The sequence below is a fragment of the Amblyomma americanum genome, chromosome 3 (assembly GCF_052857255.1).
Source record: "Amblyomma americanum isolate KBUSLIRL-KWMA chromosome 3, ASM5285725v1, whole genome shotgun sequence".
NCBI lineage: Eukaryota > Metazoa > Arthropoda > Arachnida > Ixodida > Ixodidae > Amblyomma > Amblyomma americanum.
The window spans coordinates 116969158-117041246 of NC_135499.1; the positions used below are offsets into that span (position 1 = coordinate 116969158).

At 46.7% G+C, this 72089-nt stretch overlaps 1 protein-coding gene across 3 annotated transcripts; it reads left to right on the top strand.

Moving 5' to 3' along the window:
* The first annotated feature begins 13232 nt into the window (after window positions 1-13232).
* LOC144124833 (proline-rich protein 5-like) lies at window positions 13233-46257 on the top strand. Of its 3 annotated transcripts, XM_077657734.1 has the most exons (11): window positions 13233-13580; window positions 15416-15528; window positions 24910-25313; window positions 34729-34815; window positions 35367-35415; window positions 35500-35554; window positions 36047-36138; window positions 40251-40329; window positions 42329-42396; window positions 44368-44533; window positions 46059-46257. In XM_077657734.1, exons 3-11 carry the CDS (start codon window positions 25009-25011, stop codon window positions 46169-46171), a joined length of 1014 nt encoding a protein of 337 aa, XP_077513860.1. In that variant the 5' UTR covers window positions 13233-13580; window positions 15416-15528; window positions 24910-25008; the 3' UTR covers window positions 46172-46257. The 3 variants fall into 3 exon arrangements, with proteins under 3 accessions (XP_077513860.1, XP_077513859.1, XP_077513861.1); XM_077657733.1 differs by lacking the exon at window positions 15416-15528; XM_077657735.1 differs by lacking the exons at window positions 15416-15528; window positions 36047-36138; window positions 40251-40329.
* The last annotated feature ends 25832 nt before the right edge of the window (window positions 46258-72089 follow it).

Genomic DNA, 72089 nt, shown 5'->3' on the forward strand with positions numbered 1-72089 from the left:
CGCTGGGCTAACTAAAATGTCTCAACTGCTGCCCTTACACGAATCTATTACAAATAGCAATTTGAGGATTCCTCCTAATTTTAGCGATAACGGCTGCTTATATTTCGAAAAATGCATATCAGGCCGGAGCGGTAGAGATAGCAGTTCTACCTCTTCTGGCGCAGACAGTCGAAACTATATGGCTTAGGAGGATACGTAATGGTACCTAGAACAATGTTCTATTAGGTGGCGTCAGTGTCACGCGGTCGCTAATGCGCATTGCCTGGAGCGACGTCGGCATCCGTGTGCTGCTGCCTGATGCGCATCCGCGAGAGTGATGATGCCTCGTCAAACTGCTGTCATTCATAGGTCTTGCTGACAATTGTTACGGTTGTCTTTGCGGAGGGCCACATTACGTCGAGAAGTTCCCCTCTTCGCAGTGATGCCGTGGAGAAAAGCGTACGACACGGCTACCTCTAGCGTGACTGGCTATTGGCACACTTGGGCTTTTAGGTTTCGATCTTTCGCTCCTGAAACTCAACAATGCTTAGCTCTGCAGCACAAAAAGCTTTTCGCCCCTGAAAACTTAGCAATTGATATGGCTGTTACTAACGGATGGCTACAAATATGTAATTACAACGAAGGGCCCAAGCGTGATTGTGTCATGTGGTGGTGCTGACGCCGTGGCCAATAGAAGAGCTGACAAGTGTGGCATTCAAACACGCTATTGAACTGACCTGGGCTCAAAAAGAAACGAAACTTCGAGGTGGCGTCACCAACAGTGGCCTCGCCGGTCATCCAAAAACAGTCATCGTCTTTCTCGACCACGCTGAATCAAAACTGACGAAACACCTGTTACTACAGTCAGAGGAAGTGGCATGGACTTCTTAACGTACCCTAACTCAACTTGAGGGGCTGAGCTATGACTTCTAGGTAATATTTCCGGCTCGCAACAAAATGGCTAGTAGACTACGCCCTATTGTGCGCAATAAGTCAGAAGGCGCTGAGTCTCGTCGCGTAGGCGCGTTTATTGTCAAGCCGGCGCTGCCCTTCTTGACTGATTAGAAAAGCTTGTGTTTGTATCCCTTACTTCCCGTGTGGAAGTGCATGTGTCGGTGAAGCCGCCAGATGCACTAACAGTGGCCTGGGAATATCATAGCCAACGTTCATCCCATGGCCATGCATGGCGACAAGCATCTCTGTAAGACGTCCAGTGAAACACTTCCGACTGATTTTCTGATATTTGATAAAGAAACGAGACATTGCTGAAACATTCAACATTAAAAAAAACGCGAGTTTTTGTCAAGATTTTCTGTTCCTTAAGAGCAAATGCAGACCAAAAAATCATATTCACAATTAGCGGTGTCAACTTAGGGCTGGATGGTTCATAGATATCGACAGTTCCGTGTGATATGCCTCCATGATTTCTGGGGCCAACTAACTGGCCGTGGTGTCGAAAAAAGATTGTCGTTTCAGAAAACACAGGTGTACAGTTTTAGAGCGCAGCTCTTAGGCGCCTGGTCCTGGGTTCTTGCATTCCGTGTCGTCGGCGTAGGCGCCTGCGTTGTCTGCGTATCTGGTTGACTAAGTAGTGAAGCGAAACGCCACCTTAAAGGTGACTAACACGGAAAGTTCCCAGAGGATGGTTTGAATAGAAACACACCACCTGCCCCTACGCGTCGGTGTAGTCGACGCAGTTGGCGTAAGGCGGCACCTGACAGGCCACAAGTCACCTTGTCACCTGACAGGTGACAGGTGGTGGCAGAGCTCAACGCCACCTTTCAAGGCGAAAGCGGAGGAATGGACAGCTGGAAGGTGGTTGCCACGGAAAGATACCGAAAGGTTGCTATCAGCGTAACACACCACCTGCCAGCAGTGACAGGTGGCATGTGAGGAGCTGCGCTCAAACATCGCATTCGTCTGTCGCATTCGTCTGTCACATTCGTCTGTCTTTGCATTCGTCTGGAATCGTCTGTCAATTTATTCTTTTTTCTTTCGCGTTTTTTTTTCTGATATGCTTGCCAGGGCTCAAGAAGGTTGCCATGCTCGGAACTGAGCGAATTTAGGTGTTAACCTAGCGTCATATTAAATGCTTCACTCTCTTTGCTCCATATACACCGCTCCGCATGACAATGGTAGTTGGGGCACTACACTGGAAGAGCACGGAACAAAGGGGGGGATTGATTTATGGTATAACCACGTCTTTTCCTCTCGTTACTAGCACTTTCCTGCTCATTTCAAACTTGTGAACACAACCTGCCCAACTTATAATGCCCGGAAAGAAATCCCAAGAACACAATAGTGACCTGCTACCTTCTTAATGCCATGTTCTATTTTATGCACATACGGCACGACGCCAACCTTCTGGCACTCTCGGTTCACAATTCTTGAATTGTATCCCGCTGTAACCCACCGCACCAGCTTATCACAATTCGTCACGATAACCTTAATTGGGTACCGAATGCCTTTGAGTCCATTGACCGGCACATAGAGGCTCTGTTGCATGGAATGAACACCGGATCTTATAACGGTTGCCTTAGTACAGGGAGTCGAGATACGTTTTTTAATGACTTTTCATTACCGTAACGAATAATCAGTATAGCTTTGGCACACCATGGGTTGTGTCCATTGGATCTGGACGATGCTCACGGACAAATAAAAAAAAAACTGAAGTACACAGTCTTTAGGTGCTTCAGCGGTGAACCTCAGGGCTGAGCTGCTTTCACCGGAAATCTTCGGGGATTCTATTTTAGTTTACGCTCCAAAGAAAACACAAGGCAGTCATCGACATACCCGTGACTCTTCCGTGCTAGTATGCCTATCTAACTGCACTTCATGGTTTTGTCCACCTCTCCGAGGAAAATGTTGGTCAAGATGGGGCCTACGCAAGAACCTATACAAGCAACAGTGCGTTGAAAGAGGATGTTTCCCTCCTACCCAATGACTGTTGATGATTGATACAACGGGAGGATTTTCTTGAAATAACCGACTGACACACCACATCTCGCCATAAGAGCGACTCAATCTTTGTCTCTGTGATGCAGAAATTAACACTTTGAAATAGCTTATTATCAAGTACGAAGCAATACAAGCCTACATCAACGCTAAAAACACCACACTGCTCCGGACTCTCGGTCCTTAGAAGTTTAACCACAGCGTCTGAGTTAGGGACGATGAAATAATTCTGCACATCCAACGATGTGAGATATTTCTGCGCGTAAAGGGCGACCAAGTGGTGCCAGGTATGACGGTGAGAAAGAATGGTGCGCTAGGGGATGCCATCTTTGTGAATCTTGTGAAAAACGCCGCTAACTGAACGCCACCTGCCTTCTTCACAGAGCTCGCCAGCTTCTCCAAATTGTGACTTAGAAGCAGAGAAACTGCACCTTCTTTGACTGCGCTGCCCTTGATACAATAGTTCTAAAGTTTTTTTCGATGGCGGCTCCAGATTTTTCCCCGAAGGTGCGTTCCGGCATCATCATCATCATCAAAGGGCTGGCGCTTTCTGCCTTTGTTTGTCCGCCTCGTGTTGTTTCGCGTACACCGACGCATTCTTCAACAGACCTGGGCTGAACATTGTTGAGAGTGAGAGGGGATACCTACTTGGCGGCTGCCAGTTTTTCCGCGGGGTTGGGCTCGAAGCCGAAATTTGGCCCTAGGTTGAGCAGTTCTAAGTGTTCTATTTTTCATCATGAACTGGAACCAGCCCACGCACCTTTCAGTATTGCATAACTGGCTCTCTTGACGCAGTACGCCTCCAACAACTCACGTGCAACTGCGCTCCGGCTCCTAATTAGAATCTTAATTTTCTCAAGTTGTGGCACTCAACGTTTTCATGCAATGCGGTGAGCGGGCAAGTTCACTCCTTTTCTATTTTATATTGCTAGCGCATGCTTCATTACGCGTTCATTAACACAACTGTTCGTCTCGCCTACGCATACGCGTTCAAACTTCACTGAAATTTTTTCATGTCCAGCATTCTCGGACAAACATTTTGAAAATTAGAAAATTGTAAGACACTGTTATGGAATTATTGAAGGTAATGGTTCATCCTTCTGATAGGTAGAAATATCTTTCTGTGTCCCTATCGGTCGCATCGAAAGCTTAGACTGCCATAGAAGACCAATGGGAACGCTTTTAACGATAGCAAAAACGTTAATAGAAAAAAAAAAAGATGCTAGAGTGCCGTCGGGTGATCTGCGGATATAAAAGATCCTACGTTATATGAAAAAAAAAAAGATTCGTTCATAAACGTCTTCCCGTTCAAAAAATGCTTTTGTCCAGAATTGCTGAATATGAGACACCAGTCTTCGCACATTTCACAAAAATTTTTGCCATGCTTCGTTTCCAATCTACTTAGCCGAGCTCCTTCTGGGCCATAGCCCATGGCGAAGGAAATCATACTGCTGGACCAATCAAAGGTTGGATGCGGATAATCAGTTCCCGTTCTCATTTCAGCTACTTACATATCGAATATGGCAGAATAACGTCCTTATTATTAAAGGGGCTCTGAAGGGGCCTCTCAACGAAGTTGCCATATGCCTTGGACGTTATAGGACGCGGCTTCACGAATGTCCGAGAGGAAGAATTCATTTAAAGCGTTTTGTAAAAGCTGAGATATCTTTAGTCACAATTTGAGTTTCAGCGACCCCGCATTTTTCCCTTTCCTCTCGTGGCTTTTTGCATGCCGGTAGGTCGGCGCTCCACCGCCATCCCTACCCACTCGGCCACAGCTCAGGCTGCCGACGCGCGCGGAAATCCACCTTTTTTCACATGATGTGGCGCCCTCTGAGGAGCGGGGCAAATTCGTCTGCTACTGGTTGAAAACAAAAGTAGGTGAGAGCCGTAGCGTGATTTGGTTCCACGGGGAGCCAGCTGCGCCTGCGAAGCGGCAAGAGCATGCATGACACCTGCCGCCATCTGTCGCATGCGCCTGTCAATGACATGAACTGCGCATGAGCAGTGCGAACCGGTGGTTTTCAACCAGTGTAGCTGGAGGAGAACAGACGCGCATGCGCAGAGCGGCCTTGTGAAAGCCAGAGCGACACGGCTGCCGGGCCGCGCTCAATGGTAGCCGTATGACCTCTGAAAGAATCCAATCAATAACCATATCTGAGCAGAAATACAAAGAAGCGTAAAACGGAGGAGGGCGCCAGTATGAAAATGTCGCTGGAAACGGCGCGCCAATTTTTGCGCGCGATTGCGGTTTCTCTGAGGTGTGTAGAAATGTATTATTTGGCCCAGGTGTGCTTGACGACACATTACAGTGATGAAGAGAGTTCATGTATCCCAGTGGCGGTTGTTTCAGAGCTCTTTTAAAAAGTACAACTTAACGCTCCCGTTGTGCAGAAAATCCGGCGGCGTCGTCGTCATCGGTCTCGTCGGCACCATAGGGAACCATCGTCGGCGTCGGGGTTGTGAGCGAAACATTTCCGGAGAAGGAACCTAGGTGGGCCGCCTTGGCCACGTTACCTTGTGGTGTCATTGCAACGTGCCCACCAGACTGTGGGAAAACTGACGACCGTGGCGGGTGGCAGGAAAATTAATGACTGGTCGCGATAGGTTTCTCGGGAAGAGCAACTTGTGTCGCACAAGCGCCAACGATGGCAGCACCATCCATAGAAGGACAGTGGCGCATCGCTTAATCTCTGCTCCACTGCATCTGGAGTGGTATGGAACCTCCCAGGGATCTATGAATCTTAAGTCGAGCACGATCAATTTCGCACGTATGGGCACCAACCCATTAACGCTACCGCGTTATACCCTTAAGGCGAAGGCTACGCTACAACATTTATTGAACAGGGACTTCGCTCCCCTTAAGCAGAATGTGCAAACGTGTAGTAGTTTAACACGAAGCATGGAGACCCTGCTAGAATGCTTCTGTGATAAGTACAGCCACAATCGCGCAGGTAAAAAAAAGGTGCCTTCACTTAATAAACTCACGGCGGCCGTGGAAATAGTGCGCCTAACTGACTTAGAAACTTAATTTTTCATTTTTATTCTAACTAAAGCGAATTGCCGGAGAGCAAGCCTTCCAAACGGTGTGCAAATATGAACGCTGGAAGAAATTGAAAAATGGTGTCAACCACGCTTATTCTTTAGGGAAACAATCAGCTGGTGCAGGCATCGTCTGCATTCTTTCCTTCTTGTATAAAAACAAAGAAAATGTAACCCAATCAAGTTTTTGTTTTGATAAATAAATAAATAAATAAAATGTTTCTCATTTAGCGCTCGTACTGTCTGCTTCTTTTCTATATATCCACGTCTTAAGCGCTAGTCTTATCTATATTGCCGCGAATATTTTCAGTGTTTCTTCATTCTTCAAATCTGCCGCCACACAACTTTATGGCTATGTTTGCGACGCAGGACGGGCCTAGATTTATCTCGATTGATCGCAGCCTGGAAGCGCCGATTCTACGTTGTTCCGGAATGTTCTAGTAACTTCGCACGCTTTATCTCGAAAGTTCGCTATCAGCTTTAAATTGAGCACGGCCGACAGCGGCGGGGATTCTGTTCGACGACCGCCGAGCACGCTTGTCGCTTCGCCGCCGCCGAGTGATTCAGTCCATTATGGGTGAAAGTCAGCCCAATAAACATTTTTCTTTTAGAAGACCTTTTGTCCGTCTTCATCGCTGCTTTGAGTGCCGTCACCACTACGTGACTTCTGGTGGAGGTGTGGGGCAGCCTTCCATTTCCGAAAGCCCCCTTCAAGTTGTGAAGCCAGCCCTCAGCGCTTCGCCCCCGAGGACGAGCCAGCAGCTCAGCGAGTCAGCCGACGTCTCCAGGGAGAGGAGCCTGAGTTCGGGACCCTGCCGGACCGCACCAGGCAGCAAAAAGACGCTGCTACGAGCACAGCAACCTCGCCGAAGAAGTCGACACCGATCATACTGCAGCCGCCGCGGGTGCCGCCTACTTTCAATAGATCCCTAGGCAATGACCCTGAAGAATGGTTGGACCAATTTGAGCGCGTGGCGTAATTCAACAAGTGGGATGATGCGGCAAACGTTGGACGCGTTTTTTTCTCATTGGATGGCTTCGCACGCACGTGGTACGAAAACTACGAGTCGTCTCTTACGACATGGGAGCTATTCAAGAGAGAACTATTGTTGGTATTCACCAGTATCGTTAGGAAAGAAAGAGCCGAACGACTCCTCGAGTCCAACATCCAGCTTCCGAATGAGCCCGTCCGCGGTTACGTCGATCAGATGAAGGGCATTTTTCGCCGCGCCGACCACGAGATGACCGAGGAAAATAAAGTTCAGTTTAAATGTGCGGTGTAAAAGAACAACTCTTTAGCAGCCTCGTCTGCCAGCCGCCAAAAAGAGTCGAGGAATTCATGCAAGAAGCCTGCACGATTGAGAAGACCCTCTACGTCCGAGCTCGGCAGTACAATCGCTCTTCCTCTGCCTGTGCAATGCGATCGGACGCGACGGCCACAACCAGCGACAGCTTGCGAGAAGTTATCCGCGAAATCGTCCGAGAGGAGCTACGCTGATTACTGCCATCCTCCCCATAGCCACAAGCAGTGACTTTGATGGATGTGGTACAGGAAGAAGTGCAACAGGCACTTGGCACCCCGACGGCCACAAAACCCCAGGTCATGACCTACGCCGCTGCAGTACGCACTCCTCAGCCCCAACGACAACCCCTGCATCTTGTCCGACATGAACAACTTGTTTCCGAACGCCACCTCCCTGCCCCCGCCCGCCCAGCCTAAGATCGACGCTCAAACCCCAGGAAATGCGACGCCTGGAGGACTTCCGACAACCGGCCGTTTTGCTTCCATTGCGGTGAGGTCGGCCATATTCTTCGTCACTGCCCGTATTGATGTATCGGTCTTCGAGGATTTGCCGTTAACGCCCCACAACCACGCTTCGTCCAACGTCCGCAGGAAATCGACGAGTGCCTGCGTCGAGAAGAGCACACGCCGAACCGTTTTTCGCGCTCATCATCGCCGTCAACCTCGCTCTTTGCGTCGGCACGCCGCAACTACGCAGCCGTGGTACGAGGAAGGCCTCCCAGCCCCAGTGGGGGAAACTAAAGACATCAACCTCTGGAGGTGAGGTGGCTCACAAGAGAAACGCCGAAGATCCTCCACCGACCACGCCCCATGAGGACGCTGCACCCGCGACGTCGCATGAAGAACCGACACTCGCTGCACAGACGCCGCACACAAGGACAACCCCGACCACGACTTGACCTGCATTCAAAACGACGCCGCAACCCAGAAAAGCTTCGACCACACGCCCCACCCGCGACTCGCATACGCGATGAAGCCGTGACCCGACGCCGAGAGCGACATGCAATGCAAGAGCCAGGACCTCCGACTTAGAAGTGACTATCGACGGCCGGAAAGTTACCGCTCTAGTCGACACAGGAGCCGATTACTCGGTGCTGAATGGAACATTCGCTGCGCATCTGAGAAAAGTCACAACGGCTTGGGACGGCCCACAAATTTGCACCGCAGGGGGCCACCTCATTACGCCCTCAGGACGATGCACAGCGCGAGTGACTGTCAAAGGACATACCTATCCTGCGACCTTTGTTGTGCTACCGCAATGCTCCCGCGAACTGATCTTGGGTATGAATTTCTCTAATGAACATCAGGTGAACATCGACCTGCGATCCAAGCTGATCACGCTTTCGACGGACGAAGCCATCGCTTCGATGAAAACTCGAGAAACTCCCGTTTCCCAGAGTGTCCTGGAGAAAGGAGTGAGCGTCCTACCCCACTCAAGCGTTCTCGTGACCTTAGGTGCCACGAAAGCTATTAACGTTGAAGCCATCATCGAGGGGAACCTGCAGTTGTTTCTAGACCGAGTAATCAGCATCGCAAGAGGCATCGCACATTTCCGCAATGGCCAGGCCAAAGTACTGCTGACTAATATCAGCGGAGAATACCGGCACATTAACAGAGGAAGGCCGATTGCTTTCTTCGACGAAATACCCGACGTGCGAGACTCCTTCGCCCTCTGCGACTCCTCTGCAGAAGATTCGCCTGACCAAGAGAACTCGCCCACTCTCTACATCAACCCAGCCCTGCCCCGGAACAGGCAAGACCACATCCGCAATCTGTTTCGAAGCTACAGTGAGTGTTTTTCACCGTCGCCGAAGGTCCGACAAACGACAATTGCCAAGCATTGCATTATAACGGACCAACACGTCCAACCTCTCCGTCAAAGCCCGTACCGTGTGTCACCGCGAGAACGACAAGCCATCCGGGACCAAGTCGAAGAAATGCTTCGCGACGACGTCATCCAGCCTTCAAACGGCCCATGGGCGGCACCGTTTGTTCTAGTGAGAAAGACGGTGCACTTCGACTCTGCGTTGATTACCGCCGCTTGAACAACATAACGAAGAAGGACGTCTACCCCCTCCCCCGCATCTACGACACACTGAACCGCCTCTGCAACGCCAAATATTTCTCGTCGATGGACCTCAAGAGCGGCTACTGGAAAATTGAGGTCGACGAAAGGGATCGCGAGAAGACAGCATTCATCACTCCGGATGGGCTGGTTGAGTTCAAGGTGATGCCATTTGGTCTCTGTTCCGCACCAGCGACGTTTCAGCGAGTAATAAATACAGTGCTGGCAGGCCTGAACTGGCTAATTTTTCTGGCATATTTAGATGACGTCGTTGTCTTCGCCTCGAACTTTGAAGAGCACCTCAAAAGACTACGAACAGTACTAGACCCCATCAAGTCGTCTGGCCTAACCTTGAAAGCAGAGAAGTGTGACTTTGCCTACGAAGAGCTGCTGTTTCTAGGCCACATCGTTAGCAAGGAGGGAGTACGCCCGGACCCACAGAAAACAGCTGCTATTGAACAGTTTCCCCCGCCGGCCGATAAAAAAGGAGTACGCAGATTTCTCAGACTGTGCGCATAATACCGACAATTTGTGAAAAACTCTTCGCGCAACGCCTAGCCCCTGACGCAACTGACGAAAGCAGACGTGCCGTTAAAATGGGAAGCGCCGCAAGCAGAAGGCTTCAAGGAATTTTAGCGTCGTTTACAGTCCCCACCAATCCTCGCGCATTTTGATGAAACCGCCGATACTGAAGTTCATACCGACGCAAGCAGCGCGGGCCTAGGTGCTGTTCTCGTTCAAAAAAAACGACGGGCTGGAGAAAGTCATCGCATGCGCTAGCCGTTCCCTTTCCAAGGCCGAGGCTAACTATTCGACAACTGAGAAGCAGTGCCTTGCCACAATCTGGGCTACGTCAAAATTTTGCCTCTACCTTTACGGCCGACCGTTCAAGGTGGTCAGCGATCAACACGCGTTGAGCTGGCTTGCCAATTTGAAGGATCCCTCTGGCCGACTCGCTCGATGGGCTCTGCGTCTCCAGGAGTTTGACGTCACCATCGTTTACTAGTCCGGACGCAAGCACTCTGATGCCGATTGCCTCTCACGACCCCCTATAGATACACCGCCGCCGGACGACGATGAGGACGCCTTCCTGGGGCCCATCAGCCCCAGCTCTTTTGCTCAGCTGCAACGCTCGGACCCCGACCTAAAACGCTTCATCGAGTACATGGAAGGCAAGATGTCTTCACACCCGCTTCATTCAAGCGAGGACTGTCTTCATTCTGTGTGCACAATGAGGTCCTTGTGAAGAAGAACTTTGCAGCGAGCAAAACAGCCTACCTCCTTGTTGTACCTGCTTGTCTCCGAAGAGTTCTACACACTTCACACGACGAGCCGACAGCTGAATATCTCGGGTTTACTCACACCCTCCGACGCATTAAAGACAAGTATTACTGGCCCCGACTGTCTGCCGATGTCGCACATTATGTGAAAACCTGCCGAGATTGTCACCGACGAGAGACCCCTTCCACATGACCAGCAGGATTTCTGAGCCCCATTGAACCTCCCTCAAGGCCCTTTCAGCAGATCGGCATGGACTTGCTTGGCCCTTTTCCAACTTCAACGTCTGTAAATAAGTGGATCAACATAGCGACCAACTACCTGACCCGCTACGCCAAGGCGAAAGCCCTACCGAATGGAACAGCAGAAGAAGTCGCCAGATTTTTCGTGGAGTGCATTGTTCTTCTACACGGCGCCCCCGATGTGCTCATCACGGACAGAGGAACAGCATTCACGGCGGAACTAACGCAAGCCATCCTGCGTTACAGTCAAACCAGCCACCGGAGGACAACTGCCTACCATCCGCAGACCAACGGACATAGCGAGCGCCTGAACAAAACTATCGCCGATATGCTCGCCATATATGTCGATGCCGAACACAAAACCTGTGTTGTCATCCTGCCGTACGGCGTCTTCGCCTACAACACCGCAGTGCAGGAGACCACTCAGATGACACCTTTTAGGATCGTCCATGGCAGGGAGGCCACGACCACGCTAGACGCCATGCTGCCCAACGTTACAGAAGAAGAGAACATCGGCGTTGCCGCCTACCTTCAACGCGCAGAAGCTCAAAAGCTTGCCCGATTACGGATCAAACATCAGCATCGGTCCGATGCCAGACGCTACAACCTACGAAGACGCAACGCGGAATACAAGCCAGGAGACCAAGTCTAGGTTTGGACGCCCATTCGCCGCCGTGGATTGAGTGAAAAGCTTTTGCGCTGCTATTTCGGCCCGTAGAAGGTTCTTCGTCGGCTAGGTGAACTGGATTATGAAGTCATCCCTGACGCAATGACTGCATCCCAGCGACGCCGCGTACGACCAGAAGTTGTCCATGTAGTCCGTCTGAAGCCGTATTATGCGCGCTAAAGGACGCTGTATTTTCATACTCTATATTCGAAAGATCCGTTTTATATCTTACTAGTCGCATTATTTGTTTTAATAAATCAGGTCGATGCTTCTTTCAGAGGGGAGTAATGCCGCGAACATTTTCAGTGTTCGTTCAATCTTACATCTGCCGCCAAACAACTTTATCGCTTTGTTTGCGACGCAAGACGCGACTAGATTTATCTCGATTGATCGCAGCCTGGCAGCGCTGATTCTACGTTGTTCCGGAATCTTCTAGTAACTTTGCACGCTTTATCTCGAAAGTTCGCTATCAGCTTTAAATTGAGCACGTCAGAGAGCGGCGGGCATTTTGTTCGACGACCGCCGAGCACGCTTGTCGCTTCGCCACCGCCGAGTGATTCAGTCCATTTTGGGTGCAAGTCAGCCCAATAAACAGTTTTCGTTTAGAAGACCTTTTGTCCGTCTTCATCGCTGCTTTGATTGCCGTCACCGCTACGTGATAATATAATTATTCACAACGAACTAGCCAAAATTTCTGCTTTTACTGCTTTTCACATTTTTATGCGCTCATTTCTGGGCGCACCGATAGTTTAATGATGTTAGGCTACCAATTGCTTCATTAAAATTTTTGAAAGCGCCCAGCCACCTTCTCGTTTTAAAACAGACTGCAAAGAGAGAAATTGCTCGATTTTCTCCCAGTATGCGAAATTAGTGCGAGTTGTGCAGGATCTCAGCACGTTACCCCAATTGTGTTTTCTTATGTGATGCACACTTTAGAGAACACACGGATACCGAGGAGAAATCTTCATTCCCCTGCGGGGAGCAGCAAGAAAAAGTGATGAAACTCCGTAAGAGAAGGGATTTTCCTTCCCTTACGGCGCAGTATGGGCGCCCAGCGAGAATTGCGAGACAGGCTTCATTTCTTTTCCTTAAAACCATTTTTCATTTCATTTTCCTTGCCTTACGGCGCGATTCGGGTGTCCACCAAGATATCTTTCCTTTCCTAAATTGTTTGGGCAAGGGGTCGCACCGAAGGACGTTGGTGTTCCGTGGATTCCTTGGCAATGCTGCAACACGCTGCCGCGTCCTGCTTTTAAAGGCGAAACTTAAACGTCCTCCAATTTTTATTCTACTTACTAGTCAATCATATTTAAATAATTACCCTATTAATCTCCCATGGATGAACACCGCACATTAAGAAAAACATCACCTATGATCCTTGGTTTAAGTGACTGTTGGCTTGCTTCAAGGAAGGAGATGTTAGTTGGGCTTTAGTCTTGTGTTGCGGCTTTTCTGGCTTGTTTCGTTCTTCTGAATATGCTGCACGAAATAGCTCACCAGTTTTCAGCTCTGCTTCGGGTTTCAAACATGACATTCGCACCGTCCTCATGGGCGCCCACCGCGGCTGAAGCCCGCCTACCCATGACAGGAAGGAGTGATGCACCGCTTCCGATCGTGTGACGGGCTCGGAGGGCAGCCGCCAGGAGCAACTTCGGCGCCAGTTGCGCGACACAACCTAGCTTTATCTACGACACGTGCTCGCCGCAAGTTTACACGCGGACTCGCGGCGGCGTCAGTCCGCTATCGAGTGACAAGGGGCGGCGCATCCCGGCTGCTCCCGCGATGCCTGCGTCGAGATTCCTGCCAGCACTCGTGGATGCCGCTGCGGCGGGCGCGTTTCAAGTTAGCTAGACGCTGGGATGTGGCTTGCGCGGAAATCGAGCCTCGGGGTGGTGTAGAAATATCGTCGTGTTGTCGCTGCTGACGCCATGTGCGGGCTGCGTCGCACTTGTGCACTGTGAGCGGCTGCGCGAAGTTCTGGTTGTCCAAAGGAGAAGTCGGACACTTCGAGGTCTCCCGCATTGGAGCTTCTTCTTACTGACCTTCAAGGTACGCTACTGACCTCTACGAAATTATTCGCTGTCATTTGCCTGAATGCGTAAGATTGTTTCTCTTTGAATGTACTTTCACTTGAGTGGGTGCTTTTAGTGTCTGATCTGGTGCAACCCCTGCAAAATATCCACGATGTCCAGTACCTACGGTTAATCGATTTATGACTGTCTTGTTCACACTGCTAAATAAATAAAGACCACATGACTGTAGTGTGGCTTAATTTACACGGTAAAAACAGCAATGTCTGGAAATATTTATTACTCGCTAGAGTGAGCCCGGAGATGGCTTTCTATCCTGCTCGCATGTTTTCAATATTAGAGGGGCAGGGAAGTCTACAGTGCTTTATAGGTAAAACATTATATTATGAAAACAAGTGCCAAAGCAAGGCATGAAACTGGGTGCTTTCTCTACTTTGATGCCACTTTGAGAGGATCACGCCCTATTAAATCGTGCATTTCCTGGCTTGAAATGATGTTGCAATGCGTAATAATCCCTACGCAAGACGAAATTGATGCCTTCGAAATTAAGTTGAACGTTGATCGAGAAAAAGTGAAGTAGAAGTTAATGCTAGAGATCTAGCTTTATTCCCTTCGTTTTGCAGATTTTAAATAAACTGCATTTGTGTAGTCATGAACATTCGCAAATTCCGCTAGCATACCGCGTACCCATTTCCTCGCATCATAATCATTTATTAGACTAACGTGGTAACCTGGTCGACTTCGGGCGCAATCTTAAGTTAGCACCACCACTCTTCCCCTGTTTCTGTAGGACTATTTATGAGCAGGCGGTTAAAGTGCTCAGAAAATTTTCGATGTAGCATAAGCGAGAGTAGCGGATATATACTTGTCGGGCATTTTAGTTGCCGAAGAGGAGGTCGTGACAGACAGAATTATCTCGGCAACAACCTCCATGATTTCCATTAATTGCAAAACTTTCGTCTTACGTACGAAAGTCAGAATGCAGGTGAAATTTTATTCCAAGTACGAGCTTTTTACTAGAACGGAGATAATAATTATACCTGTAACTGCTTTCAGACGTTATTCTTTGCACACATGAATAAGGTTCTTACGAATCACATAAATCGCAGTGATTACAATGACCCGCTTCTTGCCTTTTTTTGTGAATTGTTTGGAATATGTTTGTTGCTTCAAGTGTCAACAAAAACGAAATCTACAGCGCTGAGTGATGCTTCAACCTATCGTTCTTTGGGAACAGAGTAGACGCCAACGCGGGTAGTATCTCTATGCCCCTATACAGAAGGTACTTTTCAGTGACCCCCAATGTGCCAGTTATCAATCAAGAGATATTCATTTATCGCATATTGTATACATATGCACAAAAGTCTATGCCTAAACCTCTGACGTATGCATACAATATATACGTGCCTCAGCTTCATGCATGTCAAGTTTTACACCACAACGAAGACGCAGCGAGGGTTGCACTCGCGGTCTCACCGAAGTGCGTGTCAGTGTTTTGTTAGACAGCACAGAAAGAGCCGAAACGTCCGTCTTTACGTTACGGAAAACCTTTAGCACTTATTTCGACATTTGAGTGAAAAACTACAATAGCTTATATATGCTTCGAATTGGGGCAATTCTTAGAAGCTGCCCATTTTCCCTGCCACTGGTTGTTCCCACACCAAAAATAAAAGCAGCTGTTCAAATCGTTCCGTTTGCCCTGTCTAGTTTCAGCGTTATTTTCAAACAGTGCTAAATCATGTGCTTGAGCCATATGTCGCAGCGTTGTCGGCGACTGAGGAGCTCAAAGAATCAAGTGAACAGTGCGTGCATAGGTTTTGTGCCATGTTCGTGTTGTTATTGTTTACTTTGTAGTTTACATTTCCTGATACGTCTTCTGCAACTGAGAACACCAAGGACTGAGAGACGATAAGAAACGGCTAGCGGGCACAGCTGCGTACCCTAATTTCTAACGGGTGCTTGCGCAGGTGAGAACGGAATATTCTAATGGCCTTCAGCTTGAGAACAATCGAAAGAAAAACCGCTCATGTGCTATCATCATTGTAAATTGTACCCTAAGTATTTTAGTTCTGCTCTGAAGGCACTGAAATAGAGCAAGAAAATATAAAGTCATCAGGATTACGCTCTGAAGGCATTGTTGCACTGTTGTGGCAGTTGCACTGAAAACGCACGGTTCGGGCGGAATCACGCTCACAGGCCCGTCACCAAATATGAAGAGAAGCCTAAAGAGACATTTATGAAAACAGGGACGATCAAAATTTAAGTGGCCCGTATTTGCGGCCTGTGTACAGTCGCGATCACAATATTGCGGGACGTCGGAAAGCGTGGCAGAACTACGCAAGGCCTACGCGAGAAATGCAGCTACAGGCATGCACTGGAAATTGATATTCTCGCCTGCACGACAGAAACAGAGAAAACATAATTGCACGCTCCCTCTCTTTTATCAAGATTCCCTGCACCGCGATAGCGACCAGAGGTGGGCTACCTCATGAGGTCGACCTCAACCACACGTCGTGAGGTGAGGTTGAGGTGAGGTCGGCAACGGCTCGAAACTTTGTGAGGGAGGTCAGCAAATCAGACCTCAACCTCTCGCGTGAGTTTGAGGTTGAGTGAGGTCGAAATTTTGAGGTCGAGACTTTTTGCAGTTGCCACGTCTTACTCCGACGAGTGCCGCTTCCGAAGCGGAGTTGTAGCGCATCACCACAGTGTTCATGCAATGACGCTTGGTGTTCGGTTTCCCATGTTTGGACAACTGGATGCCACAGTTCCCTCTTAGCTTCCTGTGCTGCACCGTAATGTCGGTTCAGTCCGAGCCTACAGGAAGACGCATCCCTCTGGTCCTCCCGGAAGGAGTGTTACTGCCACAGCACGCCACTCTCCCTGCCCTTTGCCCCGCTTGCGTAGCCCCCAGCCGCCTGGCGGTCGGCTAAAAGCGCAAAGCACGTAACTCACGTTGACCCGCGGTAGCTTTGTTTGATGCCGCAAACAAACAAGTTCAGTCCAAGAAGCACGCAATAAATTCGTCGCAGCGCGGATGGCCCCAAGCGAGACTGCTCCGTGTTCATGCTCGTTGCCGGCATTGACGTATTGGTCTTTGCCTTGCAGTTGAATAAAGGGGATCCTGCTGTGCATTACAAGCTAACTTAACAGAAACTGTAGTAGTCGGCACAGGCGAGAGAATGTGATTCAGGTGGTTCCTAACAATGACACCTGCTTATTTGATTAAAAAAGCACGAAGCCAGAAAAACCTGTATGACACCGTCGAAGGTTTGGAACGGTGGCTTCCCCTTTCGAACCTCACGCTAATTATGTACATTCCCGTTCTGTAATGCAAGCAGGCGCAAATATAATTTTGCTTTTTTATCCTTCCGAATAACCTCTCTTTGGTCTCCTGTTCCTTGTTCCTTCTCGGAAATTCGCTTATTATGCCGAAACACAACAACACGAGGCGAACGCACCAGTAGAGCGGTGTTGCAGCGGCTAAAAATGCAAAACTATAGTGAATTTATGGCGATCTAGTAGCGGATTCTTTTTCATTTGTTGTTTAATGAAGATGTGTGAATGGAACTGATTACATGCTCGCACTGTGCTGCTGAGTCGTTGTTTCAAACCTTCTAATATGACGTTTAATGGGGCACACTGTTGTTCGCTTCTGTTTTTAGCGTGTCATTTTTGTTTCTATGATTCTAATCATTCTCTTTTTTTTTCTCGTATGGGATCAGTTAGGTTTGACGGCCTGCCTTGCAGACGACCAGGCACTACGCGTTATCTTTCCTTTAACTATTTTGCAGAGACCCATCGTTCACCTTAAACGGCTTCGCGGAATGCTCGCGCGGTGCTCACGGGTAAAAAACGTCGAGGATGCTGGCGTACCATTGATTAATTCAGTTTTGAAGGAAAACAAGTGATTGACTTAAAGCAGCTTATCTCAGAATGGTTGACGAAATGATACCCAGACTTCTGCTGAGGCGTATGAGTACTTAGGCTGATTTTTTTTCTTGGGGGGGGGGGGGGGTGGAGGGGTGGTGGGTGGTACGGGGGGTAGGGGGTTGGGAAAAGATTTCGCTGCGGGGAAATATAAGCGGAGAGCCGTGGTGATCCTGATAGAGAGGGTGGTTCACGCTGCTCAATCTAAGCCAGTTGTTTTGACCCGTGTGATTTTAATAGTTGGCACAGTATTCGAAGACGTAATCTAGCCCTTTCTCTCAAAATGCCGCGGGTTCAACTAGTCATCGTGGAATTCCCAGGATTTAGAAACCATTACCATCGCCACCTGGAGGGAAGTGGTGGAAACGGGGGGGTCTTGACCTCCCAGGAACATCAACATCATCATCCTTAATTATTAGCTGCAGGTATTACCATTTTCCCGCACAATAATTATATTCGGTTGCTGGGTAATGTACAATATTTAATCAATATTCTGGTAACTTTTAATTTTGTGCCGGTATATCAAACTTCCTTGCGCTCATAAAGATACACTGTTAGCGTCATTATCATCGCCATCATCTAGAGAGTCAAAGGCATGTGTCGTTGCATGATCTTTGCAGTATGATATACATGAGAACTGGCGCGTTTACCTGCTGGACAATCCGAATTTCATCAATGTGGACTGGGTTGTGGGCACTCTTTGTAATGCGTCATGCGCGCATGTGCAGTAATGTGGGATCCATATGGATCTTGAAATGGGTGTGGAAAGAGGGTGGATGAGGGCCTGGTATGACAAGAAATTACATGGTTGTCACATGAGCAGGTGTGATGTCATATTACAGCGTCGTCACGTGACTAGGTTTGATGACACATTACATCGCCGTCAAGTGACCTGGTATGACGTCACACTCATATGATGTCGTTACTAATAATACGAGTTAGTCTTTGCGCTACCCAGTTATATTAATTAGCATTGATTAATTATGTGACGTCATCTTCGTCGCGTTACTCGTCGGCTGGTGACGTCGCATCGCGCCGTTTCTTGCGGATATGACCTGGAAAATGAGCCATCTGATGCTTTCGCATTAATAAAAGAAGCCTCTCGCTTCTACACAGACGTAAATACAACCTGCCTCTGTTGGTGTACTACAGTTGCAGCTTGTTAAATGTTTTCGAAGGCAACATACAGAGGACAGAAAAGAGCATTCTCGCTATGCCGCATGCAGGTAGAAAATCAAAATATACTGATATGCGTCTGCACAACCGTCGCATGGGAAAGTAGATCAACGAGTATCGTGAATACCTCCCCCTCCTCCCAATTTCTGGTAAATGGTGTAGAATGGCTGTGTTTGTCAATTGCCGGTTCGTGCGTGAATGAGCGAGAGGCTTCCGATTCGAACAAGTACTATACACGAAGCAGGTTTCAAAGTATTGGCACATATAAAGTACTCACCGACGTACTGGTGGTAACCGCATATTGGACACCCCTGCCAGCATATACTTTCTAAAGGCTCATCCCAGATTATAAACTTCTCCTATTGCGTTTACATCAATAGTGTCTGTACACACCGTATTAAATAGTACCATTATCATTTAGGCTTTCGTGTCTCACAAGATTCTCAGAATTGCTTTTAACTGAAGAACTTCTTAATCGCTTTTGTTTTGTTTTTCGTTAATTTTCTGAGGGCGAGCAGCCGACCTAAACCGCACAATTTGAGGTTGAGATGAGGTTGAGTGAGGTCAGCAGTGGCCTCAGGAAAAGTGAGGTGAGGGCGTCTAAGGATACCTAAACCTCAACTCACGAGGTTGAGGTTGAGTGAGGTTGGCAAATTATTTTTGAGGTTAAGGTGAGGTCCAGATATTTTATGTCAAATGCCCACCTGGAATTAGCGACACGCTATCTGCTTCATTCATCAGCGGCTGAGGCAGATGCTGGCTTGACTCCGAAGCGGCACCCGGCGCTAGCGGCGACCTACGTACTGCGCGCGTGCTAGGGGTGGCAGTACAGAGATGCCTGAAAGGGGGAGTAGCGAGGGTGCGTCGATAGATGGCGCAGAACGCAGTTCTGCCACGCTTTTCGACGCCCCGCAATATTGTGATCGCGGCAGTACATTGACGCAAACTTGCTCATTGACGCGTGTTCCAGAAGTACTATCATGAGCAATATGAGCAGGAACACGAGGGCGCGTCCCCGACGGCCTCGAAGTCTACTTGTAGCGATACGTGGCGGTCGCTTTCAGAAATAACATGGAAAGGGAGGTGCATTTTATTCTGAGAAGGAGGCAACGCAAACCAACCTTTTGCTGCGGACAATGCTGCGAAAAGCGGCCGTCGTGCATCGCCACAAGGAGGGTTTGAGGCTCCCTTGTTCCTGCTCATATTGCTCATGATAGTACTGCCGCTTGTGCCTCCTCTGACAAAGTGGTTGTTCGTCTTCCACGATCACTAAGGAAAAATACATAATTCTGTCAGGAGAGTGCACCTCCAGCTTTCCCCGTTAATAACCGTCCCAGGCACAATTGTCGATTTGTAAGTACCATCCTCGGAGCACTTGTACGACTCAGCACTTGTACGTTGTACGACGCAGCATTCAGCGAACTTCGATCATGGCAGATAATTGAGGGGGACGCTTAGTCACTGGTTACGTGTGAGGACCCGATATTATACAGCCTCGTTGTGCCCCCTTAATGCGCTACCACTTAGCAGCCGCTGAACTGAGACTTAACTCAAATTTAATTTCATTTTATCGACTTCCATGTGTGTGTTGGTAGACGATTCGACCCAGATTGATTGCTGACTCAAGCTCCAACTACAATTCTGTGCTAAATCTCACGAACATTCCTGTACAACCAGTGTCGCATTCGTGCGATAATTTCGGGCCCGCAGTTTAAGTGCCAGAAATGCCTCACCGGGCAAGATGGTGTGCGCTTTCTCAGATTGCCTATAATGCAAGACAATTATTTGATTATACCAATTGGGAAATACTCTTTCAAACTAATTTTCTTTCAAATTCCAAATTCAATTCTATTCCATTTCTATTCTTTCATTTCACACCAAGACAAATGAATCCAGGAGAATGCCCTAACGTGTGACGATGGCGTACGCCGTTTTTTTTTTCTACAGCGAGGCTTCCTATGCTATCGCTTAAAGCAACACAGTGTTCCGATGTTTCCGCGTCGACGATGCCTCACATTGCCGTGACACATTAGATGGCCGAACTTATCTTTCCAGGCAGCAGCGGATGTTAAATCATTGCCTATGGCTGCTTGCGCCTTTGTCGTAATGTATGCTTTCGGCGTGCGCGTACGGATAACGGTTTCCGTAACCCACTCGTCCCAAGGGCATTGATAAATGCCCGGTGCTTGTTCCGGCCCGGCTTCAGTGCGGGGCGCGTATCACCTTCCACTCGGATGCGATAGCCTCGCCCTTCATGCGTGCCTTCTATCGCCACTTTTTTTTTCTCCCAGCTTCCCCTTGTAGCGGCACATGGCTATGCGTTAACGGAGCCGCGCTTCTTATGTGTCATACGTGTGCAGAAAAAATTAACGCAAACCTGTTCTCTCATTAAGCTATAAATGCCCTAACTTAATTCGATGCGCTTTTAAGAACAGAAGCCGACCGTCAAGCCACGACAGTTCTGAAGAAATTCTGTTTTCTGGTGTTTATCGAACGAAAGCCGGATAGTACACTAGCACTTTTCAAAGTAAACAGCTTACCACGTTCAGCACGCGTAAATGCGTGCTCGGAAATAAATTAAGCTTTATTTTTGTTGAGGTTAAAAGGGTGCACACAATTTCATGGCTTAGCTTTCAAGAGAGGCACGGCGTCAAAATATATGTGCGCTTAATCATGATGTTTAAGTGTTTTTTATACGTATAAAATTTATTAGAATATAAGTTATCAAAGCCGAGCCTATTAAAACACACCCTGAAGTGGGTCCTTAGGAACTTCGAAGTGAGCCTACATTCCATTAATAAATCATTAGAAAGGAGAATGAATAACACAAGCAAGCTCGAAGGTGGATGAGCCTGCATCCACGCTTAGCAGAGAGACAGTCAATTACAGATTGGCTTCCTCGCATGAAGTGATGGCAATGGTCAAATTATTACACCGGGAGCACCAACAGACACATAACAAGGCACGATCCACTCGCTGCCTTTTGCGATACCCAATTAAGAAACATCCAGTAGTAAAATATGCACAAAAACATACGTGCTGATATCTGCACACCACTTTTTAAGAACCCTTCAAAGGAAGAGGCACTGCTGGCCTCTTTTCTCAATGCAACAGAGTGCCAGGCACGCCACCTGCATTTCCATCCGCTTTATGCACTAAGCTCAAAAGGGGTCATGACATGGCCTACCAACAAATCGTGGTTCTACGTTGCAGGTGCTAGCTAAAATGTTGTTATGCGCATTTTAAAAGAAGCAGGGCTCTACGCGAGCATTTGAGCTAGAAATTGCAATTAGAAGTTATCGGCTCTAAGCTCCTCCCCCTGGCAGCGACGGCCATATTGAAGCAGCCTGAGTGACGTCATAAACCGAGAGCGCCTTCGTCTGCTGCAAAACTGCCGCGCGCATGGTTGGTGCGGAGACCTGACATGGCACATTGTGGCGCAGCCGCAGAGATTGGACCGAAGCTAGACGAAAAAGAAAAGAACACGTTCCTTTGTTTCATTTGTCCCCCTCTAGGGACTTCCCCCCTTCACCCCTACGGCGACTACGCGCCATGCGCAGTTCAGTCGTTCAGTCCTCAGTCGCCAGCAAGCACGTGACAATCAGTTTATGTCGTAATTGAACGCGAGCGCGCTAGTGTTGCCTGACACGCGCACAGTTCAGAACTTTTAAAGATTCAATTATAAATTACTCGCTACACCAAATGAGGTCAACTTTTGCCCATTTGTTCCGAGATGCACAGCAGACAAAATGCAACAAACAGCTCGAGTCTAGAAAATGGGGTCATGACCCCACGAATGGTCTGAGTCCAATTCACTGATCATAAACACTGGAAAAAGCAAAGCTGTACTTTTTAGACCTCGTAATAAGGATCCTGCTGTCTCACAAGTTCATTTAAAAATTGGTTCCTCAGTCATTCAAATAGCTCCTACGGTCAAAAGCCTAGGAGTGCTTTTTAATGAAAATTTATCATGGGATGAACACGTTGAAAAAGTCAGGGACAAGTTGTCCAAGGCTGCTGGTATGGAGTCCCGCCTGCGATACCTCTTTCCAAAGCATATTAAGCTGATGCTGTACAACGCACTGTTTTCCTCTGTTGCTAACTATTGTATCTTGGTCTGGGGAACAACATCATTTACGAATATCAAACGGTTGCATTTACTTCAAAAGAAAATTGTTCGAAATATTGTTAACGCTTAACGTTTTGAACATACGGAACCGATCTTTGCATCGTTTCGCATCACCCCCCTTCCACAAGTCTTTGAATCTATACTACTGAGGCGGTATACAACAAGTATTAGAAAAAATAATCTATTTATGGTGCACCTGTAGAACTTAAAATGTAAAGAACTGATGTATGCCACCCGTACTGGTTTCACATGGTTTGTGCCAAAAACTCGTACGAATTATGGTCGCCAAATGCTTTCACACACTCTTCCGTCCTCATTAAATAAGGCATCTAAATTTGTGTGCACTTAGGTACCGTGAGAGTTGTGCTTATTACTAACTGAGAGTTGTACTTATTATTTGTATTTTCTTTCATGTATGCTTACTTGCCGTTTTATTTTATTTTCATATTCATGTAATGATCCTGTTAATAACATATATGACACCCTGTATACCATCCTGATGCTGCTGTCAAGTCATTGTAGGGTGCGTCGACCCCTGTCAAGCCTTCTCTCTGGCTTTTTGTCGACGCACCCAACATCCTCAAGATGTTGAATAAATTGAATTGAATTGAATTGAAATATTGCACAAAATAATAAAGGAATCCTTACGAGTGCCCCTTTTTCTGGCGTCTATGACCTGCCTGAACAACGCAGCCTATCACCTCCAGCTCTTGGCTTTCATCTTTGAATACTTCAAATCTTAGGGGGTTTTCTGTTGGCAAAGAAATGACGGTATCATGCCACATCCAGGAATGTAGTCGAGGGCCACAGGAACTTTCTTCATAGATTCCAATCGGCCTCACAATCCTTGCTTAAATTAAACTGTTTTTGTTAAATATATAGTTTTTAAATGTTTAAAGAGACGGTGGTAATGTCAAAGGTGCAGTGTGCTGACTTTTACCGACCATTTTGTTTTCATGCGGCAGTCGAAAAACCTTTGCCAAAGTAAACGTACAGCCGGCCGTAGAGCTGACGAACACGACAGAAAAATTTGGGGAAATGCCGCTTTCCCATGGTAGTTTTCACCTTAATCGCTGCGGTGGCTGATTGGACAATGACGACCCATCGCCTAGGCAATTTTGATCGCCATATAAACTGAGAACCATGGGCTTCTTTGAAGCTATGCTTTAGAGCACTAGAGCTTTAAATACTACATATATATATATATATATATATATATATATATATATATATATATATATATATATATATATATATATATATATATATATATATATAGGAAGACTGCCGATCGGGTTCAAACCCAGGAGCTCGGCTACTGATCCGGAGTTGCCGCGTTCGAACCCGACCGCGGCGGCTGCGTTTTTATGGAGGCAAAACGCTAAGGCGCCCGTGTGCTGTGCGATGTCAGTGCACGTTAAAGATCCCTTAGGTGGTCGAAATTATCCGGAACCCTCCACTACGGCGCCTCTTTCTTCCTCTTCTTTCACTCCCTCCTCTATTCCTTCCCTTACGGTGCGGTTCAGGTGTCCAACGATATATAAGACATATACTTCGCCATTTTCCTTACCACAAAAACTAAGTATTATTATTATTATTATATCTATCGCATATATTACCAACCGTTTTCTGCTGGTAGAAGCGCGGCCGCTGGCAGCACCACTCTTCGTTGAGTGGCACCCTTCTTTTTAAAAAAAACGCGCCTTGTAATATGATTAAAACTCGGGGATAAGCTGTCTACGAAACCGTGACTAGTTACGAGAGAAACAGAACTGAGGCGCCTGAGGTGTGTTCCAGTGAAACTAAGCTCTTATTCTACTCCGTCGCACTTATAAATATAGTATATCGAGTCCTGATAATATGTAATAAATCGACTCCAGACCGAATAGCATTGCCAGGCAGAAAGAGAAAGCTTGAAAGCAGCACTGCCCCACATCGGCTGTGTCTTGATTTCGCCAATTTAAAATTTGAATTGCTGCGAAAACCGCGAGTTTCACATTTTGTTGTTACCATAAAGAAAAATTTACGATAATATGAAAATAAATTACTCGCTTCCTACAGTAGACTGTCTCTTTAAAGTGGACACGGTCTAATTCTTCTCTGTCGTGTCTTCCAGATTGCGTCTTCGTCTTCAACTGAATAAAAAAGAAGAGCAGACTCAAGGAGGCTGTCTACGTTCACAATACCGTTGGAATCACGCCTCGAGCCCGGAATTATGTCGCAACTTTTGCGTAAAAGCTTCAAGTCCCACCGTAGGGCACACAGCACACCGCCGGTATCTCTGGTGACAGCCACGGACAAGAACCCCAGGAACACCTTGCCTACGGTGAAGGCGACTCTCACTGAAGTTCCCGAGCACGAGGAACTGCGCAGCGGCGGAACAAGACATGGTTCGCTCGACTTCAACGCCCCGATGTCTGTGGTGCCCAGGTCGGTTGATGAGGCGAAGATTGGCCTGGCCAAATACAGCACCCAGACTTCCGCCCGAGTGAGCCTCCCGAAGAACCGCGACTGGCTTCGGTGAGTTACAAACCATGCTAAACGAGCAAGTCATATCTCCTATCAGATAATGTTATCGAAAGTGTGCCACTTCACTACTTAGTGCCATGGAAATGTGGAATTGTTTTACGATAAGCCCTCTAGGAGTTATATCAGAGGTGCCTATGGTAGCTTATCGAGAGACCATCACAGCGGCACTAAAAGAAAGCAATTATGTATTTAGTATTTTCCACTGCGCTTTAACCATGAGCTGCGCTGCCGGAAAAAGTACCACCCTACTAAGTCTAAAAAATGTTTGTACTAATAGCAACTCTTGTGATCAGGCGCAAAGCCAGTCAAAAAAGACGAGCGCTGGTACAGCTCACAGGATATGCGCAACAAACCCAATCCCATCACCGCACAGGGACATCAAACAGATAAGCAACACAAGTATCGCTCGCTCGCCAAAAAAAAGTTCTTTTTGGAGCAGGCGAACCGAAGTTGTGCTAATGCAATCTTCACTATGCAACTTGATGCTTAAGTTGCCAAACAGTTGGTAGCAGCCACACTCGCGAAAATGGCGAGGCAAGTCTTGTCCGTCAGCAGAACCCATTGTGGCGTTCGCGCAGCCGGTGATTGATACATTGGCCTGTCTGGCCTATGTAGCCCTCTTCGCGTGTGGTGGAAAACATACACTAGGCTTGTGTAAAATTTTGTGAAAACATTTTCATGCTTCGCCGTACAACTGGGAATTCTCGATTTGCCTCGTGGTATGGGCGAGCACAAACCCGAGAGCTTGCAGAGAGCAGAGAATATAACGTTAATGCCCTGCTTACCTGCAATTTTCTTAATTTCTTGGGCTAGCTTGTGCAGAAAAAGCATAACTTCAATTCTTTTTTGTTCAGCGAGAACATCAACCAGCCCTGGCATTCTCTTTTTGTTTTCTTAATCCTCTGAAGTAGGCATTCAGCTAACGCTTTTAAAAGGCTCATCCGCTGCCTCCAAACGTAGGACTTGTTTCTCAAAGCTGCTCTTCATAGCATGGTGACAGCATTTTTCCAGAGCACTGTGGAAACTAAAGATAGCACTTCCATTTTTCACCATCCTAAAATGTGCGGACGCAAAAGGCAATAAATAATTCCTTCTTGCTTCTGCCAAAGGAGGAAAGGTTGAATATTAAACGAGACTCTGTTACGTACTTGAGAGGCGCTTCGGTGCCTAAGGATGTTGATAACGTGCTTCAGAATAGCGCTAAGTACAGCTTGAGACCAAGTTTTAAGAGCCATGAGATCTCGCCACGTTCGCATAGTGGGTGACGAATCTCACAAGGATTAAAAACATCGCTCTTTTTTGAGAGAGTTGACATCCATTTGATGACGCATGACTAGCAGTTAGGGCACAGCAACTGCGTATACTCTATCTTTTCGCCCACCACTTTGTCCAAAATGACTTTACCCTTCTCGAAGCGGACACCAAAGGTGGTTTTGTGGTTCTTCCGAAAAATAATTTCGAGGAGAATACAGGAGACGCCATAGCGAAGAATTTCGCACTTACCTAATGCAAGCAGTGAAGCGCTTGAGAGATAACCTTTTATAAGCTTCTCCAAGGGGCAAGAATGCAAGGAGAGCCGCCTACAGGTGTTCATTTCTGCAAAAACCCACAAAGCGGGTTGCCCGTTGCGAGCCATTGTAACGGAAGCAGGTTCTTGGCAGACACTACTATGTTCATTTTTTAAGCGACGCGAAACGTCCCTCACAGTGCGGGATCCGTACAGCGTGGCTAGCTCGGCAGAGGCGATGGAAGAGCTCGGAAAAGGTATTGCGAGGCCACTACGGCTTCTTCGGCCGACATTGAAGATCTGTTCTGCAGCATTCCTCACGACGAACTTTTTGTAGTATTGCGGGTAGTTATTGATTAAAACCGATTCCATGGGGCTTCACATCGCATGTGGAATGCCAATTTAGGCTGTTTTTAGAAATTCCGTTCTGTTACCTGTCTTCCACCATCGTTGATTTTAAGGGCCATTTGTACCTACAGAAAAAAGGAATACGTATTGGCGATAGCGTCGCTCCTGTGTGGTGTACAATTTTTTCTTACCGAATTTTGACCATTCACTTAAAGGCGTTTTTCTAGACAAACGTTTGTGCATAGCATTTAGGTATGCTGACGATTTCTTGATGCTTTTAGAGCTTTCTCCTAATGACTCCTTCTTGGCTGTAGTTGCAAAAGATATAATAAATGCTTTTAAAGCTTTTTTTTTCTCTCCTAACTTCACACATGAACATTCTAGCCACCGTTCCATAAGTTTCTTAGACGTTCAAGTTTTTATGACGATGGCCATTTATGCTGGATGTTTTCACCTGGGAGCAACTCTGCATTGTTGCCTTTTGCGTCCGCACATTCCAAGATTGCGAACAGAGGAATTCCTATGAATACCTCCCACAATGTTCTGGAAAAGAGCTCCCACCAGGGTATGAAGAGCAGCTTTGAGAAACAATCCTTACGTTTGGATGCAGCGGAGTTTCCAAGTGTCCTCCTAAAAGCGGCTGCTGAATACCTACTTCACAGGATTAAGAAAAAAGTATGTGAGGCTGGTCGATGTTGTTGCCGCTGAACAAAAGAAGATTTGAAGTTATGCCTTATGTGCACCAGCTAGCCCACAATATTAGGATAGTTACAGTTAAGCAGGGCGTTAATGTTACATTCTCTTCTGCCTGCAAGCTTTCGGGCCTGAGCTCGCGTATATCACGAGGGAAATCAAGAATTCCAAGTTCTACGACGAAGCATGAAAATGTTTTCACGAAATGTTCCACTGGCCTAGCGTATAACCTCCCCTCACATGAGAAAGGTTTACATCTGCCAAACAGCCCTGTGTATCACCTACCGGCTGCGCGAACACCAGAACTCATTGGGTTCTGCAGACGGACAAAACTTGCCTCAAAATTGTCGCGAGTGTGGCTGCTGCTGCTACCCGCTGTTTGGCAACGCAAGAATTCGTGGCAGAATCGGAGGGAAAGAAGAACAGAAATTTGTAGAAGCCTGCTGCATCAGATTGGATCAGCACAACTTCTGCACACCTGCTTGAAAAAGAATCTTTTTTTTTTTGGCGCGCGGGCAATACTTTTACTGCTTATCAGTTTGATGCCACTGTCCGGTAATGAATTTGGTTTTGCTGCATATGCCCTGTGTGCCGTACTGGGAAAGTGCATTTCTCAATAAAGCACAGTTCCCAGTGCAGTCGTGGTTTTGTGCATTCCTCCTTCTCGTCGATCCCTGGTCTTTTTTTTTACCGGTTCTTCGCTTAACTACCTACCAACTCTCCCAAATCTCAACTATTCTGCAAAAGTGTTCAGAGTAAAATGGCGTTTGTTTAAGAATAGTATATTATTTTCCTCAGAATATAGGAATGCTCTTTGGTGTTTTCTATTTAATCCTTGAAACCTTATTGATTAAAAATAATAAATAATTTGTACTATTGACTACAAGAAAATTATTTCTACCTCTAAAGAACTTTTCTGCTGTTGCCGACATCGCCAGTCGTGTTTTCGTCCAAGTGGGTTTGAGCGAAACGTTTTGGGTGTTGTAAAACAATAAGATGTTTATGAGCTTAAGTAGGCTGTAATGCGTAGCCTCCAGCGTCGGCGACAGGGCGTTATCTTCCTGCCGCATGTAACACCACTCCAACCCTTGATAAGTATATCGTATCTGTTTGCCGCCACTCACACTCCACTTGAAGTGGCCGCGACGACGTCAGGCAATGTCGGTTGGGCGTCGTCGATTGTGCCATAAAAAGTCAGTTTGACGATTTCCTTCATGGCGAGAAGCCTTCATGTCACAAAAACCAGACCTATTGTACAAAAATTCGCTAAGTGCGGATGTGTATGCTTCACGGTTTACTCAGAAACGTCGCCTGTAGCCAGCCGAATGCATTTAGTTTTATTATATTCAGACTCCGGCTATTCACGAAAAACTGCTGAGCTCAGGAAATTTCAGCGTTCAGAAGCCTTTAAGTTCCACCGTGTCCTTGCCTTGCGACAAATGTTTAGGAATGTCGGCAACGAATTTACCTAAGCAAGGGAGAAGGATGAGCATGTTGGTATGGCATCTTGAAGCAGAATTCTTGCCAGCAAAAAATTGGTTGCGTTTTAGCGTAGTTGAACCGCATAGACGTGCAAAACACGTGTTTAGACTGGTTGGCTCATGGTTTTGCTTAGATGGGCCGTGGGTACGTCTAACGACTCTAATAGGTTAAACTCTAATCGAGGTTAAGCTGATCTAATCTGTTCGCCGTGCATATGAAAGTTCGTGACGACGGCGTGCAATGCATAGCGCAGGGGTGTGTTGAGATCATACAATGCTTGCCGCATGTAGTTTGGAATGCAGGTAGTCACCGCCCAGTTACAGCCAATCCCCTTTTGGATATGTGCCATTTTATGAGGCCAACAACAGCACTTTATCGGCAGGCGTGTTCGGCTGTGGCGATAGGCTTATGGTGTTGGTTTTTTGCCTCCCACTTTCTATTCCGGGCATACTGTATTAATTCCAAAACGTACAGATACAAATTGGTTGAGAGCAGTTGAATGATATCGTCCGATGTCTCTTTTTAATGTAAATTAGAAACTTGCAAAAGTCATTTCTAATCGTCTGCAGCTAGTTGTCGCCGACTTATTAGGCTCGCATCAGGTCTGCGGTATCAGAGACCGCAGCATCCAAACACGTATTCATATTTCACGGTTGGTATTGGAAACAGTATGAGATGAGAAAGGCCACGTAGCTCTTATTCAGATTGACCTTGCAAAGACATTGATAAAGTTCGTCACGATTTCTTGTTAGTGGTCTTAGTGCTCATTGGCCTTTTCTACTCGCACCAACTGGACTTAGAATTACTTAGGATTTAGGAATTATTTACAGCAGCCAAACATCATTTGGCGTGGGGTCGCCGCACTAAATACTTTCTCGCCAAACTTCGTGGAAAGAGGCGGACACCGAAGAATAAAACATGCGAAAAGCGCAGATATTCAACGAAAAATGTTAACTCACACAGGGTAATATAATGAGGGAGTATTTATTTATTAGCATCCACCCAAGCTCAGCCATAAGGCTACAAATGCAAGCTCTACAGCTTCAACAGAAGCATAAAAATCCACCCTGGCCCAGGGTTCGAACCCCGTGACCAACCCAACGCATCATCGGGAACTCGTCCTACCAAGTAAGCTAACTGGCACGCCTAGCTGATGGTTGGGAGAGAGCGAACTGATCAAGAATTCCAAGTGCGAACGTTGTTGAGCGAATGTTTGAGGAATCCTCTGAGGTGGAGTGTATTTGTAATAAGGCAGTAATTAATCATTAGCGTCCCCCCAGGCGCAGCTTTACTGCTACAAAGGAAAGTTTTATAGCTTCCACAGTAACTTCGTATTCACAGAGAAATTTTATTACAAGCCTGCTCCACTTTGAGGGACTCTTCTAATCATTGGACAAAAATAGAGCATTATACAGGGTAATTATAAAAAGAATGTTTGTGGCTTATAAAAAAAGTAACAGTGATGGTAACGTGGATGTTACCATCACTGCGTGTGTGCTGCGCTTGGTGGGCGCAAGCTGACAACACAGCGGTCAGGATTTATGGATGGGGCAATTTATGAGATTTTCAGAACACCTTTAAGCCTTTATATGCACCAATCAATCAACCACTGCTTTTCCTCAGCCTTCGTGCTGTTGAGGTGTACACTGAGTGCCTAGTTTCGGAATGAGGTGCAAAAAGCACGGCAATAGTTCTTGCATATCTCGAGACTTGTTGCAATTCGGCGTGTTTTGTGAATTCGATTAGTCTCTAATGAATACAGCCTTCATGTTTGCGATTTGCAGCACGCATCATAAAGTGCATGAAAAGTATATTGCTAAAATTTCCAGCTCATTAGTCGCATAACTGTGATTGCTGTCTCGACATTTGTGTCCGTCGAGCCCAATTCACACTAAATGAAGGCGGTATCCATTTGATCATCAGCGATAGGCTGTGGCTTGACCGAACGCTTGCCCACTTAGCATACTGACTCCAATTTCCTGCTACTCTATTTTCTCGTTCATTTTTTGTCCCCTCACCCCTTTTCCCCTGTGCAGAGTAGCAAACCGGTTGTTCTTCCGGTTAACCTCCTTGCCTTTCCTCTTCGTCCTCCTTCGCCTTACAAAGATAGATTAAAAGAGTCACTCTTTATACTAATAGGTTAAGCTTGCACATATGTGTAGAAAAGCACGAAGTGACATTGGCCGTCGATGAAATGACCCAAGTCTATGTCGCATCAGGAATCTTAAGCTCTTTATCAACGGGCAAAATTGAAGGAAAAAGGACACACCCTTCTCTTTACAGCGACAACCTGGCACTCTTGCCACACGTGAATAACCGGAGGACGTCATACCAGCCATGCGCGCTTCCAGCCGAATGTTCGACCATAGAACTGTACGAGCCTTATTTAGAGGCCCAGTGCCTTCTGGGCCCGAAGCTGAAAGTCCGAGCCTGGCCCAGGCCTGCGAAATTATCGCTTTAAAGAGCACGGTCCCGGTCCCGGCCCACCAATTCGGCGGCCAGGGCCTAGCTGCAGCACGGGAAGTTAATTGCTGAATGCATGTACGTAGAAGCATATCCGGCAAGAGAAACACGCACGGCAATGGCGCTCTAATCAGATAAACACTTGAACAATCTATAAAAAGAAAAAAAACGACAGATGAGAAGGGTGGGCTCGTTAATTTTCTTGAACAATGATCTAAAGCGCATATCCCAACGAGGCAATTCCATGATTGGACTATTAGTAGCCCGCGACAGTATTGCGACAACTCCCCCCTCCTGACATCGGTGAGCACTGTGCGGGAGATCACAGTTATGGCTTCTCCCTCTACATTAGACATTGTCGTTGTATTGCGTTTTGTGGTGCATAATCGGGTTAGCTTATGTGCCCCGAATATAGAGTAAAAACGTGCGCGTGAACTTGGGTTGCTGCACGGCGGCAGGCTTACGTGGCATGTTAACCTCCAAACGCACTGTGGATTCAAGATGTATATTGCGCATCAAAGGCTGTTTGAGCGAAGCTGTTTTTGCCGCACGTTACACGCTGGTTGGTTTAAACACAGAAATCGTGTTCTACCTGTGCCGACCGGTTAAACATGAAACAGGACAAAAGATGTGTAAGGTGGTTAAGAAGATGCGCTGCAGGCCATCTAGGCATTATATTGGCCACGTGCAGTTAGCTAGACTAGGCAATGGAAAAGTTCAGTGTGTGAGAATATTTATGAATCCAAGGGAAAAGGGAAGAGAGCGGAAATTACTCAACACAAAGAAGGCGAGCAAAGTTCCTGTTTTTCATGAAATGAACGCAAGCAGTTTGGTCAAACTGTCGTAGACGAAACTAAAACGTTGTTTATAAAACGGCATTCGATGAAACCTTCCTGACTATGGTTTTATGGCAAGGCCGGCGAGAACTAAATTCGTCCACATTGTTTAATACCCTGCCGCCTAAAGCCATTTCTCCACAACCCTGAAAGCACAACAGGTGGCTTGATTTTGCGCTTAAGACCTAATGAGAGTGGTCTTTCGGCCCTACTGTTCCCGTGTAACTTCTTCCAATTGATTCTTCAGCGTGGCCGAACGTGCGTATTAATGGTGACTTGGACATTGCATTCTGAATGACACTGCATCAACTAGGTTTACAAGTGACGTAGTCATGCCTTCCCTCAATGAAGCTTCAAAGATTAACTCGGTTGTGATTTCATTGCCATCATTCTTTCATTGCACCAAACGCCCCTAGTGGCACCCAAAATTAATGCAAAAAGAAGTTCGCAATTTTTCTTACGTGAAAACAGCGAGAGAAATTTAAAAATTAAAAATAAACATTCACTACTCTTGCATCATGAGTGCTGTTTTTCACTAAAACAGTCGAAGAGTACACCATCCCACAATAAGGAATCACAAGCTGGACACAAGTCCGTCTCTGCACGGGCCCGAGGTGGCCTGCAGCTTCAGGAGCGGGAAAGGCCGAGACCCGGCGCAACAGTGCATTTACAGATCGGCCCAGCCCGCGGGCTGGGTCGGGCCGAGACTTTCAGGCTAGAGGCAGTGCAGGCCTCTAATACTCCTGCCCGCAGGAAAATGGCGGCTGCTAGACAACCGCTCACGCGCTTGTTAAGATGCTGCTTCTGTGTTTAACGACAAACTTGAGCAGACTCGAAACCCTCACACCCTTGATCTCACCGTGAGCAAATAGGTGCACACAGCTGCCCTTATGACCCAGTCACAGATAGGGCGGGAAGAAAAACTAACCACGCATCATAGCACGTCGCTATCACGAGATCCGGTTAGTTTCTTACTCCTTTCGACTAGAGTAGCTGCGATTTTTTCGATCACCCTTTCAGTGTACCGTGACATGTTTCTGATTCTACGAAGTCCTCTGCAGCTGCGGATTTGACGCTAGGGTCCTGCTGGACAGGTTTCAGGTCTACTGCGAAAATGTTTTAGCCTCCTGTTTTTCTCATTTCTGTATATGACCTTCGTTACTGTTTGTCGGGAATAATACATGTTTCGCTTTTTCCACTTGTTTTTCTCAAAACTTCATTGACAAAATCAAGCATCAATATAAAAAATGATTTTTGAAATGGCGTTAAACACCCCATGCCTCCAGTTATGGGGGCTTAACTTTAGCAGAAAATAGAGGATATAGGCACGCAGGGCACAATGAACACTGTTTGAATTAAGATTTATCTAGGTCAAAGCTGGAGTGTACATACATGCTTCGAAGCTGTAGCTGGCGCTATCGCCTATTTTGGCTGCTGATGGTGTATACTGAATGTTTTTTTTCTTTTTTAGGCTACATGTAAGAAAACAATGAGCGGATATCATATATTACTGTGTAACGGCATATGGTCGTATGTTGCCCAGTTTTGCCTCAGTGGTTAGTGTGCTTAGCTGCTGACCCTATAGACACGAGTTGGATCCCGACCGTGGTGGTTGTGTTTCAATGGCGGCGAAATGCTAATTACCGGTGTACTGTGTGATATCAATGCACTTTGAAGTACTACAGGTGATCGAAACTATCTAGAGCCCTCCTCTACGGGGTCCGTCATAGTCTCAGTCACTTTGGGACGGCTAACCCTATAAACAAACTAACCATATGTTCGTATTTTTATAAATTACACTTACCGCTTAGCAACATACCTCAGGATAAAATACGGTTCTTTGTAGTTTAACTTCAATCTTTCAATAGAAAGAGGAATTCCGCGTTTTACTACCGCTTTAGGAGTGTAATTGATAGAGTTGCAGAGAAGGTCGCTCTTCTCTCGCAAGAAGTGATTGAAAGTAAAGAGTTTTGTGCAACTTTAAAGAGAATTCTTGAGTTTTCAGTTTAATTATGTTGGTGTCATGTGCGGTGGCTGGGTGGGATTTTCTTTTCTAATGTCTTAATTCTTGCCTCAGCCTGCAGCAAACAATACGGAACTTGTTCAAGACGAAGAACGTTCCCTTGGAACCGGGTGAAATGGCGGTACTCCATGAGAAAATAAGGTAGGTAAAGCCTTTTACATCCCATCACGCAGTGAAAATAACTGCTGACACATGCTGCGAATCTTTCTTTGGATCAATTTTATAGTAAAAAGAGAGACGAATGCAGGTGAAATGAGAGTCCATGTATATTTTACATTTTGCTTGCTTGGAGTATTTATTGCTAGAAAACAGACCAGCTTGCTGTTTCAGGCTGAGACATGACTCTAAACGCCGTTTCCTGTCGGCCTGAAACATGCAATGAAATAGTGAAAAGGCGCCTGTGTGTTGCTGTAAACGCGAAAAAATACACTGCTTTTTATTACGCACAATACGTGCCACCTGTCCACAAAACGCATGTCCGTGCGGAAACTGCGTGCAATGCCGCAGCGGCGTTTGAAACTTTGTACCATTATACATGCGTAGCTTGAATAAACGGGCCTCGGGTGATTTTTCCCTCCCTACTCAGAAATGAATTTCTGCGGCCAGATTCTTTCTTTAAATGGGGGTTCTGGCATCGCAGAAATTAAGCTGATATAAGATTTATTTTTTTTGTCCTCCATTATCTACGCCAGAACACTGATCAGTTCCAAGGCCGGGCCGTTTCTTTTCGACTCATTCAAGGTGAGGTAATTTTCTCGTTTAAGGCGTAAAATAAAGCGGAGATTTGATTGCTCTTTTGACTGCTGTTTCGTTCATTTTCCACAGCGTGAAATTGAAGTATGCTTCGCTGCTCTGCTGCAAAGACTTCAGGAAGTGCCAAGTAAGAACACCAAAGTACAGTTCCCTGTGCTTATTTTTACAGCGCAGAACGACCTCATATTGGGTATTATTTTTTGTGTGTGGGCTTTCACTTCGATTAGACACTCATCTTGCTTCATTTCGTTTTGCATTCGCTCTGTACTTCCGCCACTATTCATTCTTCGGTATCTGCCACAGTTGTTTTTTAGTGATTTCTTTGCACTGCGCGCGGTTTAAAAGTACTTGAACAAATTAAGTGGATATAATTGCTTACTTTTGGAAAAGCTCATACTTTTTCTTCGTCCTAAACATGAATTCCCATTTTCGTTACTGCCTCCAGTGTACAGCAATGTTTCTTGTGAAATGAGTCTGATAAAAAATATATGCGCGACACGCGTCTGGATAGCAGCCAGTGCTGACTATTTTTAAATCAGTTTACGTAAACTGCTTGCTTCGTAATGACCGCTGTTGATGCTTCTTCATTGCAGTTTATATTTATCCGTTTTGACTGCAGGAGAAAATCTGCTACAGGTGCTTTCTTCCGAATGGGAGAACCTCTTTCGACATATCCTGCCCACCCTTGACATGATCTTGTACGTCGTCAAGGCATGCACCTTCCAACAATTTCTCTTGTATCGAAATGAGTATGAATTCAAGTGGAGCTTGCGCGCTCCACAGACTGTGTGGGCAGCTTTTATAGTGGCTGCCTATTTCGCGAATACCCACCGTAATCCGAAACTATGCGCGCGGGGCTCACTACAATATTCCAGTTTTCTGAGATGGCAAGACCATCAACAACGTTCTCGCGGTAATGATACCGACCGGAGCGAGCATGCAGCAGATATTCAAGGAAAGCTAGATCTAAGTCAAGGTACACTTCCTGAAGTCTGTAATCAATTTTGGCCACCTCTATGTCCAAAATGAAAATTTTACCGAGGATTGACAGTAGCAGCAAAGAAAAAGCGTGTGATCTTGAATTGCAACCTTCTTAGCATTTTTTTGGAACAATCACCAATTTTGTGAACTGCGATAGCCATAAGTGTGAAGCAATTGTGCGTGCAACCATTGAAAACGACGCTTTTTAGGAAACAAATTAATATCCCTGTATGCAACGTTATGACCTGTCCAGATGAACAGCGAAACATATATCTGCGCCTCTGGTCACGAACCGATGGATGATCATAGAATGTGATGCGACAAACCTGCGTCAGCAGGAATCTAGCCGCCTCGCTTGCGGTTAGTATTTTCTATGCATTGCTTTCAATTCAAATTCTCGCACTGCTACATCTTCCCTTCTTTTGCGCTCCGCTTCCATTTCAGTCATTTGCTCCGCTGAGTCCCGGCGGCTTGCTTTACCCGCTGCCGCGGTCGCCTTTGCTACCGCAACACCACATTCCGAGCAAGCAGGACGGCTTACAGGTCTTCGCTAGTCGAAGGAACGGAAACATCTATCTAAAACGCAAATGCTAACAAGAATGAGCGATTGGGCGCAGCGCAATAGACTAGTTGTTGACTGGCGCGAGTGACGTCGATGGCGTGATCCAATGAATCAATACGGTTCGCTCTTCCCTTCACGCCTCCTCGCTCCACTCCTCCGCTGGAACTCACACGAGCGAGTCGTAGTTGAGTTCAGTTCCGCCAGGAACGCTGGGGTGGTGGCTTCGTATGGAGGTCTCACCGTCACGTGTTTGGCGAAGGCCGTCCTTAGTAGAACTCGCTATAGGTTCACACAGCGATAACCCCTCACTTAGGTTTGCTGCTCCGCATGCCGCCTTGCACTTGATTATCATTTTTTTTAATGTGAAAGCCGCCAGCATGTGATTACACTCAAGATTTCACATCAGTATGGCGTGCAATGCTTCAGAATTAACGAAAGTTAATTTCAGAAGCCACTATTTTCATAGACACCAGACTTCCTTCAATTTTGTTGTTACGTAGACTGGACGCCATTTTCACACTGTACAGCACAGACAGCCTTCGGTCCGTAAATCTACGCGCTGGCACATGTCCTTTATTTACACAGGGTTGTAAAAAAAAAAGATAGGGCCGCCTCCTCCACATCCTTTCTTTGAATCGTTCTGGTTCAAATTCAGTTCCAAGACAGCGAAGAAATTATGGATTCGCTTCCGGTTCCGGGCACAAATACGGCTTCGGTTCCCGTTTCGGGTTGAGGTTCGGTTCCGGTTAGACACCATGCTTGTGTGTCTCCACTGTTTCAAGGAAAAGCAATCTGCAGAATAATTGAAGCACCTGTCTTTTTTTGGTTTGGATTCTTTATTTCTCCTCTATGCTTCTCCTCGCTATCCTCTCACTTTCCCTTTCACCTCCGCCGGCTGCAGCACGGGCGCTTACAATATTAGATAGCAGTTGCCGCAGCCGAGAACATTCTTTTCCTTCACTTTTTTTTTAAATAAAGCACTACTGCTACTTCATTTATTGTTTAATGGTGCCAGTGCTACGTTCTCGCATGGCTGATCCGTACTTTTAGATTATTTCTTCTTTTAGCAATGTTTCACTGCATCTTCAGACGCAATTGGTTCTTAACTAGCATAGCGAAAAATGACCTTTCTGGTACCATGTTTCGTTCCATTTTGTTTGTGCTGGTACTATTATGCTCGGCCTTCTTTCTTGCTTCAAAAAACCGGCATGAAGTGCGCACATAAAAGACAGGCTAACACTTTGCGATCGGACGTAAATTTGCACGTGATTTGAACGTATGATTTTAGATTTACATTGCCCAATTTATTACCAGTTAATAGCCGTCATATTAGCATATGGTAAAGCAGTGAAGAATCAAGACTTGCTTGAAGCAGTTCTAAGAAACATACGTTAATTTATTGAGAAGTACTGTTTACTTAAGGAAAATCAATTTTTTTACCATAAAGCAGCAATACACCGGCAGCTAAGAGAAGGCGGTATAGGCATGTAGTTGGCCCTCTTGAATTTATCTTTTTACACGAGCATATTTCGATAACAGGAGCTGCACACGTGACGTAATCTCACCCAGGGAGCCAAAACGGTCACTATTCTTGGAGGAAACAATAGCCGCAAAATAAAAATCTCTTCAACGGCATACAGCGTACGCTAACAAGCAATAAAGAATGTTCGTCAATGTCCTTGAGGCACAATGCATAACGAGGCTTCTCCGAAGAAGTCGTTAATGTGGGGTCGATGCTTGAATGCTAACGAAACTGAAATGAAGGGTGTTCCATAAAGAGCAGAAAACGAAAAGCACCCATTCATTACATTTGAGTTAAAGAGACAACAGGGCGTTTACACTACGTGTGGCTTACAATAAAAAACGATATTGGCCTATTAAATTTTTAATGTAGCGAAGCACAGGTTGCTACAATAAAATCGGTTAATATGACAAGTCTTAAAATTTCGTGCTTGGCTCAGGGTAGGAGCATTTGGAGACTATCAGAAAAGATTAGAACACTTTCAGCGATTGTTCTCATAGTTCTGCCGGTCATTATGCTAAATGAACACTAAGGACAAAGAGAACGTAGCATATATCGATAGAGTACAGCGTCATAATCACAAAGAGACCACTCTCATTGAAAATTGACCCTTAATAAGCAAGAAAAAAGCAAAAACCTAAATTATTGGCTGCTGATTCGGCAAGTGAAATGCGTGCCCCAATATTGATTTTTGTGCGCGGATCCTTTAGACTGCGCTACGCCTCAATTCATTTAAAAACATTAGTAGCCAGTCATTTTTCATAACAATGCCACCAGCTTGAAGCTACAAGAGGGAAGATTTTTAAAAGCAATTTTCTCGGCCATAAATGCGTCTTTTACTATGCCGGACAAAAGTGAAAGTAGCCAGCAAGGGCCAAATAATTAGTGTTTATTGGATTTGTCCTCAGTGATCCTGTAACGATGAATTCAGGATCTAGACGCCGGTGTCAAATATCGATTATCAAAAATGATTGCGTGCTATGAAGCTGCCTGGACATCCCAAAGAGAAGCATTTTTCAATTCGCAGGAATTTGAATGGCGATAAGATTCAAGCGTGAAATTTAAGAAAGGTACTGTTTATATACAAGGGCTCTTCAATGTTTTATTCTGGCGTCACCTAGCCTAAATATTTGCTTTTTTTTAGGTCAGGACATCCAAATATGACCTTTAAGCACGACAGTAGAGTTAGTTCTTGGGCTAGTTGGTATTGTTGATTGAAGCGCTGTGTTCGTCCTTGTTCGTCCTTCTTCTTTTCTGTCTTCTGTCTTCTTTTCCTTGACTAAAAACGTGCCGTTGCGCTGAAGAACTATGAACTTCAATTTAAGCACGAATATTATTAGAAATTACAGCTTAATTCTGCAGAAAACAAACGAAGCAATAAAGCTACTTTTCTGACAGCCATTGACCTTGATGTCGAGTGTGGGGTCTCTACTTTGTTAATAATTTAGAAATTTTAAATTTCTGATTGAGTAAGAAGCTATTGCCTTTTAGGATATGGAGCGATAGTATATTAAATAAAATGGCTAAGTTTTTAAGGGCCAGTATTCACGACCGCGCTCAATGTGCTTGGACGCTGTTTGGTTAATGTAGAGGAAAGTATATGCAGCAAGAAAAGCACAAAGGAAGGTGCTTACAGGCGACACCACTGGCGCAGTAGCATTTAACGGAATTGATTGTGTGTTTGTTAACGTCTGGTGCGATAATCTGACTATGGCGTTTAACTCTTTCGTACTGCATGTGCAACACATATTCTCTCAGGGCAAGGGGTCCATAAGCGTGCGACAGGCGTTCCTGGTGGCCTTTCGAGACATAGTTGTAACGAAACTGGATCTTGAAGGTTTGTGGACCTTTCATAATGTTTTGTACAGTTTGTCATACGCCGGTCAGTTTCATGCCGAAGATAAGTCGAACCAACCTCCTCCACACCCTCATATAGAGAAATATGTCTCATCGTGCAGAAAGGACGCTTTGTACTAAGAAGTTGTATTTTTGTCTTCTGGCTTCAATGCAGCTGTAATTTCAGCACTCGTCCTGCATCGCCGTCCTTTTCTACCGCTTTTTTCTGTACAGCTTATTTTCATATTGTTAAAAGACCTTCCTGGTGCACTGCTCTTCTTAGACCTAGCACTAGTGCGCTTGGGTTTTCGCTACCTTCTAAATAGGCCTGGGTGTCTTAATATTGCAATTATTTGTTCTGAGCGGATGTTATACGAGAGCTCGAATGATAAGGAAAAAGCGAACATTTCATATGGGCAGGCCTTACTTCAAACTTTTCTGATAGCGGCATACCTCGCCATATTTATGTGGATATCGCTATCGTAAGCAGCATAAAACAAGAAAATGCGCGAAACCCAAACAGAGATTAAAATGCTTGGAGACTTTTTAACACCATTCTTAAAGAAGTAAATGCCACAGTATTTGGACCTTGGCCACTCCCAAATATTCCGAAAGAATCTTCGATGTTTGGAAGTATGCCTACGCCAGAAAATTGCTTGAGATGGATTAGTGGATATTAATATGGGATAAAGGAGGAATAATATCGATTAGTGTGCATTAGTGGGCGAATTAACTTAGATTATTAGGCGTGTTGAGGTGCGTGAGGGGGCGGGTTATTATAATTATGTATTATAATACCATGGAAGGTACTCAAATATTCGAGTCCTCAGATTTTCACATCTTTGCTCCTGTAATGTCAAGACCCTCCCGACCAATCAAGATATTTCTTTACAAAGAAACCGGCCGGTGTTTGGAAGACGACAACCTATATGCTATCGCATTACGAAAAACACTAAAGTTCTCCCTCGACAACCTGTGGGAGCAACGTAGTGTATCAGAATACAGCTTAGACGAGCTAACTAGCAGATCGATTAATTAATATGGAAATGTTAACTTAGCTACTACTGTTTATCTCCTTACCGATTGAGACGCTTATAGCCAACAGTGTGATTCTCTTCGCCGCTACAGCGCAAGGAATTTTTGGGGCCGCGCACGGCCGAAGCCGAAACTGCGGAACCAGAAACAGAGTTAGCCACGCCTACAAGCGCGCGGCACAGCGGCACCGGTGCCACGTCCTCTCTGCCCGCTGGCCGGCCTTGGTCGGGCGCTGCGAAAGGAGCACGTATTAACCCATGCCGCTGTGTGACGTTTCCTCCTCGACGTGGCTAACACTCTTTCTGGCCGCGCGGTGTCATGAGATATCACATCCACGCGTGTTCTCTGGGTGGTCTTTATGTCGTGTGACCCGCCACCAATGCATAGAACAAAATTAAATGTTTTCTCATTCGCTGTCCACGCAAAATAGGGCCCATAGGGCCGCTGCAAAGACGGGTCTTCTTGTCGAAACGTTGATTGAAGACGATCACATTCCGCCCATAGTTTTATTTATTTGCCCCAAGACCGACTCAGAAAGCTTTTAGCTACTTGTACCAACTGCAGTATAACGTATTTCATCTCACATGTGTGAGTTTGCTGGCTCGAAACACTTTGACTGATGTCGTGTTAAGAGGGTTTTGTGAGGCACGTGTGTGCGACAATTCTTCGCATTAAAGGATTTGAATGACCTGAGTGCTATACATTAAAAATGCGTATTATTGGCAGTTCATGACCCTGACCAATATCGCTGCTGATTACCGGAGACGTATCGTAAAACCGCAATAGTACTGCGGCGCCCCAAATTTGGTTCTCTTAAATAAAATTGCTCAGCTGGACGCAGCCTTCATGGTTAACGTTTTCACCCAGGCATCGCAGTTCCAGTGTGATATGGGGCACCCTCAGTGCAGTGATATACTTGCATTTTCTAATCAAATGGCGTATATTGTGGCTATTTTCTTTCGCAGATCTTTTGAACACGGACGCTGGATATGTTGTGCCCGATGGAATTAGGCACATGCTTCTAATTCTTTACGTGAGTCACTTTCTCTTGCAACGCAACAGCGATATTTTATACATTGTCACAAGCAGCAGGTGCAAGGCTAAACAGTTCATGCGTGCGAACAGCGAGAAAATCTATCTCTACTCATTTTGCCCAATTGTTTTCAATTGAGCCAATTAAGCATCGTTTATGCAAGGATAAAACAACAGGACCTTTGATGGAATCAGCCGGTAGTGTAGCGTGATTTACAGAACGAGTAAATATGAGTGCAGACAAATCTTAATTAAATGAAGCTACAAATAAACAATAGGTGAGCCCGTTTTACTCTCAACAATTCACTTTCTTTAGATTGTAAGTCGCAAGAAACTAAAAATATTACAAAAAAAACGTAAGCTCCTTCGCTCGCTCTCGCTCCATTCCAACCGACGCTACGCTCCCGTGTAGCGTGTAATTCAATGAAAGACAACATCCGCTAATTCCAACGGGTCAGCGTGCGCAACAGTTAATTCGCGCAGGCTACGCAGCTGACCTGATCCGGCCGGCAAAGCACGAGAATGCATCAGGTTGCCTCCGGGTCGGCAGCGTGCGCTAATGCGCTAATGCGCGATAACCCTTGAAACCGAATGCATGACTCAACTCAGCGCACTCTTATCGTGGTTCTCAAAGGGCTGAGCGCTCAAGCTGTCCGGCATTATCGCTCCCGACCTTTAGACGTCAGTGCAGGCCATTAGTGCCAGCTGTTCTTGCCGCCCAGCTCACAGTGCGCACGTTCCCGCATCACCGCTGTGGCAAGGCGAGACGCCCATCACAGTGTTCATCACCCACTCTCCCTGATCGCACCGTGGGTTTCCCACCGCACATCTCGGGAGCGGCGAGGGACATGTTTATTGTGCCAGCCGAAAGAAAACGTTAGCGTAGCATCACGAGTTCTCTGTATTTTTGTACGCTTCATAAATTTTAATAAAACTTGGTGCTGGGCTTGTTGGTTAAGTATTTCTTTGAAACAGGTCAGCGCTAAAATAAGACGAACACAAGGCGAGAGAACGACGACACGACAGAGATCAGAGCTACAGCAACTAAAAGTTTGGCTTTAGGGACAGAATAAATCAAATGTTCAACATCAACAGAAAATGCGTAACCGACCTGGCGATTGTCCTCAAGGTAATCTGGCGCATTTTAGGATTTCTTTGTCTCGAAGGGATCATCCACATTGATCAACGCAAGCTTCTTTAAAAGGGACCGGCTGACACATTTCTGCTATGAGCCATTTTCGCTGATGATCGTTCTGAAGGGTATTTCAGATTTGTGAGCGTTAGCCGTGAAGAAAACATTCATGCAGTTGCCTCTGCAGTTACTAATATCATTAGCTAAAGAAAACAGATTGAGGTCCTTGCAAAAATTAATGAACTTAGTTTTAACACGTGCATCGATTTTTCTCACGCTTGCAAATTTCATTTCCACAGCTTGCAACGCTTTTTCTTTGTAGGCTTCTTGTTTTATGACGACGAATCCCTCATCTTTGTCAGCTTGCAGTAAGACGATTTGTTTATTGCTGTAGCGCTCATCTCTCGTGTCGTCGTTATCTCGCCTTGTGTTCGTCTTTTTTAGCGCTGACCTGTTTCAAAGAAATGCTTTATACACTGTGGGCAGCATCTGTAAATGGACAAAAGACACACAGTAAAAATTTTATTTCTCAAAATATTTCAGATTAAGAACGGTTTACTTGGTCGGTAAGTGCTCAGTGTGGTAGACTGCGCATTCGCGCTCATCTTTTTGTAACGGCAGGGTCAGCCCGACCTTGCAACAGAGCTTTAATTCACTTTAACGGTCTACTTCGTTTTCCGGAAAATAGTACACCTTAATATTTTGGGCGGCAGTGATATGCTTAAGCTACATCCTGGCAAAAAAAAATAAATTAACGGGCATCGCCTTGTGATGCTGCTTATTCTGCTTCATGACGCGCTTCTCCTGTTGATGCACTTTGATGTCTGTAATGATGCGCAGAACGTGAGTGACAGCTACCCGCCAACGAAGACGAAGTTGAAGCTGGAAGGCATGCTGGCACGGATCCTGAACCCATTCCTAGGATTCCAGGGTCTGTACGAGGGAACACCTGAACCTACTGTGAAATCAGCCGAGCCTGAAGTTGCATCGCGCCGCAAGTCAGCTGGTGAGAATGCGCCGCTCTCTGGAGAATGTTCATTTGATTGCATGAAATCAAATCTTTGTTTCAGTATAGCGTTCTGGTTTCGGCGAAAGCAGTTGGGCTGAACAGTTTCACTCACCCTTCTAGGTTGTTCCCCTTCGTACCAAAACGATCATATTCGTTATCGGCATCATCGTCATTAATAATGATGGAGAAATTCTGTTTTAGGGATGTCCAAAGTATTTCTTGCCCCAGTAGCCGTAACCTCATACCACTAAATATCCTGGATCTATCATACCACTTGAACCTTTCACATATCGGCGAGTTGCTACCCTTTTCTAGCCACTCTGTCACCCTGAGTAGCTTTTTTAATGACATGTAGGCGTGGTGCATGTCCTGCCCAAGCCCGGTTTCCCCTTTTGAAATATCGTTTTATTTTATTTTTTGACTACATTCTTTTTTGGGCGTCTCTCAGTGCTAGCTATAGAAAGCACTCGATTTTACTCGAGAACGAGCTTCGACCAGGGTACAAAAATTACGACATTTTCCGACTTAACAAAGTGGTAACGTTTTATCTTGACCTGAGCGGGAGCTCAGTCGCCGAATGCTCTGAAACAGCGATAAAAGCGCAGAGATCCGCGCATTAAGAGATATTGGACGTGGTCCCAGACGATTCCAATTAAGGAGGAACTTTCACTGTGAACAAGTTTTCTTAATCGTAAGTGAAACGATGACTCACCCGGCTGTTACCCAATAATAGATTAAACCTCCAATCTACACATCATCCTCTGCAGGAATTGAGAATCAAATAACTGAATTCCTGAAAATGTTGTAGTAGTGCGCATTATTTCAGTAGAGCCTTTATGAATTGGTGGCTCTAGGCGTATCATCTCTACTAATGTACCAATATATTATCACGAAATTTAGTTTATTTATGGAGTTTATGGCACTTTGTAGAAGAGCGCCAGCCTGTTAAGACAAATTTTTCATCGCTGGAGCTTTGAGGCATCCACGTAGAGATTTCACTTTTTATTATAAACTCTTGGTAAGGCTTGTCCATCAAAGTACGATCATTAAAAACATACTTTTCTGATAGCTTACATAAGTAAAAGTGAGAAAGTATTTCAGGTTGAAGCCAGCACGCTATTTTAAGATTTAATTTGCTGCCAGTAGTTTTTCGCAAGTGCAATTTTTTCTTCCTTACAGTCCCCCGCTTTAGTAGCTTACCAGTAAAAAAAAAAAAGAACGACGGAATCTTCCACAAGAAGACGCCGTAATATTGTGTCCATTTGTCATAACGATAGATTTTTCAGTACATTTGCAGTATTATCCCCTAGTAATGCACTATTTTCCTGAAGTTATTTGCAACAATAAGAAACAGCACAATAGTGCAGAAAATACTGATATTACTACAAAAATATAGGTTGTTATGGTAAGTTCACGACTAAAATACGAAAAATCATTGGAGAAAATTTTATGCTCTGCATTCCGGCAGTCGAACGATTATATTTGAAAAAGTCGCCTATTGTTTTCCGGACATTGTTTGCAGATGGAGTACCACTCCCGAGGAAGCTATCTCGACCGATGAGCTCCCAGCCTCGCCAGATAGAAACGCTGCATGAACTCTTCCTGACAGCTCTGCGAAAGCAACCAGATTTCTAGAAGAAACAAATCTGACGTACTGTCATTGTATATAACATATCATTATTGTTAGCATGTTAAATAAAAGTATACATTCACTATGTGAACGCTGCTACCTAATGTCCTATTTGCGAGCAGCGCGGCCACCGCCTTCAGCGCCGATGTGATGCCGGTGAATAAATAGAAGGAATTAAAACACCTGGTACTTAAGCCGAACTCTGTTAATGGAAATTAGAGAGAAAATAACTAAAGGTCACAAGCATCGCAGGAAAGTTCACTATTCCTGAATAAGAGGTGCCCCTTTCAGGAAGAAAGATGTCACTAATATGGTACAAGCTTTCCCCTGGCCTGGTGTTTGGTTTCCTAGGCGGAAAATGTTTGCGAAATTTGTCTTTGACCTCACCTCGAGGTAACTAAATATAACTTGCAGGATAGAACACTTTGACCACGGATGCCGTTCCTGCATCAAAATTCATCATCAGCATAAAGAAGTCTCCGATACGAGAAGAACACGTCTAGAACCTCGTCGGGCGCAACCATTGCTAGCGTGAAAGCACAACACCCGACCTGCAAACCCCAAGCAAGAATCTTGTCATATTTCCTTGTTTTGTGGTCGGAACTAACTCGAGCTTACCAGTGTTAGTTCGGGTAAGTTCAGAGGACCGTCCCGCCAGCTGTAGCCAATGGGAGGAAGCTCGGTTAAGTTCGGAGGAAAGTCGCTTTAGCTGTAGAAAATTGGAGGCAGGTGACAGGTAGCAGTTAAATATATTACTAGTCGCGAGAAGTTGCTCGGGAAGAGCAACATGGGCCGCACAATCCTAACAGTGGCTGTGATAGAAACAGCCAATGGCGCATCGCTTAACCGCTGCGTCATTGCTCTGGTAGTGCTATGAGGACTCACCGCAGTCTATGAACGTTAAGTAGGGAATGACCAATTCTGCATATATGGGCATTCACCGACTAAAGCTGTCGCATGATACCCTTATAGCGGAGCTTAAGTCTCCCTCCAATTGAAGAATGAACGCCTGCTTTAGCACGTCTACTCGGTTTAACTCCATTAAACACCTACAACTTTTTGACAGAAATAAGAAACCTTGTAGTAAGAAGTTACCATGTGCGCCAAGAATGCTGGGCCCAGGCGTCATCCTCATTCAGAATTGTGGCCGACCGGAGAAAGTAATCGGGTATGCCAACAGTTCTCTGCCGAAGACTAAAGCTATTCGGCGACGGAGGAGTGCCTCGCTATTTTCTAAGCTACGTCGATATTCCGCCCCTACGTGTACGTACGACCATTCAAGGTAGTCGGCGATCATCAGGCACTATGTCGGGTTCCCATTTTTATGGACCCTTCCGGCCACCTTGCTCAGTGGAGTCTGTGCCTCTAGGAGTGAGACATCACTGTTGTCTACAGGTCTGGACGCAAGCACGCCGATGCGGGCTGCCTATCTCGAGCCACGGTCGACAAGCCGCTAGAAGAGGACGATGAGGATGCCTTTTTCGGGCCGATACGCACCAGCGACTTCGCGCTGCACCAACGCTCGGACCCTGACCTACAGCTTGTCACCCAGTATCTGGAAGGCAAGCTTTTATCAGCCCCAGCAGCGTTCAAGCGCAGTTTACCATCTCTGTTTCTTCGAAATGGCATGCTTGTGAAGAACTACGCCCCCAGTAAGACCGCGTACCTCCGCCTTGTTCCGAACAGCTTAGAGGAAGACGTTATGCAGGCTTCGCACGACAAACCAATAGCTGGACACCTCGGGTTTACCCGGATCCTTCGTCGGCTTCAAAAAAAAATCTGCTGGCCCCGATTATTCACCGACGACACACAGTATGCCAAAACATGCCGGGAGTGTCAGCGACGTAAGACGCCGCTGATCAGGCCAGCTGGAGTTTTAAAGCCCATACCACCAGCAAGGAAACCCTTTCAACAGATTACAATGAATCTCGTCGGCCCCTTTATAACATCAACATCAGGTAACAAGTGGATCATTGTAGGGAGAGACTTCTTGACCCGCTACGCCGAAGCAAAAGCCCTACTGAGCGGTACTTCGGTTGAAGTCGCAAAGTTTTTTGTCGAGCAGATCCTTTTGCGTCACGGCCCACCAGAAGTTCTCGTCACGGACAGGAGAGCCCATTTACGGCCGAGCTCACCCATGCCATTCTGAGCAATACAGTCACACAAACCACCGGCGGACTACTGCGTACCATCCGCAGACCAACGGTCTTACGGAGCGTCTGACCAAGACTATCTCTGACATGCTCGTTATGTATATAGACGCCGAACACATGGCCAGGGATGTTGTCCTCTCTTACGTCGTCCTTGCCTAGAATACCGCAGTGCAGGAGACCACCAAAATGACATCGTTGAGGCTCGCACATAGCAAGGAGGCAACCATAACGCTCAACGCCATGGCCCAGAACGACACAGATGATGACAACGTCGATGCCGCTGCCTACCTACAGCGAGCAGAATAGCCCCAAAACTTGCCCGATTCCGTATCAAAGATCAACAACACACCAACGCCCGACGGTGCAACCTACGCCGACGTCACGCGAAATGCAAGCCGAATGACCATGTATGGCTGTGAATGCCCTTTCGCCGCCGCGGACTTAGTGAAAAGCTTTTGCGCCACTATTTCGGCCCATACAAGATCATTCGTCGACTTGGAGAAGTTGAATACGAAGTGTCCCCCGACGGAGCGACAGCGTCACAGCGACGCCGTTCATGTCCAGAACTTGTGCATGTCCTGCCCCTAAGGCCTTATTATGGGCTCGAAAGGACGCTTTGTATTTGCAGTCGTAGTGTTTTTTCTCTTCTGTGTTTACTTCCTGCTATTTCGCATTTCTTTCTTTTTGTTGTAAAGCGTCGAGCCGATGTTTCTTTGAAAGGGAAGTAATGCTGCGCATATTTGTAATTTCTTCGTTCATGCTGAAAGCTACAGGTAGGTGGCTTTGTCAATTAGCCTGTCACGCGAAATGCGACCAGACTTATCTCGATTGATCTTGGCAACGAACAACTTCTTCCACATTTTCTCACATACTTGCAGTTGCTTTTGCTTCCTTATCTCGAAGCTTCCTTCTCAGCTTTAAATGAGCACGGACAAAAACTGAACGTATTCTGTTCAACGACGGCCGAGTATGCTTGCTTTCGACGCCGCCGAGTCATTCAGCCCATTCTGGGCCGAGGTCAGCCCCAATAAAATTTGTTCTTTTATAACTTTTTGCTGTGTTTCTGACTGCCTGGACGGCAACGAGCTTTATTATCTGTCTCCTGACCTCCAACGCCTAGCTCCTGCGTTGGCTAGCTCTCGACACTATGACTGCCTCCGGGCGCTCGTTCTTCATCAGGTAAGAGCCGTGTGGCATCCGGTGCCTGAGGTATTTTTGATGTTCCCACTCCACTCTCTGCTCACTCATTTGCAGCGGAGATTTTTGGTCTACACACGATGGCATCGTGATTCCTCTGCTCCACGCCTACATGTCAGTTCTGGTTCCCAATCTAGCTCGCTGAGGTGCATATGCCGCCGCAGATTCCTACATCAGCGAACACGGTTCGAGACAAGTATAGCATCACACTGCCGAGCTGTGCGCGTGATCCTAACGCCATTGACGTCACTACCAAGACCGACCAAGACATTCCTGTCGACTCCTACTTTGGAAAAGGAGACTCTCTTGGGCTGGGACGCTTGTCGGGAGCGCACGAGTCGCACGCGGCGCTCCGCTCTTCCGCTTCTCGTCGCGTCCTTCCGCGGACTATCCCCTGCCCTAGCGTGTCAGCCAGAGTGTCGTTCCTTTGTTCTCTCAGAGCAAGGCTAGCCGTGATCAGCGTTCGCTCGGTAGCGCGCGCGATCACGAGGTGGGGTCCGGGCAGCTTTGAACTGTGTCAGCCGCGGTTAAATTGGGAAAAACATATTTATCCCCCAAATTTTAACCCCACAAAGGCCACCAAGAGGTCACAGATGATACCTGGCTTCTATGAAGAACTGCGCTAGGAGAAAATCTTCTGGCTCATAGTGGACATCTGCGGTTAACGTACTTTTAACTCAAGAATTCTTCTGGTATGATTATCGTACTATATCCTGTATAAGCTTGGTAGGCATCCTCTATAAGCGACCGGTTTTCCAAGTTGGCGCATTGTAGTGCATGGAAAAAATTTTGGCCAGTACTGATTCGCAGAAAGGGGTGGGTGTTACTAGAAAGTACTTACTTTTCAAAAGCGGCATGCCAGAATAATATAGACTAACAATTCACAGACTTGTGCTAATTGTGTGCGACAAGCCTCGCGCCCAGAGAGACGTAGACATCGATGTGGTTGTCCGATGCAACCCTGCACGCATGTAGAGTACGCGATAGAGACTGCAGAGACACGCACGCAAGCTTGCAGGGGCTGAGACAAGCTATAATGCAAAACGGGAACGAAAGCTTAAATTTTGACAGCAGTTGCTTGTGCAGCAAAAGAAAACATGGCAATAGCAGAAAAAATGCGTTTCAGTCGCACTGCACTCTGAAAAAAAAACAGGTTAGGGAATAGCTAATTAGCATAAATTAGCATTAAAAAAACCTGTTCGTGAGCGTCGGATACGATATGTACAAAACAGATCTTTAGTATGCGGCCATGCCGTAGTTTTCAAGCATTGGTCACGGTTTAACCAGTTGTCATCAGGTGTCGCGTTCAGTTTGCAACAAGAGCAGCGGCTGATTTGTGATGTTTTATTTTTTTGGTGTACATAAATTTAGGTGTTCTTCCAGGCCTACGACCTCAAGGTTGTTGGCTCTCGTTCTACGTTGTAGGCGTTCCCAAGGTGACAGTTTTGAGAACAAATCGCAGCATTCCCACCATCACAGACACATCTTCAGGCACCACGGTTGAGTAGAGGCAATTCTTGAATAATGAAAAGTGAAAACAATAAACGAAATAAATTTGACTTCAAGAAAGCAAGTATCGAACGTTTTAGGCCGCAAGAACGAATATAAGGAAGTACACGTATATGCGAAGACAAATAGTTGCTTACTGCAAGAAACACCGCAGACTACAAGAATGGCAATTGAAAGCCTGCGTCTCGGCACAGGACCAAAAAGTGAAACAAAATCCAGAGGAGCATCCCAGCGCAAGGTCGGCTGCTGTGTAGGAAGCTTAAGGCAGTGTAAATTTGAATGACAGAATGCTGCGTCCATTTTCAGTACGCTGCCGTTTTCGCATGGCCGATATTTTCTGGTGCTTCGATCAGTACACCCGGAGTGCCTCATTTTAAAATAACAGCTATGAGGGGCTTGATTTATCTGCTTGCTGCCAGAATATCTTTTTTCTGTAAAAAATAGTGGCTTTTATTAGTTTGGGTAATAAAAATATTGGCTAATAAAAACTTATGCTGTATCTTATTTTAGTACGATATGTACGATTTAGCGTGCGGTAAGGGGTACGTTTTGCGATCACACTGATGTGCTTTTGAAATAGCCACAGCTGAAGGACGAGTACTAAGTGAAGGGATAAACTGCAAATTTCTTGAAAAAGCATACTGCCAGACTTAAACCTAGTAAATCATCCCAAACAGTATAACTGCCGCACTCATTTTGTCTCTATAGCTCTGGGAGTAGTTGGAGTGCGGTCACAATGGAACAAGTGTAAGATGGTGCATGTAGGATAGCAACATTGGTAGACTAAGTGAAAACAATTCCCCGCAGACTGCGTGAGTGCAGGATCCTGCACTCTTCTTTCACATAAGGACAAGGAGCAAGCTGTCAGTTTGTCTAAGTGGCATCAAATGTCGGCAGAGGTACCAAAGGGGCCCGGTCTTTACTTGCCTGTGATAGCTGTTCCATTTTAGAGCTTGTATGCGAGCGGGCTTCCCTTTGTCTGTCAACTCTGCTTTGCGACTTCTTCAGCTAGCATCACACGAATGATTTCATATTTTGCCTTTTCGGCTGGAATTTGTCGTTGCCTTTGCCTTTGGCTTTGTCCGCCGTTAAAAAGGCATGGACGGGCAAACTCGCAGCGCGGACTGCATAACGAGCAAATAAGTTACCCAGTCGGATACCCCAGTGCGGGAGCGCCGCCCGTTCACATAGTAGTTACGGCGGCTTGTGGCCAGCGCCATTTTCTTTAATCATGTCTGCAGGCGTTGCACCTTGTCCGGTCTTGCAGCGGGGTATGTTGTTTCTGTGTACCGACGCGAATTAGGAAACACTAGCCCTGAGTGGCTTTGAAACACGCAATCCTGTCATATTCTCATACCTTACGTCAATACAACGGGTTGTGCCTACCCGTTGTATTGACGTGATAGCGTTAAGGCTCCCGTTGTGCAGAAAATCAGGCGTAGCTGCCTTTGTTCTGAGTGGAAAGTCGGCCGGGGTAGTTACCACCTGGGGTGGCCACCTTATGGCCAACCTGGGCCACAAGATTCTGCTCGGCCTCGTGCAACCCGCCATGTTGAAAAATGGGCAGGGATAGGGCTGCCCAAGGTGGCTTACTAGCTTCCTCTTCATAACTTTCCTACCGGATTGTGAGCAAACTGAGCCCCCTGTCAGGTGGCAGTTAAATTAATGACTTGTCACGAGAGGTTGCTCGGCAAGAGCAACCTGAGTCGCACAAGCCCCACTGTTGACAGCACCTTCCATCGCAGGGCAGTGGCGCCTTTAGGTTCACCGCTTCACCATAGCTCCAGGAGTGGATGGAGGACTCCCAGGGACACATGAAGGTAAAGTGGAGAACGACCAATTCCGGATATATGGGCATTCACCCTTTAAATCTATCGCGTCATACAGTTAAGGCGGAGCTTAAAAGTTCCCGCAAATTTTTGTTCGAACATGTTTGAGTGGCATTCATTCATGAGAATCTTCATGCTAATTTCTGTGGTGAACCACGTCTGCAGGTTTAATTGTGTCGAGGGCATCATCGTCTGTTTAACCAATATCTCCTGTGCGATGGATGCCTGTCACTTCAACCGCTTTTCAATAGGAGTAGTGCGGACGCGTCCTTCACCGGTCGTCCTCTGTGTGGTGTGCTGTAAGATGTTGTGGTGGACTCTGGCTGGCGCAGCCATTATATCAGTCAGGCTACGGTGCCATACGACGCATCCTATAGTCTCTGCCACGAAGCGCAGTCCGGCGGCTGCCTATCATATCATCAGCTTAACAATGGGAGAAGCGGGAACGCCAAGTTACCCCGATGTTGTCCGCTCCAGCTAGACTTCGGGTTACTCCGCCCGCAATGCGGCACTGCGGGACGCTTTCCACAGCCTCCACGGCATCGGTGGCACTCTACGTGACTAGCCTGAGCTGTCATAGGCATGGTAGCATGGAGTGGAGGAGGCATGGATTGGAGGAGGCTAGAAAAAGTAATTTATTCGCCACATGACAAGGACTGATAATAGAGATATTTAGCAAAGCGTGTCCGGCAGCTGCTACCGCGATCAGGTTATGCTGCAGCTACTGTGCAGCGTAAATCACCCTAAATGCACCAAATGGCGCCATGTGCCGGATAGATGTAGAGTTATCCTATAGTACCTGTACAGTAACTCAAGCTAGCTGCGCTCAGGTCAGGCGGCGCGTGGAAGCGGATTGCCGTAGCGGCCGTACATCGCGGTATGCTAAACATATCGAACAAACGCAGCGCTATTTTCTTCGTGCTCCCGCGCTATTGCTCCCCTAGTGAATGTGTGGCGTTGTGTGCGACCCAACTCGCTTGGTCGCCTGCTCCGCGACTGGCCAGTGCAGGAGCAGCCTCGTGTTACTTTCCCCGCCATTGCATTAGCGCAATGGCGTTGAGGCGCCCGTTCTGCGGAAAATCAGGCGTATCTTGTGAGAGAAAAAAACCTTGGAGAAGCAGCCTAGGGGGGCCACCTAAGTCACACTATCTTGTGAAATCACCACTGCCCGCCTCTCAAATCGTGAGAAAATTGCCTACCATGATATGTGGATGTTAAATTAATAATAGGTTGCGCGAGTTTCCTCGGAAAGAGCGACGTGGGTCTCACAAGCCAAGTGGTGGTGCCACCCGCCATCGCACTGTAGCGACGCACCGATTAAGCACTGCAGCATTACATCGCTTAACCGTTGCACCACTGCGCCATGAGTACTAAAAGCGACCTATTAATGCAAAGTAGAGAATGACTAATTCCGCATATATGCCTTTAAGCCATTATCACTACCGCGTCAACATCCTAAGGCGCACCTTAAGTGTTCCCTTCTGTTTTGCTAGGACTTTCGAGATAATTCAGTCGATAGCCAGCCTCATCGTTTTTGTTTAGGCAGGAATAAATGCGTTTTCTGGCTGCTGCTGCTGCTTGTGACTTCCTCGTCAGAGGAAATGACTGCTCGCGAACGCTATTAATTCGAAGGCGTGGCCTTCAGTGCTGCTCTTGCGGCGCCTTCAGTCTGAAAAGACTCTTCTCTCTTGTACGAACCTTGAAAGCCTTGTAGAAAGAGAAGAACTGTTGATCAGTTTTGAAGAACAGCTCCTATAAATTGAAGGAAAAACGGTCAATAAAATCATCTTACGGATTGAAATAAAAATGGCCATTAAAATTAATGATATACAACACTCCTCATCAGCCTAAGAGCGTCCATTGCAGGGCAAAAGCTTCCTTGCTGCACCTGTTATTAACCCCTCGGTGCACCATCTTTGGCCTCCTTATCACCGAAAAATTCATGTCATCCGCATTGCGGAGCCTCTGGCAGCCCCCGTGTTTGACTACCTTTGGAATCTACTTATCATGTGTCAATACGCAGCCTTTGAAATGAAAAAAAAAAACGAGGTTAGCTTAAAGAGTAGGGAGAAGTTTAAGCATCGACCAGCTAGTCGAGTACCAAATTTGCATACACCTGGAAAAGCCTGCAGTGTAAATAGCCTTCCATCTCCTATTCGAGGCCATGACTGGAAAGTTTACCCTCATATCTCGGAGGTGGTACAGCGACAGCCGGGCGTTGGTGTTTCGGGCGCAGGCCATTTCCATACCACAGAAAGAAAGCGTTGTAACAATGACGAACTCATAGCTAAGCGAGGGTTTCCGGTTCAGAGAGCGTCGCCATGTCGGCACGAACATCAGCACATGTTATCGCAGCCTTTATTCTGCCCTGCAGAGCTCCTCAAAATTCTTGTAAGGAAACTGTCACTGCTGCGGCGATGTTCACTTAGTGCTTCTTTACGGTCTGTAGAAGGCATTTTATTCCTATTTCCACGTGCCGCGGGGAACGATGTTTGTAGGGACACGTCTGGTTGCTGCGGGCAGACAAAAAACGCACGACAAAGTGCACTGGAAGACCGTGAAGAACTTCCCACTTCCTCATTTATTGATATGGCTAGTTACTACAAGTTAATGCTGAAATGGGGTTTAGAAGTCATACGAAGTTCAAAGGTTTCGTGATTTTCTGGTTCACAACATGAGAACCCCGAATGAATTTATTATGCAGGCTCGCATAATAGAAATGAGCTGTTCACGCTATTTTCCTGAAAGAGGTATAATATATACGCCCCCTTCTGCCAACTTTGATATCACGTAATCGCTTCCTTAGGAGCGCCTTTTTAAAATTTGTGTCCTTATGAAACGCTAGTGCTCAAGGAAGCGCTACCTTAGCAGCACCCAGAACAAGGATCCCCCCGGTTTCACATAAATTTTTTATCTAAGAACTGTAAATATTTTACTGCTGCTTTCTTCAACACCAAAAATGGTACTAAGTAACCTATCCTACTGACAGCAGGTAGATTTACATCGAGCCCAGGTTCGTGACAATTGTACAACCAGCTTTCCTTGAGCGCAACGAGTTTATCTGGCATGTGAACGAATGCCATCGGTGCTTCTGATTAGGAATGAATACTGCGCACGGGGATGCGGAATAATTTTCCTCGGGCGCGTGATAATATCTTTTCCCTGAGATCGCTGTCTTAGACATGAGAGTCGCACAAACTGTGAAAGAACGTCCGTAGCAGCATTCACAAAGGCGGATGAAAGCGAGAACAAAACTACATGGTCCCCGGATGAGGAAATAATTAAGAAAACACAAATACTTACAGGATTGAGCGTGTACAAAGAGAGCATGCCTTTCGACAGGCATCGTCGGATGTGTTCTACATAGGCTGTAGAGTTCTGCAGAAAGCAGTTCGTATTTGAATAAAACGCACAGCACTGTAATACAGGCATACCAAGAAAACTACAGGAAAATCTAATTCTATGATTTGTTGACAATGGGCGATATCATTCGAAGCTGTTGATGCCTTTGCCGGAAGTGACAGGTGAGGCTTTCAGACCCACGTTGTCCTTTTCGACCAACGCTCTTTCCCAGCCTTGCCCGTGCACCATCTGCCACGGTTGGACCGCAATCCCCCTGCCACGGTTGGCAGGGTGAGGTTCACAGAGAGGAAGCTTGTCTTGCGACGTCACTTCTGGTCTGGTGACGTCACGTCCGTCCAGCCAATGGGATTGCTAGTCTCTGTGACGTCAATGACCTAACTGCCCACCAGCCACTTAATATTTTTCTGGCTAACGTCGGATGGCGCCGGGTTTTTGGTATGGTGAGAGTTCTATGCCACCGCATAATGAACGACGCAGGCTCGGAGCACTTGTGTCGCCAAGTGCGCTTTCCAGTGAAATGAAGAGTACGCAAATTACAAATTTGGATTAGAATGTGTTAGCAAGCCAGGCGCCGTTATAAGTCTCCTCATTAAGCTCTCAGGCTGCCTCCACATTCGAGCATGTTCCTTCTCCCCGGTGCCTACCATTTCATAAAGGTTTCTTATAGCTTATGAAGGTTAGTTGGCACTCTATAGAAGAACAAGAACAAAAACAGAATAAAGATACGCGAGAGAATCGACCAAAAGGGTTTTTGATATATAGAGTTTGTTTATCGTTAATGAGCGGTCCTACTAGTACACTAATACGAAACACCTAAATGTTTCACTTCTTCTAGTTGATTTTTACATTACAGGTTCCAAATGAATTGAACAACACCGCATTGTAAACAATTTAAACTGATCTTAGCACACAAAAGTGGTGAGTATGAAGCTATTGCAGCTGGAAAAAGAACAAATTTGTCACTTTCACACGACGACCTCAGCAGTTGGCTAGTGGTGTGTGCATGTGCCACGTATGCGGGGTTCGATCCCCAGTGTCCCCCGTAACCCACCGGTTATTCAAACTAAGCAAACTTTCCCTTGGCCTGGTACTCGGCGTCACTGGGGTTTCAAATACTAAAAAAATGGATCTTTGACCCCCACCTTTCGTACAACGATATGTGTTGTGCTACGGAGCTCTTTGGCTAAGTTGTCTTGTGCTGCTGCAGTTAAAACTTATTATCAACAAATTCCGCGCGGTTTTTTGTTTGGCCTCTGTAATGTGTTTTTTTATCAAATAGTGCTTTACGCAGTTGATCCGTGGCGCGTGTGCATTCCTTTAACATCTGTGCCTGTAACAGTCACCCACTGGCCATGAACACTGCGTGTTCCTCATCGGTCAGCCGTAGTCGCTATTAAGATGGAGGACTGAAAATATTTTTTCATGGACAAAGGGCACATTGCGAGAAAATCTATTCACTAATATATTTTTGTTTTACTTTGAGGTGCATGATTTAATTTGAATTTGCGCCCAGCGTTTACTGTTTATAAATTCGCAATTAAAACCTAGCAAATTCGAAAGCCTTTTACGTTTCTGATCCTCTTCAATAATTTAGCATTCGCTTGATTATATCGATATGTTCAATCCTTTGTCTTTGTGTGTTTATCTCTTAATTATTCCAGGTACTTGTGTAGCCGGGTACAACTGCTGTCAGCATTGCGTTTTCCAAAATATACGATCGAGCTTCCAGGTCTCTATGACACTAACCATGAGAACCATTTTCAAAACATCAAGTTGATTTATCGTTAATGATGTCTCTCCTAGAGAAATAAATCTGCGATGCCAGTGAAACTAACCGGTGAGATAGTAAGGCGATAAAAGAGGATATAGTTGGTATTGCTTTGCTCTGTTAATTGAAAGCGCTGAGTGGTTACAAGGACGAAACTAGACAACTACGGTATGTGGCGCGACCATCAACTGGAATTTTATTTGCGGATAATGCACATGATAAACGAAATGGCTGTCTTCACGCACTGAACATGTGTATCACTTTTTTCCATTCTTAAATGTTAGAGTTTTTTGCCTACTAATTCAATTTCACCGTCACATGTGCCGGCGGTAAAGAACGCCTCGATGATCTCCCTGCCAACTCTGTCTATCTTTGCAAGTGAACAGAGCATGAGTTTTTCCCAAAGGTGAATGTCATTTTTTTTTGCAAGGATTTCACTTTTTGAAGTGATCTGCAAGCAAACCTGGGGCGGTCATGTATCGCAGGCTTTTGAAATGTTCTTGCAACCCAACATTTAAACAACGGCTAATTTTTCCAAAATAACTTGTTGGACACACTTGTCGTTGTTTATTTGTTTTGAGATCAATGTTAGCTAATTAGAGACGGGTTTGTTAAAAAGCCATGAGCATAAATCATAAATTCACTCATTCCTTCCGCATAAAAGAATGCATTACTACACCATTATATCGTTGACATTCTTTTACTTGTTTCGCAATGTGCAAACTTGTATCAATATGAGGTCGTAGTGCACAACTCACCTTCTTGTGCTCTAATTTGGACGCGTAGCAAAGCCTCACACCGACACAATACGCTCGGATCAGCTGCGAAAAAGGGAATGAAAAAAGAAGGTCAAACTGGCGCAACAAAGAGATCTCGCAGCGTTCTTACTGACGTGGCGAGCACAGCGATTGTGGAAAAAACGGAACACAAATTTAAACGGCACTGCAAAGCAGATAATGTGACCTTGAAATGGATTTTAGAGCGCAGCTCTTAAACGCCCTTTCGTGGGTTGAGCGGCGTTCCTCGTCGTCGGCTTTGGCGTAACTGGCGGAGCGAATGAGCTGCACAACGGAGTATGATAGAGAGCGTAAGAGGAGCTCTGCGGAGGATAAAAGCAAAGAAAGCGCAAGGAGGAAAGCGGTGAAATAATGTACGGTGGCAAAAAAAAAAACGGGCTGCGCGGTGGCGAACCGCTAAGAGATGGCGGTGGAGTATCACGCACCGTCATCCGTTCGCCCGAGGAAGAGAGGTGGCGGTCCGCTGTGCGCTGCCCAAGCCAAAACCCTGAGCCGCCTCTTTTCGGCACTGCGTGTTTTGTATGCGACCGCCAACGGTTCAAATACCGCCGCAGCCGTGCTAAAAAATCTCCTTACCGAGACGCGTAATCGCCGGCCAATTTTTTCCCGGCAAAAGCCTCAAATGGACAACTACTACCTTCTAGCGCTTTTTCGAAAAAAAAAATGTCGATTCAACTCACACAACAGGTACTGTCAAACGGAATCTTGATGTGCCTAGTATTCTTACGTAGCATTCTTGCCTTTTTTTGTGAAACGCACCGGAACGCGCCAAGTTACATTTTCTACATCTTGACATTTCGGTTGGTCTGAACCGCATTCGTTTTCTGCACGGGCGCATTAAGGACTCCATAATTTTACAAGGGCTGGTGAGACACAGCCTCCAGAGCCCTAGTGTATAAAGCACCTAACAATTTAAAATCGTTTTCTATACCGACATACCTAAAGAAACGGATGATACTTTCTCGCTCTGAAAAATTTGTCCTTTACGCCGTTTCAACTCATGTATGGGCATGATGTGCGAATAATGTTGGATACCATGCTCTCGTGTACACCTAAAGAGAAGGCGCTAGCACCCAGCGCAGAGGAATTTACCCAGTACGGCGAGGGAGCCCGCCGGCTCGCCCGTATGCACATGAGACTGCAGCAGGAAAGGAATGGACGCTACTAGTGCCTACGATAGCGACACAGCGAGTATCTGCCCGGCTAACGAGAGTGGATGTGGACCCCTGTCCGCCACCCAGTCTTGTCTAAAATACTCCTGAACCGCTACTTTAGGCCATACCGTGCGTTGTAAAATATTATATACTTCGCTTATGAAGTTCTTCTCGACAGTACTATGCAGTCCATGTCATCCACTCCAACCTGAGGTAGCACACGGGCTTCGTGCAAGCTTCACCTCACGGTGTAAAGCAGAGGGCATCCGCCTTTTTTTGTTTTATCTAAGAGCCGTTCAGCCTAATGGAACTTTTTGCGTCCTTCTTTTGTTCGTTTCAGACTAACAAGTTAGCGTGCAACCCCCGAATACTTTTCCGTTTTTTGGAAGGAGAGGGGATTAATTGCAATTAGTGGCGGGGAGATGAACTGAGTGTGAGGGCGAGGGATTACCAGAAAATTTCATGCAGTGAGAAGAAAGGCAAAAATTTGGGCATTTGCTGACTTCTGGTTACAGACACCATTCATGCTTTATTCACAGTCGATTGGTTTGAAGAAGAAAGACGCTTAGAATTCGATCAATTTCAGCTAGTAGCAATAGAAAAGTTCTTTTTTTCTCTCTAGTAAGAAATAAATGTTCTTATGGTTTAAATCATGAACTGATTTAAGTGTCAGTGCTGAAGCTTGGTAAGGCGGAACTTCGGGCGTTATTTTGACATGAACTACTTCTTCGCCGATATCACGCACTGTTGGAGTCGGTTTTCTGAAAATGGTTTTAAAAAGTATTTCATGCTTCCAACCGTGCCTCAAACATGAAATAGTGCCTAAACTAATATAGCACAACTAGGAGAAAGGAAGCAAGGGCAGTGAATGCCCAAACAGAAGCAAGCTGTCTCGAGCCCAAAGGTAAATGTTGTCAGTGGCGCGGTGCAGAGCGCGTCGCTAGAGAGCTATAGCTAAGTGTGGGGTGTTTGCTTATCTGTTCGAAGTTCAAAGAATGTCCAGAAACGAATTTATCTTGGCTAGCCTGTAGATATAAATCAATAGCCTGTGACTAGGATGTTTGTAAAAATTTCTGAGTGATTATATACGGGTGATTGTCCACTGAAGGTCGAAAGTGCATCGCTGTGGACTGTGTATAAAAGAATTGCAGAAATTGATGAAGAGGGTTCACTGAAAAGTACTTCTAAAATATAAAGCTGCAAATGCTTAAATTTTCGAGAACAGGGTCGTACTTACAATGTATGCAGATATTGACGCAGTGATATTCCCACGAACTATATAAGATTTATATACTTTCAACACTGGTCGGCAGCGAACATTAAACTTATTCTGTTCGCGCGAAGAATGTGCCTTTGAAATCTGTTACCATATCTTCCCTGCACGAACCTCGCAGAATGCTGTTTCAGCATAACACATGTCTTGCCCATGCTGCCTCTGTCGGTGTAGTAGCTGAGAACAAAAATTCGCTCAAGCAATACTTTTTTAAGCGAGGTAAATCTTCATTTCCTCCACAAATCACAATATAGACCATGAATAGTCTAAATAGAACTGCACCAAGGATGGATTTGATGACACCGGTTTATTAGTGCAGTTGTGATTTACTACTTTGTGTAAGGAAGACGACGAGTATATGCGCGCACCGCATGGTCATCGCCTGGTGCACGCTCCTGGCTGGACTAGCTGACCTCGGACTGCTGTTGGCCCTGCTCCCGTTAAGAAGCTTCTCAGAATAATCCCCACCGTACATTTGGGGCAGGTGCCGGGTAACGTCCTCTCACCCTGGAACTCCGCAACCGAACGCTACCCCCTACCCCGATGCCTAACCACCAAGCCGTACATGTGAGCCCGGCCGCCGTCGTCTGTGCTGGTTCTCTCCGCCAGCGAGACCCCGATGTCTTCAGTTGCACGGACGACCATGATGTTGAGGATTGGCTCGCATCGTATGAGCGGGTGAGCGCATACAAGTGGGACGCAGAAACCAAACTGAACAATTTGATTTTCTTTCTGACGGGCGTTGCGAATCTGTGGTATCGGAACCACGAGGCGGACATTACATCATGGTCTGTTTTCAAATCTAACTTCTCAGAGGTATTCGGCCGCCCGGCAGTCAGAAAACTCCGTGCCGAACAGCGCTTGCATGCCCGGTCACAGCAGGTTGGCGAGAACTTCACGAGTTACATCGAGGATGTCGTCGATCTGTGCAAGAGGGTGAACGCTCAGATGCCCGAAGCCGACAAGATCAGGCATATTCTCAAGGGCATTGATGACGACGCCTTTCAGATGTTGCTGGCGCGAGACCTGCGCACCGTCGCGGAAGTCGTCACCCTGTGTCAGAGCTTCGACGAACTACGCAAGCAGAGGGCTCTGACACGCGACCACACCACGAATGTCGACACGCTTGCTGGCATGAACGATGCAAGAGACCAGTCATCGCTCCTACCGCACATCAAGAGCTTCATCTAAGAAGAAGTTGCGCGCCAGCTCTCGCTTATTTCACGCCATCAAAAGCCATCACCACACATAACTCCGAATTTGCGGCACATCATTCGAGAACAGGTCGCTGAGGCTCTCCCGCAAGCCCCTCAGCCCACACCTCTTGCGGCCCCGCTGACATATGCGGACGTTGTGGCGCAACTCGTCCACCTATCTATGCTCCGCTTTCTGGCCCGTCCTTTTATTCCGCCGTCTGCTCATCTGCGTACCTCCTGGGGCACGCCTGATAATAATCGGCCGCCTGCCCAACTGGGAAACTCCTGGCGCACGCCTGACAACCGCCCGATCTGCTACTTCTGTGGCTATTGCTAGGTAATGCGGCGCGGCTTTGCCGTCGACGCATGAACGTCTCACGAACACCTCCTAAAGTTTCCGGTTGCTGGTCCCACCGCCAGTACTCACCTCCTGCTGAGCCGCCCCTAAGCCGTTCTCTGTCTCCTGAGCGCACCTCCTTCTCTGGACGCCGTTCCCCTTCTCCACGTCGGCGCTCCAACTCTCCGATGCGACTGCGTTCCTCGACTACTCAAGACGAAAACTAGGTGCCGCAGTTCCTGAGGCGAGAACTGCGCAGTCGTCGAAATTTGAAAGGCCTCGTCTGTCTGCCGCTAATTTAATTAAAGCTTTTGTAGAGGGCGTATCGGTGATGGCGCTTGTCGACACCGGTGCTGCGGTTTCTGTCATGGATGCAGCGCTTTGCCGATCTTTGAGGAAAGTGAAGACGCCCCTTTCTGGCCTGTCCTTACGAACTGCAAGTGCGCACTTCATCCAGCCGTTAGCAGCGTGTACTGCTCGAGTAGTCATAGCCGACATTCTATATTTGGTTGAGTTCATCGTTCTGCCGTCATGTTCGCATTCGATCATCTTGGGCTGGCAATTCCTATCGCTTCATGACGCGGTCATCGACTGTGCTCGGGCTCAAGTAGCGCTCTCCACGTTGCCGAATCCCGGGCCAGAGACTGAAATTTGCGGTGCACCTGTTCCTGCCAAAGCTTTTGTCGCCGACAGTACCGATATTTCTGCGTGCTCTTCCGTGATTGTGCCTCTCTCCTGTGCTTGTGTAGGCAATGCCAGTGTCCTTTTCACGCCGTCTCCTACTTTTCTGCGTCGCCATTGCCTGCCGATACCTTATGTCTTGCTCACTGTTTCCGGCGGCCACACCGCACTGTGGGTCTTCAACCCGTTTTCAAGCCCCTTCACTTTGCGCCGTGGAGAATGCGTCGGCACCGTGCAGCTCTTTGATTCTTTTTTCAACCATCCCGACACTGCCGCAGAATCACCGCCGGTCGCCATGGACGCCCTCAGCTCACCTCCTCCTGCGCCCGCCCCATTGTTGACCGACCTATTCCTTCGCTCTATCGACGCCATCCTACCTCCAACTCAGCGAACCAAGCTTTTCGCGCTTCTTGAGTTTCGCTCCTCCTTAAATTGCCACCAACGCGGTTTGTGGCGCACGTCGACTGTCGAGCATCGCATTGACACCGGCGCCCATGCCCCTCTGCGACAGCGCCCATATCGTGTTTCCGCCACTGAACGACGAGTTATTGAAGAACAGGTAGACACCATGCTTCAGAGCGGCGTTATTCAGCCTTCCACCAGCCCCTGGGCCTCCTCGGTTGTCCTCGTCAAGAAGAAGGATGGCTCCGTTCGGTTTTGCATCAATTACCGCCGCATTAATAAGACCACCCGCAAAGACGTCTACCCTCTGCCCCGTATTGATGATGCCCTGGACTGTCTACAAGGCGCGGAGCTCTTTTCTTCTCTTGATTTGCGCTCTGGTTATTGGCAGGTCCCAATGGCAGCTGCAGATCGTGCCAAAACCGCGTTCGTGACCCCTGACGGCCTCTAAGAGTTTACCGTCATGCCTTTCGGCCTGTGTAACGCTCCTGCTACTTTAGAGCGAATGATGGATACCGTTTTGCGTGGCCTCAAGTGGAAGACGTGCCTGTGCTACCTGGATGATATCGTTATCTTTTCACTCGACTTCCAAATGCATCTATCTCGCCTGCGGGACGTCCTGACATGCCTCACAAACGCAGGCCTGCAGCTCAACTTAAAAAATGCACCTTTGCAGCCAGTGAACTGACAATTTTAGGTCACGTTGTGTCGAAAGACGGTGTACGCCCTGACCCAGCAAAACTTCGTGCCGTGACTGAATTTCTCAAACCTTCCACCATTAAGGAACTTCGCAGCTTCCTGGGCTCTGCTCTTATTTTAGGCGTTTCATTCGCAGCTTTGCCTGACTTGCTGCTCCTTTGACTCAGCTGCTCGGCGCCAATGTAAATTTTTCGGCGTGGTCACCCGCCTGCGACGACGCCTACAACACCTTACGTCGTCTCCTCACGGCACCTCCCATCTTGCGCCATTTCGACCCGGCGGCCCCAACTGAAGTTCACACGGATGCCAGTGGTATTGGTCTCGGTGCAGTGCTCGCTCAGCGCAGATATGGATACGACGAATATGTCGTTGCCTATGCCAGCCGCACACTTACCAAGGCTGAGTCTCACTACTCTGTGACTGAAAAAGAGTGCCTCGCCATTGTGTGGGCCTTAGGAAAGTTTCGCCCTTACGTGCACGGCCGTCCTTTCGACGTCGTTACGGATCATCACGCCCTTTGTTGGCTTTCCTCTTTGAAAGATCCTTCCGGCCGCCTGGCGCGATGGGCGCTGCGTCTTCAAGAATACAACATCCGAGTCATGTACCGGTCGGGCCGCAAACATCAGGACGCCGACGCCTTGTCTCGCTCCCCGCTCCACGCTGAACTTGCCAGCCTTTGCGAAATCGGAGCCCCTGCGCCATCTCCCACCGTCGGTGACATGCCTTCTGAACAGCGCAAGGATCCCTGGATTCGTGCTCTTCTGGAATTTCTCTCCGACCCATCGGCGGTTACACCATCCCGCGCGCTGCGCCTTCAAGCTTCCCATTTTGAGATCCGAGATAACCTGCTTTATCGCCGTAATTATCATTCTGATGGACGAAAATGGCTCATCGTCATTCCTCGCCACATACGGTCCTATATCTGCTCATGTTTTCGCACTGAATTGCAATGCGGTCCCGCAGGCCTTTTCAAGGCTTACACGCGCCTTCGCATCCGCTACTACTGGCGTGGCATGTACAATTTCGTTTTGAAATTCGTACTCTCGTGCCTACTGCCAACGCCGCAAGACACCCACTACCCGTACTGCTGGCGAGTTGCAGCCGCTATCTTGTCCGCCTCGCCATTTCGACCGCGTTGGCATTGATTTATATGGGCCCCTCCTGTATACTGCTTCTGGCAAACGATGGATCATTGTTGGCGTCGATAACCTCACGCGGTATGCTGAAACCGCCGCGCTCTCTGCTGCCACGGCACAGGATGTGGCATCCTTCCTTCTGCGTCGGTTCATCCTTCGACACGGTGCCCCTCGAGAACTCCTCAGCGACAGAGGCCGTGTCTTCCTATCTGATATCATCAGATCTCTGCTCCGTGGGTGCAATGTCATGCATCGGACTTCCACCGCTTACCACCCTCAGACCAACGGCCTCACGGAACGCTTTAAACGCACTCTGGGGGACATGCTGGCTATGTATTGAACTATGTCTGACCAACTCGCCCACCAGTTCATGTTGTATGGCTATGTATGTCGGTTCGAACCACACGACCTGGGACCTTATTCTCCCGTGTATTACGTTCGCGTACAATACTGCTATGCAGTCTACGACAGGATTTTCTCCTTTCTTTTTCCTTTGTGGCCGCCATCCCTCCGTTTCCATTGATACTGCTCTCCCTTACCACCCTGACGCATCTGCGTGCACCACCGTTTCCGAAGCCGCCAGGCACGCCGAAGACTGCCGCCACATCGCCCGGTCGCTCACAACAGCTACCCAGTCCTTTCAAAAAACGCGCCACGACGAAGATCAACGTCCCCAGCATTTCTCGCCCTGCTCTCTTGTCTGGCTACGGATATCTCCCAGAGCCAGAAACTGCTGGCTAAATATCAAGGGCCCTATCGCATCTTGCAACAAACATCTCCAGTCAATTATATTGTTGAGCCCCTCACGCCGTCACCCGATCTCAGACGCCGCGGCCGTGAGACTGTCCATATCCAGCGCCTCAAGAGATACTACGACCCCGCTGTCTTGTCTGCCCCTTAAGTCGCTAGGATGGCTCCTCTTCTGTCCGGGGGCCATTGTAAGGAAGACGACGAGCCTATGCGTGAGCCGCATGGTCATCGCCTGGTGCACGCTCCTGGCTGGACTAGCTGACCTCGGATTGCTGTTGGCCCTGCTTCCGTTAAGAAGCTTCTCATTATAAACCCCACCTTATACTTTGTAATTTTGGAAAAATTTTTCTTGCTGTCGATATTGTCGAGGCGGCCACCCTGTAACTGATCTGATTTCTTCAATTCTCAAAGCATGTTCTCTAATTATCTCTGCAGACGTACTAACGGCTTCTTTTTCTATGCCATACAAGTGCGTAAGCGTAGGAAAAATAAGAATGATGTATATAAAGCTACTCTGTTTTCTTACCTTTGAAGCGTCCGCCTTCCAAGGGAAGCGCAAGGCCATGCTTTTACCACACTTCTGTATGTATTTCCTCGCCAATGCAGCACTCTTCGACCTCGTCATAACCCCTGTAATAAAAGAAAATATTTGTGTGTGTGTGTGAGGCAACAAGTCGGACACGGAATTTATCGTTACGCTGAACAACTGCCAATAGAAAACCGCATAGTGTGCTGCATATGCACGCGAGAGATGAAAAAAAGAAGATAGTTTAATTCAATTGTTTCAACTGTCACGACAGAGTGTAGAGAAAAATCGGCAATCAGCTAAGATCGAACTTTGCAATTCATGGTTAGACCTTTATTCGGGAGTGATTCAAAGGCCCACCTTATTTGTAGCCGTGCAGCATTCATGTAAGATAAAAAGGGCAACCTAATTTCATAAATATAAGCAGTTATTTACTAATATATAAAAGTGTAATATGTAAATTTCGTTCCCGCGATGTTCTTTTCTGAAAGAAAAAACAGTTGATGCTTTAGCCTCGTGTCTTGGTTGTTTACGTTCAGCAAAAATATAAGCAGGTGTTTCAGAAAAGCAGCTGCCACTAATTTTTAAATATGTTGTCTTTGACATAAAAGATCAGCTTTTTTGGCCTCAGAAAACAGGCAGATCATGTCAACTCCTATAGTTAACCAACTAAATTCTAATAGATAACTTTTTAACTGGTATGGATTGGCACGTGATTGCAATTAGATATTTCTATCCAGCAGTTAGAAATAGCCACATAAGTTTTTAGACCTCCGAAAGCACGATTGCCCTCCCTGCTACGGCTCAACGAATTTGGGCCATTTCTCGCGCCATTCGAAACCCGCGCTTCTCTGGGGAGCGCAAGGCGACGGCGATCAATTCGCTACACTCAGTGACGCATGTATCACGTGACAACCTCTGCCCCGTCCGCGCTGGAGCAGCGATGTGGCGAGTTGCGGGGAGCGCAGCGTGAATGGGGCAGAAGATTTCTCGTGGTCACGTGGCAAAATGTTTCTCTGTACCTTTAAACCCTCTATATAGAAAATATAGAAATTAGTGGCGGGCTTCCCTGCAACATACGGTATGCTCACAAACAGAGGTGGGCAAATGTCCTCATTTTTGCTTGTCCTCTCTCACCCTAACTTTGAATCGATAGCCCTCCGTCACCCTCAACCTCATTTTAAAAAGCTATCCCGGCCTCTCTCACCCTCGCCCTCACATCGTCGGCCCCCCGACCCTCACCCTCACTATCAGTCGTTTTAAAACTGGAGTTTTTTTTTGTAGACGGGAACTTCTGGCGATATTACGAAGTAATAAACATATAAGTCAAGCCATCAAGGCACTATTCGACGATATGTTAGATGCTTATATTGTTGTGAGCCCTGAAATATAACTCAACGTTTACTTCTGGCATGCAGTGCATGCATACATATGCCCTGCACTTATGAGATTTCATTGTTATATATATGCACTGCTAACATGAGTCAGCGCGCGTTGTTGTCAGTGTACCAATACTAATGTACGCCACCAATATCTAGAAAAGTGTGCAGTAGCTTTTACTATGGCAATCACAATAAGTGACAAGCGTCTGATCACGCTTCCACAGGCACGGATAGAAGATGATCAAGAATACGCTTTCAAACTAGAGTGTGACAGACCGGCAGTTTAACACGCGTGAAGATTGGTACTTGACGAAGACGACGACATTGTAAGCCCAGCCCGGGAGCCTGGCAGTTCGTTCAGGCAGGATGTTAAGATTTCTGCCAAATTATATTGCTCATCTGAGTGAAGCCTATGGACCGGCCGACTTTAAAGCGAAGTGGCACTCCCTCTTGATGATGTGCTATGCCTTACCTCGCGTATAGTTCTCTGTTGCTCTTTCTTGCGATGCGTTTCGTTGCGTTTCTTAAAAGCTTTGTATATAATTTAGTTAATGTTAATAGAATATATTTTCAATATAATAAACAGCATGCTTGAAAAAGCTGTGGCGATGAAGTAGCGGTCCGAAGCAGCGGTCAGTGGAACTGATTTTATAGCGCCGCCACGCGCTCGGATCTTGCTCCCCCAGCTGTGAAGTTTCTTATTTCTTTAGTGTCTCCCCTTAGCGCGATGACACCTTTCGCTGCAGTGAGCCTCTAATGCTGACGCCTAAAATAGCACTATTCAGGCCAGTTCATAATAAAACGGGTTGCTAAAATGCAGGACTTGGGCTGAATAATGGTAATCAAACTCCACACAGCCTGGGATGAACAATTCCTGTATTTGCCATTTTAGTACTTTCGCGCTTCCACTGCGCCGAAAATCGATTGTCTGTTTGTCCGACGCCTACTTCTAGCACGTGGGCCACCTTGGTCACGTGACGTTGTGACGTCATCAAAAGCTGCCCACCGGATTCTGAGCAAACTGCCCACCGTGGCAGTTCAATTCATGATTAGTCGTGAGAGATGGCTCAAGAACGACATGGGGCTCAGAAGCCCCACCGATGGCAGCACCTGCCATCTCAGGGCCGTGGCGCATAGCTTAACCGCTGCACCTCCGCACCAGGAGCGGAATCAGGACTGCCACGGATCTGTTAATGTAGAGAATGACTTATTCTACCGCGTACGAGTCCAAAATGAGGCAATATCATGAAAACTGGCTTCATAAGATATATCAACTAAAGTAAGCCAGTTAAGGACAAGAAAAAGCACAGACAGTCAAGATAAACCCTTCATTAAAGGGTTTCTCTCACTCTCGGTCGCTCTCTCTCAAGATAAACCATGCAAAACCAGAGCTATTGATGCTAGCGCACGATAACTCCGAGTGATCTTCAAGCTAAACTGCCTGTGACATTTTGCTTGCACGTCTAAGCATTACCCAAACGCTGAATATCAATTTCTTACCATGCCTACAAGAAATTTGAGTCACAAAATCATGCGCGATTACGTGGCCACACGTCTCACAAGGAACAGAAATAAACCAAGAGATGTTCCTGTTACTTGGAGAGCGGTAAAACATTTTGTTTTTTAGCACCACGCACAATGCAAGTTGGTGCGAGCTATGATTCAGACCAAGGGGGTTAAGCTGCTGCTTTATTTCCGTGGTAAGAGTACAGCGGTTGACTTTGCCCACCACATTGCGGCACCGCTTTCCTATACTGAAATTTCAGCGAAAATAGAAAACATATAGAATATACGACTGTACTGAAGTACTCATAGGGTTATGGGTTATGGGCGCTTAATGTCCCAAAGCGACTCAGGCTATGAGGGACGCCGTAGTGAAGGGCTCCGGAAATTTCGACCACCTGGGGTTCTTTAACGTGCACTGACATCGCACAGTGCACGGGCCTCTAAAATTTCGCCTCCATCGAAAATCAGCCGCCACTGCCGGGTTTGAACCCGCGTCTTTCGGGTCAGCAGCCGAGCGCCATAACCACTGAGCCACCGCGGTTGGTTGAAGTACTCATAATGTGAATGAAAACCATTTACAACAACGCCACCAACAGGCTTTGATTTGACAGTGGAATTTCGTAGAAGCAATTTTTTGTGCTTCAGCCAGGTCATTGAAAGCTCACTGAGGTGAAATCAAACTTTGTTCGGGGAAACAAGGCTTAGAACTCGGAAATTTAGCAGCCTGACTAGGTATACTTTCCACATTACACTCTGATCATCTGACAGACTCGAGGACGATAATGAAAATGTTGGCAGTGGTGCTACGGTTCTCGTTGCACCGGCAGCCTCCCGCACGGCCCCGTCCGGTGCCTCCTTGTTAGCGCACTATACAGAGTGTTTCACCTAAGACTTTACACAATTTTAAAAAATAGGCTTTTTAAATTTGAAGAGTGTTTTTTTCAGCATAGCACTGTCCGCCGTGTAGTACATCTTGGCGACGGAGAAGGTGCGTGGCTCCCCGCCATTCGTGTTCGCCTTTTGTGCCTCCAGACTTCTCCGGGGACCTCCACCCTAAGGTTTAGCGCTTTAAAATGAATTCACAACGGGCTGCACAAATAAGAAGCGTTAGCCCGAAGTACGGTTCGGAACATCATCCTCGCCCCCAGCTTATCATGTCCTCCCTCCCTCACCCTACCCTCACTATGTCTTTCCTCCCTCACCCTCGTGCCCACGAATTTTCATGCGGACATCCTCTCTCACCTTCACCGAGTGAAATCCTCATGAGGTGAGGGTGAGGACGCCCTCATGAGGGCTCCCCTCGTGAGGATGTCCACCTCTGCTCACAAATAACGGCGACACATGGAAGCCATTCATTGGGAAATGGCAAACACATGGCTAAATTTCTACGACTCAAAACTCAAGTGACAACGCAAACATAACCAGACACACAAGCGCTCCAGGTGTACTCTTCTGTTTGTTTTGTTGCCACGAAAACAGATTTCAGTCTTAGTTATTCCGGATCAAATTCAGTTGGGAGACCTGCGCTTGTGTACAGTCGGAAGTAAAAAAAGATTTTCTTAAGTAGACCATGACGAACTGAGCGTCAAAAAATAGAATTTTTCGCAGACGATGACTTTCTGCTCAACTTCCCGTCAGACGAAGGATTAGGGAAGGCATGCCTTTATCACTGTTGGCGTATCCGTGAACCAGAGAGTCGAGAGTGAAAATTATTCCGCACAAATAAGTGATTTGCACAAGTGATCGATCACTTGTGCTAATCTTTTATATTCATGACCACACCTTCGTTGTCGCTGTGTCGCCGCTTGAGTTGTGCGCCGTAGAACTTTATTCATGAATCACCAACAAGTACGCTCCCTTACCTTAGGCCAAAAGATCCTACAACAATACTACCAATACTACGAATATTACCAATAATAATATCGCTTTATAAAATAGTAAATTAACCCTGACCATCTTTTGCACCGAAATATTTTATCAATCGCGCGGTGAACGTACTCATTTTCTAGATTATTCACTGAAAGTTTGGGGAGCGCGTAAATTACGCTGGGCAAAATTTGCAGAAAAAAATTGAAGCTCTAAAAAACGAACAGAAATCAGGCAAGTGGAATAAATAATTGCCCTGCGCCTCACTTTCTTAAAAAAAACGCGCTCTGCAAAATAGTTTTCGTGCTTGACAGCTCAGTGAACAACTTGTACCTTAAACACGTACGGATAACTGGTGTAGTAGCCCATAACGTTGCCCAAGGCGAGCGCAACAAGGCT

Excerpts from the sequence above, each read along its gene's own strand:
- LOC144124833 (XM_077657734.1), top strand. The coding sequence starts at position 25,009 with ATGTCGCAACTTTTGCGTAAAAGCTTCAAGTCCCACCGTAGGGCACAC. Across the intron at positions 25,314-34,728 it reads AAGAACCGCGACTGGCTTCG|CCTGCAGCAAACAATACGGA; the intron begins GTGAGTTACAAA and ends TTCTTGCCTCAG. Across the intron at positions 36,139-40,250 it reads TGATCTTGTACGTCGTCAAG|GGCAAGGGGTCCATAAGCGT; the intron begins GCATGCACCTTC and ends ATATTCTCTCAG.